Raw genomic sequence first — 72,089 nt, 5'->3', positions numbered from 1 at the left:
TAATTAAAGTTAAATTCTAAACTTCTAAAAGAAAATCCTACTACAAATCTAATCTAAATAAAAAAATAGAATAGAGGAAATCTTTGTTTCTTTGTCAAAGAATCGGATTCGGGTAGTGAAATAAAAATTTTCAACCACGTTGCTCCTCGTCAAATCCTTCAGCTAAAAATAGAAGGCAAAACAAAGTTAGAAATTCAAAAACTTATGTGTTTATTAGGTTCCAGAAGTCTGAAATTTTTTTGTAAAAATTTGAAGTATGAATCTCGAGGTTTGACCACGATGCCCTTGTAAACGAAGGCGCCGTGGTACAATTTGCTTAAATTTTAGGGTTTTGGTCGTATTAACTTCATAAATTTAACAAAAAAAATTTGGATTTTTTCTGAAATAAAAAATGTTTGATCGAAAAAAAATCAAATCGTATTTTCAGATAAAATTTATTAGATTACACTGTTATCCCCGACAATGACACTAATTTGTTCGATTGTAGATTATCGATTAAAATTAAAGAACAAAACTACTTTAACAAGTAAGGATCGATTCATAGAGACAACATTAATCCGATATTCTTTTTTTTACTTTATATCCAACTTAAGTTTACGTAACCAATTTAAAATGAATTGTGAGAATAAACTATCTGAAGAAAACACGAAATTCAAAGATTTAAAATAATATGAAGAAGTTTAGATTAGTCTGATCCACAATCACAAGTTTTATTAATGATTTTACGGATTTCTATTTATCTCCATCCACTAAACAAAACTAATATTTGTAGATCGAAAAATCAATCAACTTTATTAGAAGGAAAATTCAAAGTATGTGATTAACGTATTAAGTCAAGATTATATGATAAGTATTAAGTGTTATCTGTGAAGCATGGCTTATCTTGAACTTATCAAAGAATAAATCATCAAGATTGAGAAACAATTAATATTAAATTCGATAATATTTACTTAAGATTATCATAATAAAACAATTAGGCTTTATTATGAGAACAGTAAAAAGATTAATAAAAACTTGCTCAGGCTTCCTTGATTTATCTAATAGAGAGTTTAGTTGATAATAATCGCAAGAACAGTAAAGCAAAAATAAAATAAAAATGACATGAATGAGAGAGAGAGAGAGAGAGAGAGAGTAGAGATGAAAGAAAGATAAATTTTCTTTATTGCTACTTGAATTTTGAAATCGACAAAGGTTCTTCATTTACAACTCCTTCTAATCAAAAGTTTTAAAAAATAGGAATTAAAACTATGAATATTCTAAGATCTAAATAACTATAACTCTGGTTAGGTCTCTTATTTATAGAGACCATATTAGGGTTTAGGAGAATTAGGATTTTAGGGTTTCAAAAACTTTCCATAGTTACAAAAATTCACAAACCATAATTCAGTACAAATAAACTTCAGCTGTTAAGTTTTTGTAAAACTTTGAGGCTTCATTCACTAATTTGACCACGCCACCCTAGTCAATGTGGGCCCACTGGACTTGGATCTTGGTTAGTTGACTTTTCCCGAGTCCTTGATCATAATGACTTCTTAGAAATTTTTTGGATCGTTCCCGAAATTTTTTTACCTTTTCCTGTTACATAAAAATAACAATAATTAATTTTAATATATATTATTTAATAGAAATCAATAATAAATATGGACTAACCATGCATTATGTCTAATAAGGGGATTTAGTGTGCAATTTATCCATAAAGTTCATGCAATAAGGGCTCTAGAAATCACTTTCTAGACCTTGATCAATTCATATGTTTCGAACCAATTCTTATTTAGGCACATATGGTACGAACATCCTGAATTCAATATCCAAGAATCGCATAAAATGTTGATACCTAAGGAAGTGGAAACTGAGAGTGCATCCCCATCGCTACTATTTGAGGCTTCTACTACTACACTTGTTGAATCACAAGATTTTTCATTTTTCTTGTTTTCAATATCTTTCTATTGTTTTCGACAATCTCTTTTGAAGTGCCATTTCTGATGGTAGTAATAACACATTATATTTTTTGCCCTTGATTTCAATCTAGACTTTTTCTTATCTAATCGAGATTTGTTCTTTGACATTCCTCGTCTGTGAATCTCCTTTGCCACGAGTTATTTTGGGATTTCTCACTGTTCGATTTTCTCCTTATTTGATTTGATAAAAGTGTCGCACTAACCTCCTTTTTATTCAAAGTCCCTTGCCAATAAAGTAGTATTATGACAAGATGATCATATAAAAGGGTAAGAGATGCTAATAATATCAACGCCTTGTCTTCTTCCTCGATTTTAACCTCAAGTCTCAATAGTTCACTCATGATCATCTTGAATGTATTAAGATGTTCCAACATATCTGAACTTTTTGCCATCGATAAATTGTACAATTGTTTATTAAGAAACAATTTGTTTGCTAGAGATTTTGCCATATATAAACTCTCCAATGTTTTCCACAAATCTAGAGTTGATTCTTCATCCATCACGTTATACAATACATCATCTACAAGACACAAATGAATAGTACTGATAGCTTTCTAATTGATCTCTTCCCAATCATCCTTGTTCATCGTCGTAGGTTTCTTACCAGACAGTGCCTTGTACAATCCTTGTTGCACCAACAGATTTTTCACTCGTCTCTATCATAAATAGAAGTTGTTCCTCCCATATCGAACTTATCAACTTCAAACTTTGAACACGTCATCTTCATCGCAAACCTCAATAACTCAAGGCTCTGATACCAATTTGTGAAAAAAAATCGTAATAGCAAAGGTAACGCTATTGTACAAAACACAAGGATTTATGTAGTTTGACAATGTGCCTACATTTTGGATTATCGATGTTTATTTCTAGTATTGAATGTTATAAAAAGTTTTTTAAGTGTTAATTGTTAAATCCCTTTTATCAAAATCATATATATTTTTTTTCATATTAAATCATTTATAATTTTTGACCTTCAATATTTGGATCTACATCTTGACTCACGGGTTATGGGTCGGACCGTGGATCCAAATTTTTGGGCGTCAAAAGGGTACTCTTAAATCACTATAGAGTGGACAAAGTATATCCTCTTATAGAGGGCAAGATCATCTTAGGCACTGATAATGATCAAGAAATACAATTAGTGTAACTTGATGCAAATTTCTCCTATCAAGCTCATGGGCCCTATAGTTAAAATCTATTTGATTTTAATTAATTTGAATTTGGATAACCAGTGAATAAAATTCCCTAATCAGAGCAAGGAATTGGCAATGGCCTCCAATTCTTATCTTTTTTGTGCCGTCCCTTGATAGGGTTACTCTTTAGTAATTAAGGGATCCAAGTATGTGCACAAAGCAGTTAACAAAAAAAAAGAAGCAAGGAGTAATGCACTAGCACGAGATACGTGAGTGCAAAAAGTAATACCTCTTATTTTAGATAGAAAAATGAGTTGAGTTGACTTAGATCACCAATTCCGAATTTAGTATGCGAACCTAAGGAGTCGTGATGGTATCGTCCAGTCGTTGTATTTCCCTAGCCTATTACAATCTAAGCCTTCTTGGATATTTAAAATAAAAAATACTAACAAAGGGTCCTAATACGAAGTGGTCTATTACTGAAATTAAACCTAACTAGAAATGAAAAATAAAAAGAAATTTCTTTTCTTGATTGTTCTTGAATTTTTTCTTTAAGATTGCAAAACCTACAAAAGAAAATAAAATATCAGAACTGTACTAAAACACAAAGAATACAAAAAAAAATAAAAATAAATAGAGAATGGTAGAGCCATTGTTTGTATCATAAAAGAATCCAGAAAAAAATCACAAGTAGAGAGCTCACTATTTCATTGTATTCTTCTATTCTTACTATGACTGAAATAAACATAAAATATTTTTGTTTTGTGAAATTTTTTTGGACTGCTAGAAAATGGAAACAAAAAATGAAATGGATTGATACAAAACCCTTCAAACTGAAACTACCATACTTTTCCCCAGCAACAATGCCAAAATTCTGATTGTAGTCATTGTATTTTGTCAGAAATGATAATTATAATTTAAATTTACCTTAACATGGAAGGAAAGCAAAGGGTTGAATCACAAAGGATAAAGGGTAAATTGTACTTGAATGGAGATGAATAAAAACCAAAATTAAAACAATTTGAGATTAGATGTAGTCACAAAACAGAAAAGAAAGTTGCTAAAAACTAAAAATATGAAATAGAAGACCATTAGAGAGAAGGATCCACCTAAATCCATCTACCTTGGCCTAACTTGATTTCTATATTCTCTTAATCTCAATTTAAAGAGCTTGGTGTTGCATCTTGGATCGAAAAGTACGCATTAAAAATTGTGAATGGGGTACTAAAGCTAGGGCTCCTTCATTCACTAATGTGTGAAGCCCTTTCTACCCAATGTCTAAAATAACTTGAACTTATCTAAGAGTTATTCATCAAATTCTGGAATAAAAGGGTAAAATGATTCATCTTTAGCTTTGATTCATTGGAGTTGGACAAACCAAGAAGAGAATTCATTAAACATTAAAGTAAGAAATAAAGAAATTGAAACTAAATTATAGCAAAGTAAAACTCTCTTTAGGCTTCTCAACTCTTTTATGGAAAGAGATTTAGCCTAAGGTCATAGCAAGAACAAGAAGATAGAAGAGACAACACTTGTATTCATGTAGAAATAATGTTACACTCTCTTCTCTAACTCTCACTATTTACAAAAATTATAGAAAAAATAAACCTATTCTAAATTAGGGAAGAAGACAAAAGAGCTCCAAGGCTCAAGGCATAGATGAGAATCTCCCTTTTTTTCACAATAGGAAAGGGTTTTATTTATAAAAGAAATGAAGTTTCTAAAAAGATCAGTTTCGAGATGACTCCAACAAGTTAATTACTGCATGCATACGTAAATACTCCGCATAATTTTAGGGTGAGCCTTTTTACTATTACTGCACCGCAGGAAGAGCTCTCTATGGTGTGGTGGATCATGTCTTGAAATGGATGGGGTTTTTATTTTCTCTTCATATTTACAATGCAAAGTCATTTTACTGATTCGGTGTTCAATATTGTCTTTCTGATCCTTGAGCTGCACATTTGAATATATGTGTAATTACATGTCTAACAATTGTATAATTTCATTAAATTATACCTAACTAATATGATAAATAATGCAATGATATAATATGAGTAATAAACATGATTATTTGCTAATAAAGGTAAAACTAAGGCTTAAATTGTGATAAGTGACTAGGAAAGTGCATATAAATCAGTGATTTGAGACATTGATCAGTTACTATTATAAGAAATATGGCCAAATCAAGAGAGATTTGTGTAAAAAAAGAAACAAAAGAGAATGGGGAAAATTTAGGCAGTGCAATTGTCGTAGTGGAGAATGAGGATGGACATGAAGATTATTATGGAGATGTTCTAACAATCTCCAAAAATATGAACACTTTCTCTAGTAATGAGTAGATTTAGATTCAAGATGTTCTTTCCATATATATTCTAGAAAATAATTTTTGATATGCTCCAAAGGAGAAAGACATGTTTTGTCTTTTTCGATAATGGATCTATTTATGATGTAAGAAGAGTTGACATAGGAAAGATCAAAGTATTAAAAGGGGGGTGATACATACTTTAGGAGGTGTGACTTTTGTGTTAAATTTGTGTAAAAAATTAATATTACTTGTTAGGTTGGGCTCCATAAGTTGTAGGTATTTATCTAGTGGTAGAGTAATGAAAATCCCACATGGTGGCATGGTCTTAATAAGGGGAGAGAAGTGCGGTGACATATAATTTAAAAAGGAATACATGGATAAATGATATTCTCAGGACCTTGATGGGTAGATTAAAACATAGTTTATAGAGTAGCAAAAGTTTATGAGATTAGAAAGTCTTTTCATTTATGGGTAGGCATGATTTTATGTTTTCAATTTATAAATACTCGTGAAAAAGTTCTTACAATTCTGAAAGCGCCCTCGATTCGCGGGGAGTGCGGATCTACTTTTGATTTTTGAGGTTTGGGAGCCGCCACCTAGTTATTACGATCTAGGAACTGAACATTGACTCAAGATGGATAAAAATAACTAATCTAAGAAAAGAAACTAAGTTCGGGGATCACGTTACGGGGTTGGAAGGTGTTAGGCACCAATCCTGCCCGGCAAACGCCGGTCTCTACTAATTCCCAAGAATATTACATTGCTAAAGACCTAAAAGAAATTATACATGGACGATCGCAACGACTTGTTCCCTCTGATATGGTAGAACAGCTTCTCGTATAAATTCTCCTCGCTTTGTTCTATCACCAAATTTCTTTCAAATCTCCAAAACGAAGTATCTCCTCTTAGATCTGAGTTTTTTCTAGTTTTGTGATGGATTTCTAGGTGATTTTTGGAGATTTTTGAGAGTCTTTTTTATAAAAGTTAGGGTTTGGATGATAGGTAATGGGTTAGGGCTTCAAAATAAGGGTTTTGATAAGGCTAGGATGGTTTTTTGACCTTTTTTTTTCTAGGATTTTCTTTAACCTACGAAATTAGGTTGTGGAGGCTCTCTATTTATAGAGTTTTTTTGGGTAGAGTTAGTGTTTTAGGTTTCTTTTAGAGTTTTAATTAGGGTTCTAACTTTAGTCTTATGAGATTGACTTGGTCTTTTTATATTAGGGTTTTAATTAGGATTTTGACTTTAGTCTTATAAGATTGACTTGGTCTTTTTAGATTAGGGTTTTAATTAGGGTTTTGACTTAAGTCTTATGAGCTTGACTTGGTTCTTTTAGATTTGGATTTTAATTAGGATTTTGACTTAAGTCTTATGAGATTGACTTGGTTCCTTTAGATTAGGGTTTTAATTAGGATTTTGACTTAAGTCTTATGAGATTGACTTGGTTCCTTTAGATTAGGGTTTTGACTTAAGTCTTATGAGATTGACTTGATTTATTTAGATTAGGGTTTTGACTTAAGTCTTATGAGATTGACTTGGTTTAGGTTTTTAAATTGATTTTATTAAGGTTTTACTTTACGTTAATTAGTATTTTATTTATTAATTTTGAAATTAAAAATTTTAAAAATTAAAAAATTATCATTTTGCCCCCAAAGAGAACTTTTACATTTCAATTCGGTTTTCGATGTTCCGAGATGTTTTGGAATTGATTTTTCGTAAGGAATTCAATAGGATTATTGGTTTGTATTATTTATAAAATTTTAAAAATTATCATTTTACCCCCGAAGAGAACTTTTGCATTTCAAGTCGGTTTTCGATGTTCCGAGATGTTTTGAAATCGATTTTTCGTAAGGAATTCAATGGATTATTGGTTTGTGTTATTTATAAAAAAATTTGGCATAAAATGATCGTGAATCCTATGAGAGGTATTTTCATAATTTTGTCGAATCTGATGAAAATTTGTGAAATAGTTTATTTGGTTTCAATTTACTATTTTATGTGTTCGAAAGGGTTTTCCTAAGCATAAGGAGGCCCTAAGGTTGTTTGGATGTTAGGGTCATTTTGATAATTTTATCATTTTTTAGTGACTTTTACCGTTGAGCTTCTTTTTATCTCTAAGATGATTTATATGTTTTTGGGGATATTTTTTCCTAGCGTAGCGTGGTTTCTACAGTTTTGTTAGTTTGAGATACTTCATCTGAATTTCTGAAACATATCTAGTAACAAATAAAGCACTGGAATAATTATCCATCATTGGGAATCGTCGAGATCGGGTTGACGAGTTGATTAATCAGGCGAATGCAAAAATGGGGTGTCTATAGATGCCCCTCTTTGATAGAGGTTGAAGCAAACTAGATGACAAATCTATTTTGGTAGATAGTACGATAACCGAATGCCAAAACTAGTGACATTTCATTCTACAGCCTGATTTAGCAATTCGTCGGGGCGTTTGGATCCTTAAAGGTAAAACTCTCCTCGAACTAAAAGTTGTCAGGTCCTCGAGCATGAACTCTTACTGACGGTGTCAGATCCTTGAATTTTAGAGAATTTTTCCTGACTAATCGAACAAATGTGCACCTGTGTATTTGAAATTTGAGATAAATCTTATGTGGTCTGAGTAAAAACTGAGCATAATTTGAGTATAAACTGAGAAAAATTTGAAAGAACCCTCGGTGGCATCTGAGCAAAATCTGAGATAACCCTCGGCGGTATATGAGCAAAATCCGAGATAATCCTTGGCGGCATCTGAGCAAAATTTGAGATAACCCTCGGCCGTAACTAAGCAAAATTTGAGATAACCCTCGGCGGTATCTGAGCAAAATCTGAGATAACCCTCGGCAACAACTGAGCAAAATCCGAGATAACCCTCAGCGGCATCTGAGCAAAATTTGAGATAACCCTCAGTGACAACTAAGTAAAATTCAAGAAAACCCTCGACGATATCTAAGAAAAATCCGAGATAATCCTCAACGACAACTGAGCAAAATCCAAAGTAACCCTCGGTAGCATTTGAACAAAATCTGAAAAAATCCTTAGTGGTAACTAAGCAAAATCCGAGAAAACCCTTGGCAGCATCTGAGCAAAATTTGAGATAACCCTCGACTGTATCTAAGCAAAATCTGAGATAACCCTTGGCGGCATCTGAGTAAGAGTGAATAAATCTGGGAAAGAATGGATGAATCTGAGAAAGAATAGATAAATCTGAGAAAGAATGAATAAATCTAGGAAAGGAATTAATGAATCTAAGAAAAAAGAATGCCCTATCTCCTATTCTACACGAAAGGGTAATAAGTTAATCTCTGGGCAAAATCAAATATGAGATCAGAAACGCTTCTGTTTGAACCTCGAAGTTTTTTAAAAATTTTATTATTTTTTAAATTTTTTTGTACCTCAGGGGTTTTCAAAAAAATTGCTATCAAGGGGGTAACTTTAAATCTGGGGTTCTCATTATCCTTTAGGATTAACATTGATCAAGCTTGAGATAAAAAATGCGCCTAGTTTGACAGGAAACATTGTATTGAACACATCTTGTTAAAAAAAAAAATGCCCTTAGTATAGGGGGAAAACTACATATCAAAGAAGAAAGAAAATGCCATTTGTATAAAAATTTGAAATATTTGATTACCACAAGCGCAATAAAGATTCAACTTTTGATTTTGATTGAATATTTTGAGTCAGGCTCAAGAGAGTAAAACATTTCCTTTTGAGATTCATCATGGAATTAACCCTTCTCCCCATTGATTCACTTGGGGAAGTAAAAATTTTCAGATCAATCGTAGACAAGATACTTGTGGCTTCTGAGTTTTTGCCTGGTTTAAGCTAAGTGTTGAACTTGATTATTTAGACTTCAGATGTCTCGGCTCGAATCTCTTGAGATTTTCTTCTATTTTTTTTTTGTTGCTCTAACTTTTGCCTAAATCGTCTTTTCAGGTTTTCGATCTAGCAAGCTTGTTCTAATTTTTTCCTAGATCGCCTTTTCAAGTTTTCAATCTAGCGAGCTTCCTTTTATTTTTTATTTGCTCTGATTATTGCCAAAGTCATCCTTTTAGATTTTCAACCTTGCGAGCTTGCCTTAATTTTTGTCTAAGTCGTCCTTTTCAGGTTTTCAACTTAGCAGGTGTAGACACCCCATTTTTGCACTCGCCTGATTAATCAACTCGTCAACCCGATCGCAATGATTCCCAATGATGGATGTGTATTCCATTGCTTTATTTTGTTACCAGATGTGTTTCAGAAATTCGGATGAGGTATCTCGAATTGATAAAATCTTAGAAATCACGCTATGCTAGGAAAATACGATTCCAGAAACATAGAAATCATCATCTTGCAAATCAAAAAGAAGCTTCACGATAAAAATCACTAAAAATTGACCAAATTACCAAAATACCCCTAACATCAAAACAACCCTAGAGCCTACATTACGCTTAGGAAAACCCATTCAAACACATAAAACAACAAATCGGAACCAAACAAATCATTTCACGAATTTTAACAGAATTCGACAAAATTATGAAAATACCCCTCATAAAGTTCACGATCATTTCATACAAAAAAACTTCATAAATGACAAAAACCAAAATTTTCATTATTGGGGGTCCAAAGAATTAAAGATATAATAGAGAGGGGTTCTCCAAAAATTTAAAGTCAATCAAGCAAGACTAAAGTCAAGATATTAAAGTCAATCAAATAAAACTAAAGTCAAAATTAAAGTCAATTAAGTAAGACTAAAGTCAAGTATTAAAGTCAATCTCATAAGACTAAAGTCAAAATCCTAAATCAAAACCCTAATCTAAACTAATCAAGTCAATCTCCTAAGACTAAAGTCAAAACCCTAAAGACTAAGTCCATCTCATGAGACCAAAGTCTAAACCCTAATGCTTCTAAAAACTTTATAAATAGGAGCCTCCACACTCTATTTTCGTATCAAAGAAAAAACCCTAGAAAAAGTAGGTGAAGAAGCCTCCACAACCTCCCCAAAACCCTAATTTTGGAGCCCCAACTCCTTCCCTAACACCCCTACTCCGATTTTAGCCTAAAAAACACCCAAAAATCTCTCAAAAACATCCCAAAAATCCACAACAAATTCGAAGCACCCAGATCCAAGAAGGAGATACCTTACCTCGGAGATCAGAAATTAGATCCGGAGATAGAACGAAGTGAGGAATACGGTACAAGGAGCCGTTTTCACCAGATCTGAGGGAATATCACTTTTGCAGATCAAAGGTAAGATTTTTCATTATTTTTTAATCTAGGTTTGTCATTAGCGATATAGATTTATTTGGGATAAGTAGAGACCGACAATGGTCGGGCGGGGTTGGTGCCTAACACCTTCCAACCCCGTAACATGATCCCCGGATTCAAATTTTCTATAGTAGATTAGTTCATTATCCGTTTTAGAGTCAGTTTGGTTCCTAGACCATAATAACTAGGTGGCGACTCCCAAACCTCAAGGGTCAAAAGCGGATCCGCGCACCCAGCGGATCGAGGGCGCTTTCAGCAGGCTTCATTTTTTTTCTTCTTTTTCTTCCCTTCTGAACTTCTAGAGTTACTGTTTGATCATGATTTACTACCTTCCTTAACTTTTTCGTACAGTACTTAGGAGGACTTTCACGGGTAAGCTTAGGACTGGGTATAAAAAGAAAGAAATTTTGAGGCTCAAAAATCCGAATGCCCCTTGTGTGGTATTTTTTATCTTTCTTCCTTATTTGACAATATTTTTTTTTGTGTAGGGAAATATATATTTTTTATTTTGATGTGGTCGGGCCTGAAGTAACTTCTCAGGTTGCCTACATACCCAGACTTTTGGGATCAGACCAAAACGTAGTTCGGATTTTTCCTTCCCCTAGGTTGGGTGATCAGGTTGAGAATGAAAAAATATATTTTCTTTTGAAAAAAAGCTTCAAAGGGGTTGAGAAAGGATATATTGAACTGGGTAATAGGATAATTGATTCGTTCAAAGATGACCTCCTTAGATGTAGTACCGTTTGATTTGGTCAAGGTTGGTTGGTTCTAGTAATTCAATTCTATCATGGTGTTGAAGTCTGACAGCTTTTCCCGATAATATTTCTTTGATGATGAACGGACCTCCCCAATTTGGTTTGAATATCCCTTTAGAGTTAAAGATAGGTGCTCGATTCTCGTTGAGTACCAAATCCCCGACTTGTAAGTGTTGGGCCTTGATCTTTTTGTCAAATGCACGGGCGATTCTTCTTTGATACGTCTGCACGTGGTACAAAGCTCTTAGTCATTTTTCTTCGATCAAATTTAATTCTTCATACCGTTGATGAACCTAATCTGCTTCTGACAACTGACTTTCCAACAATACCCAAAGAGATGGGATTTTCATTTCGACTGGCAAGACTGCTTCCATGTCATATACTAAGGAGTAGGGTGTAGCTCCAGTAGAAGATCGAATTGAAGTTTGATATGCACATAGTGCAAATGGCAATTTTTCTGACCAATCTCGATGTGATTGACACGTTTTCCTTATGATTGTCTTCAGATTCTTATTGACCAGTTCAACCGCTCCATTAGTTTGAGGACGGTAAGGATGTGGTGCGAGATTTTGAACTTCAAACACAGTGTAATAACTTCGACTTTAAAGTGAGATCCATCATTAGATATCAATTCCGAAGGTACCCCATATCGACTAATGATGTTTGTTTGGATAAACTTTGTAACTCGAGATACAGTGAGGACAGCATAGGAGGCAGTTTCGACCCACTTAGTAAAATAATCGATAGCAACTAGAATATATTCATGCCCGTTTGATGCCTTAGGTGATATTTTACCAATAATGTCAATTTTCCAAACTGATAATGGCCACGATGAAGTCAGACCAACTAATTGAGAAGGTGGCACATGTATGAGATTTGCATGTATTTGGCATTTATGACAGGTCTTGACCATGTGATAACAATCAGTTTTCATCGTGGGCCAGTAATGCTCTTGTCTTATAATTCTCCTACTAACATTTTTCCACTCATATGAAGACCACAGTCCCCTGAATGTAATTCAACCATTATTTGTTCAGCCTGATTTTCATCAATGCATGACAAATGAATCCCATCATAAGACCTTTTGTATAAACTTCCTGTGCACAGGATGAATTGAGATGCTAATCTTAGTAGGGTATATCATTCCTTCTTCGATGCTTCTTCCAAGAATTCTTATTTTTTCAATATTCATTTTATATCTGTATACCACGATTTTCTATCGGGTAGTCGAGTAGCAATGTTGATCTGATAGCAATATGCAGGTTTGTCTTTGACTTCGACAATTGACCTCAGTTCTATGCTATGGGGCAAATGGATCATTGAAGAGAGAGTGGCTAATGTATCAGCAAATCTATTATATTCCCTTGACAGGTACTGGAACAGGATAGCTTTAAACTTACTCACTAAGTTTAACAGATATTCATGATAAGGCTTCAACTTTTCATCCCTAGTTTTCTATTCTTCCAATGACTGATGTATGACCAAGGCTGAATCCCCGAAAACTTCAATTTATGTAATGTCCAGATTCAAAGCAGCTTCAAGCCCAGCGATGCATGCTTCATATTCCGTTGTATTATTAGTGTTAGAAAATGCTAACTTAATAGCGATAGGAATGTGGTAACCTTCAGGAGAAAATAAAACTATCCCTATTCCATACCCATTCTGATTGGTGGCTCCGTCAAAGTATAGCTACCATGTTTGATTCTACGGCTCTTATTCAACATGCAAGATATTCTCATCTCGAAACTGATCAACAGGCCTTATTCCTTCTACCACTGGATGAACTACTAAGTATTCTGCCACAGCTTTCCCCTTGATGGATTTCTGCGTAACATACGTGATGTCAAATTCAGATAACAACAACAGCCATCGTACGGTTCTCCCTATCAATGCTAGTTTCTAAAAGAGATATTTGAGAGGATCCATTCGAGATAACAAGATAACTGAATGAGATAGCATATAGTCTCGGAGTCTCTGAGTAGCCCATACCAATGCCAAGCAAATTTTTTCGAGGGTCGAATACTTTCGTTCATACTCTAACATCTTTTTGCTGATATAGTAAATGATATTTTCTTTGCGATTACTTTCGTCATACTATGCAAACATGCATCCCATAGCTTCTTCGGTGACTGACAGATAAAGAAGAAGTGGTTCACCCAGTGTGGGTGGAACCAAAATAGGTGGGTTCAAGAGATATTTCTTGACTTGAACTAAATTTTTTTGACATTGTTCATTCCACACTGTTGGTTCATTCTTCTTGAGAAGTTTGAAAATAGGTTCGTAGACATTGGTGAGTTGAGCGATGAATTTGCTGACATACTGGATTCTACCTAAAAAACCTTGAATTTACTTTTCATTCTCAGGCGGTGGCATTTCTTGGATAGCTTTAATCTTCACAGGGTCTACTTCGATCCCTCTTTGACTGACCACAAATCCCAATAATTTTTTAGAAGTTACTCCAAATACACATTTCTGTGGGTTGAGTCGGAGTTAATATTTTTGAATCCTTTTAAGAAACTTTTCTAGTGCAGCAACGTGCCCCAATCATTTTTTAGACTTGACTATCATATCATCTACATAAACTTTGACTTCCTTGTGTATCATGTCGTGCAGTAAAGTCGTAACTGATCTTTGATAACTGGCTCCAGTGTTCTTCAAACTAAAAGGCATAACCTTGTAGCAAAAGGTTTTCCACTGTGTGATAAAGAATGTTTTTTGCATATCCCGAGGATCCATTTTTATCTGATTGTACCCTGAAAAATCATTTATGAAAGACAACAAAGCGTGTCCCACCGTACTATCTACTAGAACATCTATGTGTGGTAAAGGAAAACTATTTTTTGGATTCGTTTTATTTAAGTCTCTAAAGTCCACACACATTCTAATTTTTCCATCCTTTTTAGGCACTAGGACGACATTAGCAATCCACTCAGGGTATTCTACTACTTCCAAAAATCCAGCGTTAATCTGATTTATAACTTCTTCTTTAATCTTTAGAGTCCATTCTGGCTTCATACGTCGAAGTTTCTATTTGATTGGTCGAGCATCAGGATATAATAGAATCCGATGTTGAACAATATCTGTGCTTACTCCTAGCATATCCTCTTAAGACACACGAACATGTCTTTGAACTTTCTAAGCAATTTTATTATCCCTTTGCGTTCATCGGGAGATAAGGTGATCCCAATCCGAATCTCTTGAGGACATTTTTTTGTTTCGAGGTTGATAACCTCTGTTTCCTCCATTAAAGGTTGAGCCCGACGTTCATTTTCTTGTTCAAGTAATTTGATTATTTCAGGGGGAGGTTCTTCATCAGAAGACTCTCCCTCCGAAGTTAGATTATTAGTTAAATTATCATTGTGCTCAGGATAATAAAAAATTTCTTTCATTTCATTAAAAAGAGATGGGGTAACAGGACTCATTGCAGACTTCATGGACTCACTTGACTTAGTAGAAATACTAGACTCGCCTAACTCAGCAGAAACAACTAAATTACCTGACTCAACAGAAATAAAAGAGTCATCAATTATGTCGGATTGAACAGCACGAATAGGAGTGACAAAATCAGTTTCGACATGTAGCACAAGACTCATTACATGATAATTAGCTAGAAACCCGATCGTGGGCTTAATTACAAACTGGGAATTTGAGGTCCCCTTCTCAACTAACAACACTAAAATACCATGATCTTCAATAAACAACTGATCAATGTTGAGGGAGTCCAGGTCTAGTTGCTAGTCTTGAGCTTCCTTTTCTTCTGTTCCTGTGTTTGTTTCCTTTTCCGGCCAATCCATACCGAAAAAGATTTCAAATCCCGGCAGACAAGTACCCGTGATGTGATCAATAAATGGTTCTGAGAAACTACAGTAAGGGAAATCTTCCCCCACTTTCACGAAGTATCCGTTAAGTGTCTTGTGATAGGGCTTCATTTTAATCAGATCCATGGTGCTCCCTTGCCTCTTTGCACTTGCCCTGTCTCTCTTTGTTTTCCAATAATGGGCCCAATCTTCCTTAGTAGGTCCGTACTCTAACCCGAATATGCCGATGACTTCTTTGATCACTGGTGCCTCTTTAATACCTTGTTGCTTGCGACCTAGGCCCATACTAAGAAAAAACCTCATTTTCTTGAACATGTTAGCCATACAGCAGTTGGAAGTATTCTCAATAGGAAAATGTTCTTTCATAGAGTGATCCCATTGAACTGAGCAAATCTTCTTAAATTCATACCCGTTAAGCTCTATCCCCTATTGTTCTGGCTGAATCTCAAGCAACGACTCACTCTTAGCTTCAGTATTGTTTACAATTCCCATAATTTTAGCATCTCTATGAAGAGTAATCACTAGTTCATCTTTGATAAATTTAACCTTCTGATGTAGCATGGAAGGTATGGTTTTGATTTGGTGTAGCCATAGTCTTCCTAACAATAGATTAAAAGAAGACTGGATGTTTAAGACTTGAAATTCTACAAGAAATTCAACTATGCCTGTGGACAATCGAAGGTGCAAAATTCTGAGTATATCCATCTTGGTGTTATCATATGCCCTAATACCCTGATTAGTGGGCTTGAGATCTTCAGCTCTAAACCCGAGGCAAGTGGCAATCTTCAAAGGGCAAACATTCAGTGCACTCACATTATCAATCAAAACCAGAGGTATCCTTATCCCATTGTAGTCGACTGTAATATGTAACAGTTTAGTGTGGCTTGCTCATTCTTTTAGGAGATCTGAGTCTGAGAAAGATAGTGTATTCTCCACATAAGTTACCCCTACTATATTGGCCAGCTGATCCTAAGAAGTATCGAGTGAAACTTGAGCTGTACTTAGCGCTTTGCGAACAACCTCCCTATAGGCAGTGGAAGCTATGAGCAAACCCCAAACTGAGATATTGGCCCATGATCTCTTCAATTGCTTGATCACGAAGTCATCTTCTTCGATATTCTCTTTAATAGGATCTATTTCTTTTCTTGCCAAGACTGCAGGATTGTCAATACGTAGTTCTGGTGGCTTAAAGAATCTTTCCCCTCGAGTCATTTATCTAACTTCATCGTAGGAGAGGGAGAAAGACTCATCTTTTTCAATCAACAAGTAAGGATCTTCATCTGTAAAAAAAATAAGGTTTTTTAGATTTATTTGAGCCAACAGGTAACTAGTGAATGCGAGGCTACTGTAACGAGGGGAAGATAGATCGAAGGGCTCGTAGCTTGTGGTGAAGACTTCATTAGTAAAAACTATTACGATGATGGGTTAACTAGGTGGTTTGACTTGGATAGGATGGATGAGAGATAAAGGGTCAAATGGTAATTGAGTGTTGGAAACCATGTTCAGAGTTAGTGGAGGTTGATCGACAGGTAATGGATTAGTGATGACATTTGTTGATTTTGGGCTAGGGATTGTGATCTTTTTGTTGTCAATAAGATTTTGAATGGCATAGTGCTAGGTGATACATCGATCAGTGTGATGGTCAGGATTTTGATGAAATTCGTAAAATAAGTTTAGGTTGTGTCCGGCTGGCAAAGGATTTGACAAAGGTCGGGGTTGGATTGGGGTAAAAAACCCTTTTTTCCAATAATTTTTGAAAGGCTATAGTAAAAGTCATCCCTAGATTGGGAAATTGACGTAGATTTCGTGGTTGACTTGAGTGAGTTTGATTATTGATTCGGGCTGGAGGCTGAACTGGGGTAGCTGATTTGTTGGCTATGTAAACATGGTTGGTACTAGGTTTGACTTATTGTCCGAGGAGTTAGAAAGAATCCCAAAGGAAAAAACATCCTCGAGTTGGCTTCTGACTTATAATAAGGACTCAAAAGTAGGGAGATATTGGGTGACTAGGTGCTGAGCATATCTTTGTGTAAGATTTTTCAAGATAATTGCCACTTGTTCCTTCTCTGAAGGTCGATCCCACATTTGGGCAGCCTTGACTCTCCAACGACCAATGAAATCAGTAAATGTCTCCCCATTCTTTTATTTAGTTGACTCCAAATCCCTTCTTAAAGACTCAATCTCGGTACTGTATTTATACTGATACCTGAAAGCTTTTGACATATTCTCCCATATACCTACTATAGTTGGATCTTGAGACATCAACCATCGTAGAGCTGATCCTGATAGAGTTCGCTGAAATAACAATGTCATTTATTCATTACTGAGCCCCATAGTGCACATGTTAATAACATAAACCTTAAGATGCGCTTTTGCACAACCTACCCCACTGAATTTTTCCATTTCAGGCATTACAAATTTTTTTGGCAAATGAATTCTAAGGATACGGTTCAAAGCTTCAATGCCTGCTGCAATTTCATCGATATCTTTTATACTCTTTATAATTGACTCTAACTGAGACATCTTGTTGGCTAATACTAGATTTTCATCAAAATGTTATTCATCTCCTTCAAGTTCAAAGACCTCATGTACACGTCTTGTTGCATTTTCTTCTACCCTTTTTCCTTTTGGATCGTCAAGGGGATTGTCCATTGATTCTGAAATCTGTTCTAAAACTTCTACTTTGCCTTTTATACTGTCGATATCATTGGCCAAGGCTGCCAAAATCTTATGGATCTCTATAAGCTCAGACTCTGAAGCCATTTCTACTTGTTGACTTGGTGTTGCCGTTCGTTCTAACTGACTAGACTTATGACTCCAACTAGGAGGTGGACGCTTGAGTTTGGGCGCAATGATAATCCTATACACCCCATCAAAGTAAATTTAAACAATTTCAGTGTTACCCCCTTGATAACATTTTAATGAGTCATTTTATTGAAGTTAGTGCACCAATCCATTAAATAATCCATTCACGCATTGATCATTAAACAAAATAAATGTTTATTAAAAAAAAAAATTTATTGAAAATGATTGACAAAGAAACTTTCTTATTAAAACATCTTTCAACAAATCTGACTTAAACTATATTTTACATGGATGCTTGGCTTTGTCTTGATGGTCATCAGGATTGCTATCAAGCTTGATCCTCTTGGCTCTAATAATGGGCTCTTTGAATTCTCCTGGTCTGTCTAGATACCTCAAGGGGCACTTATTCCAAGCCTTTTCAATGAGATGCACTAACTTTTCAGTCAATGGTTGGGAAAGGAAGAAAGTTTTGTGTTGAGGTAAAGATAACTCAATAGGTACGTCATACTGCTCTGGGATCAATGTATGTTTGTAGAAAGTTGTTTCTTCTAGTCTGATCAAACGGCCATAATAGGATCCTTTGGTTCCTAAAACAGGGGGATCGGTCATCCACCAAGGGCATTTTAAATTGATATGACAAGCAATGCGAGAATCCAACCATTTGCTTCAAGCCTTGACTAAGTTGTGACTCACTAACATGTTTATTTTGGAAAAGTGTTCTGGCCCATACTCGAGGTTTGAAGGGACATCTACAATTTTGAAATGGTCACAAAGTCACATATAGAGTAGGTGGGGACTTCCTTTGAAGTTTTCTCTCTCATCATTCTTTATGGCAATTAGACTAGAGAAAGTTTCAGCTAGGATGAGAGGTACAGGATTGGCTTTCCTTGAGAGTTGGGAGACTATGTCTATGAAGGACTCAGGGACAGTTTGATCATCACTTTTGAATATCACTATGTATTGGGCTAGGATTCCTAGGCACAATCGATAGTCTTTAGTGGCTCGCCAGGCTTCTGGTTTTACATTGACAGGATGACTGCGGGAGCGATACGGGCCCAGTAAAGGTACTAAGTCCAATCTCCTGTTATAGACTAGGACCTTGGCTTTTTCTTTTGAAATGTTCAGTCTTATGGAAAGGTCACCAGAATATCCTGTCTTCAATGAGGGTCTGACTAGAGGTCCTAAAGTGGATATTCCCATAATGCCACAATAATCCTCATGAGTGGGGCACAAGTGCATACGCCCAATATGGAATATGTGAAGGTAGAGGTTCCAGCGCTTAGCCATAACATGTAAGAGATTCCATTCTATCTCAAATTCGTGGAAGTATAGAGCACATCTCAACATGAATTTGCCAAAGTTGATTTTCTTTACAGGGTGCATCCCTATGATGATTTTTTTGACTAATTGGTCAATCGGGTTATTGTTTGCGATTAGCATCCTGGTTTGACACAAAATGGTATCTTAGTACACCTCCAAAGTCCATGTAAAATATCTTTGTAATTCATTATTCAAACGAATCATTTTGTCAATTATTTCCTTTATTTCATTTTATTTTTGAAAAAAAATTTCCTTTGGAAAACATTTTCTTTTGGAAAAGGAAAATATTTTTTCTAAAGAACACTTTTTCTGGAAAACACTTTTTTAGAGAACACATTTTTCTGGAAAATACTTTCCTTTTGAAAAACATTTTCTTATTTTAAAATGGGTTGAAACTCGAATTAGAAAAGAATTTGCTTTCCATTTTGATTTAAATGACCTGGCCCATCATGTTTGTTGGATCAAGATAGACTGGGTCATTATGAATCATTGCTAAAAATGGATTCTTTATTAGGTCGGTGCACCCATTTTAATTTCAAGTCAGGTTAAATAAAAATTTTGATTCTTGAGGACAACCATACATTCTGATATACATTATGATTTCATCATTCACACAGTTTCATTCAATAAACAATCCGGGAACACCCATGATAAGTTCGAGTCGTGACCTACAGGGGAGGTTTCTTGACTCTAGGCTTACTATATGCAATGCATTTTTATCTGACCACTCTTACCTAAGTACACCCATATACCTTTCGAGCATACTCAATCAGACGGTACGTGGTGACTTGGTTTGATATACCGTATAGGTGATAATCTAAAACTTCAACTCATTTCTCTAAAGCCAAAAATAGCCAGTTTAATCCCCAGATAGGAGGTAGCGCGCGATGCTTGAGCAAAGGCACTCTTAAATTACCTTTTTTCTAAAATAGACGTAATATATCCCCCTAGTACCGTAATACATCGGGGCAGGATCTCGCTTAGGCACTGATTTTGATCAAGAAGTGCAATCAATGTATTTAGATTATCTTTGATATACCTATGGGTACGAATCTAGGGTTGTAGCTTTCATAATGGTTTAACATCACACGAGGGGACCGACCACGTACTAGTACTATGTTGGTGATGAGACTATCGTTGTTCTTCTCATCGGAGTTAATAATAATCTTACGTTTACCTTACTTGTGGGGCAAGTAGGGGATCGAACCCAAGAGAAAGGAGGGATAGAGTTAAGCTAAGAAGATAAAATTCAAATTAACTAAAAGGAATTAAAACTGTTTTTCTTTGTATTTTTGAACTTATAAGAAAATGTAAAATTACTAGAAAAGAAATTAAAGTAAATGAAATTAAAAGCAAGTAAACTTATGAAATTAAAACACCATTAGAGGTGGATCTACCTAGAACATGTTGATGAGCAATTCTTAGTTTCAAGTCTTTTTATAACTCAATCGTAAGGGCTTGGTATTAGCTCCTTAGATCGGAAAGTTTTGCAAATCAAATGAAATAAGGGAACATAAACAAAGTAGAATTCTTTGAAAACTTCCTACTACCAATTATCTAGTTTAAGCATACTTTATCTTGATCTAATCTAAGCATAAAGTATCTATATTAAGAATAATAGGTGCAAGAAACTTAAAGAGAATTCATAAGCATTTTAAATAAAAGAAAGGCATGAAATTAAAAATAACACAAGAACTTGCTCTAGGCTTTTCCACTCTCCAATGGAGGGGAACTTAGCCTAATGTCATTGCAAGAGAGGGAAGATAAGAGATGAAAGAACTTTTCTTCATTTCATGGAGAAAATTACAACTTCTTCTTCTTCTACTTCTTACAAGACTAATTAACCAAAAGGAAATAACTAGAAAATGAAAATACAAAAAATAAGAGAATATGCAAAGAGCCTTAGATTAAAGGAGTCTTGGATAAGAGAACCAAGATGGGACCCTTTCTCTAGAAATGAAGGCTCTATTTATAGAGAAAAATGTGTGTAGAAAAGTCTAAAAGTAGCCTCCACTTTTCTTTGCACAAAAAGACAAAAGAGGAGAATATGAGTTAAGGATTAGGGCATTCCAAAGGATTAGGGCATTCCAAAGTGTTAGGACATTCCAAAGTGGGCCCAAATGCTTTTGCCTTGAGATTTTGATTCCAAATTGTTGATTTTCTGCACAAGAAACACACATAATTAGATTTATCTAGTAAATAAATTTATTTATATATAATTAAGCCTAATTAACATGCAACGTGGTGGTTTGAGGCTTATCATGATTATTATCTTAATATAGAGAAATAGGTACAAAAATCAAGATAAATATCCAGAAAATGTGCGTATAATTGAGTGTTTGGAGACACTCATCAGTTGGCAATTAGGACATGTGACTGTGCGTCTTACAATAGGTCAAAGGCTCAGGTTGTTCCAGCCTGGGTACATCGATATACCTTTCAGAGTCACCTGATCAGATGGTACTGATGCCCTAGTTTAATATATCCTAAGGTATATGACTAGAGTTGTGATTTTCATGAATGACGTCGCATCTCCGAAGAGACCAGGCCATGCACTAGTACCACGTTGGCTATAAGGGACATGCAAGCATGCAATGCAACAAAACAAACGTGTTAGTGGTTGTAGACACCCCATTTTTGCATCCGCCTGATTAATCAACTCGTCAACCCGATCGCAATGATTCCCAATGATGGATGTGTATTCCATTACTTTACTTTGTTACCAGATATGTTTCAGAAATCCGGATGAGGTATCTCGAACTGACAAAACGTTAGAAACCACACTACGCTAGGAAAATACGACCCCAGAAACATAGAAATCATCATCTTGAAGACAAAAAAGAAACTTCACGATAAAAATCACTAAAAAATTGACCAAATTACTAAAATACCCCTAACATCAAAATAACCCTAGAGCCTACATTACGCTTAGGAAAACTTTCTCAAACACATAAAATAACAAATCGGAACCAAATAAATCATTTCGCCAATTTTAACAGAATCTGACAAAATTACGAAAATGCCCCTCATAAAGTTCACAATCATTTCACATAAAAATTTTCATAAATGACACAAACCAACATTCTCATTGAATTCCTTATGAAAAACCGATTCTAAAACATCCTAGAACATTAAAAACCGACTTAAAACATGAAAAGTCCTCTCCGGGGGCAAAACGGTAATTTCACAATTTTCATAATTAAAAAATTCGAAATTAATAAATAAAATATTAAATAATTAAAGTGAAACATTAATGAAATTAATTTAAAATTTTGAACCTAAAAAATCGATTAATCGGACTCTCAGGCAAAATTGTTGAGGGTTCGTGGGATATTTCTTTAAGGACCCCTCCATTTGGGGGTCCAAAGAATTAAAGAAATAATGGAGGGGCCTTCTCCAAAAATTTAAAGTAAATCAAGCAAGACTGAAGTCAAGGTATTAAAGTCAATCAAGTGAAACTGAAGTCAAAATTAAAGTCAATTAAGCAAGACTAAAGTCAAGATATTGAAAGTCGATCAATTAAGACTAAAGTCAAAACATTAAAAGTCAATCAAATAAGACTAAAAGTCATAATAGAGATCTAATTAAATAATAACTCTATCTAATAGAGTTCTAACTTAAAAACAATTCTACCTAAAACAATTTGAATTAAAACACAATTCTACCTAAAACAATTCTAATTAAAACACAATTCTACCTAAAACAAGTCAAACTAAAACACAACTCTAATTAAAAGATCTCTAATTAAACACTAATTCTATCCAAATCAACCCCTAAAAACATCTATAAATAGAGGTGCTCACACCCTATTTTCGGATCAAATCAAAGAAAAAACTCTAGAAAAAGTAGGTGAAGAAGCCTCAATAGCCTTCCCAAAACCCTAATTTTGGAGCCCCAACTCCTTCCCTAACACCCCTACTCCGATTTTAGCCTAGAAAACACCCAAAAATCTCTCAAAAACATCACAAAAATCCACAACAAATTCGAAGCACCCAGATCCAAGAAGGAGATACCTTACCTCGGAGATCAGGAATTCGATCTGGAGATAGAACGAAGTAAGGAATACGGTACAAGGAGCCGTTTTCACCAGATCTGAGGGAATAACACTTTTGCAGATCGAAGGTAAGTTTTTTTATTATTTTTTAATCTAGGTTTGTCATTAGCGATGTAGATTTATTTGGGATAAGTAGAGACCGGCAATGGCCGGGCGGGGTTGGTGCCTAACACCTTCCAACCCCGTAACATGATCCCCGGATTTAGATTTTCTGTAGTAGATTAGTTTTTATCCATTTTAGAGTCAGTTTGGTTCCTAGACCATAATAACTAGGTGGCGACTCCCAAACCTCAAGGGTCAAAAGCAGATCCACGCACCCCGCGGATCGAGGCGCTTTCAGTGGTGTGTGCCAAATAGGGTAGGGTGTACCCGGGGCATTTTTCGGATAAATTGGCTTATGGGCTAGATCACATCATCAAAACATGGATAAAAATATATATATATATTATCACAAAGCATAATAATATCCATAACATCAATGGATCCATAGATCGAGCCATGATATTAACCAGAACGAATACTAATCTCATCACATCAAAATTAAGATCGAAATAAGCACATCAAACATATGTATCAATCCAGATCATGGCAAATTAGATAGGCGATCAATGGGTACAACACACAGACTAATAATCAGAGTCAAGCACATCATTTGATCCAAAAAGATTTTTTTTTCTTTTATGGTCTAATCAGGGATTATTTTGGGTGACCATAAATAAATTAAGATTTTTCGAGGATGTTAAATTGAAGATAGAATGATGTTTAAGGATGAGGAGTTTTTTTTTTTTTTTTTTTTTAATTTCGAGAAAAATAGTTTTTATTATTACCACATCAATTTCCATGTTAGAGATAACAAACACCAATGGTGTGTTATAAAGACCAATTGTTGCAATCATAAAGAAGAGTCTCCTTAGCGAAAGAGGGCTATGTTCCTTATAACAATCGAGATTAACACTCAATCATTAACACCCCAACATTTACTTACAATATACCAATAAGTAATATGGATCAGTATATTGCAAGTAGAAATTGGCGGGTTAAGATTAGCCCAAGATGAGATCAACCAAACACCCACAATTTCACCAATTAAATTAAACACCAAACCAAAAACAAAAAACAAAATAAACAACAAAAAAAAAAACTCATTAAACCCATGTTTCTTGTTGGATCCACTGGTTTTAATCTCCAAAAGTTTCAAAAGGAATGTTCGTTGATGACAATACTTCATCGTTATGTTTCCAATCATCAGATCAGACGAATTGATTTTGATGATAACGAATCAAAAGCAAGAAAGATTTCTGCCCTTCCTCTCTATCGTTATCAACCTTAACAGCAGATTGAGATTCTCTTATTTATTTCTTTTTTTTTATCGATGAAATGGTTTGGAAACCATAACAGCAGAAATTTTTCTATAGCAACAAACATTGGCTACGCTACGATTTTAAAAGGAGTCATAACAGCCACTTCGAACAAGAAGATCAACGACGAAGACTCGTCCGATTCAAGATATCTCCTTCTTTCTTTTTCTTTTTTTCTTTTTTTCTTTTTAAAGAACTCCAAAACATCAAAAAAAAAAAACTTGAAACCAATTTCTGCCATTGTGTATTGCACCTTCTTTTACTCAAAGTGATTCTTAAAAACAGAGGATTCTTAATCCTCTCCTGAGATCTTCGACAAAAAGAAAGGAATGAGAACATCCTTTGAGTCGACAACATCCAAGTAGGTGAGTTTAACCTGTTGGTTCAAGTTGAAAAACCAAATCTGATCCCTTTTTTCAAAAAAGAAACTTAGAGATTTCGACTTTTATTTTCGATTTTCTTTTCAAAACAGATTTTTTCGATTGAGAACTAAACCTTCCATTTTGAATCAACGATTTCCACCAATCGGAGACCAATAAAACTCTGTGATTTTTTCGGCAAATAATAAAATATCGATCGATCGAATTTCAGCATCAATGTTTTGCGTCTTTAGATTATAAGAAAATGAAAATCTTCTTGAACCATTAATGGTTTTAAGCCGATTAGAGTGGATGATTTAAACCAATCGGTTTTCTGTTTGAAAACGATGGAGTTGGGAAGAAGATGAGTTGAAAATAGAAACAGATAGAGGTTTTTTTTTTTTTTAATTAATATTTTTGCTAAAACCACTCCATCCATCACCTTAAACACATCAAGGGTTTGACAACTGAAAACGGATTTCTACTAGGGGCAAACCCCTTAAAACCGATTTTAAACAATGAAGAATCGATGTATGCTAACAGTACCCTAAAAAAAAATTATTCATCATTGTTTTCTACTGTCAACGGACAGCACAACTTTTCTACTAAAATTGAACCCATAAAAATAATTAAAAAAATTAAAAAAACAAAAAAAAATATATACCGTCGAAAGATAGGTTGCACTCACCTAATGAAAAAACACACACGTAAAAACAAACTTCATGGAATCATTATCCCATCCCTAACTTCTATGTCAATTTGAATATTTCATTATTTAAGGCCGTTCTAAATGAGCCCCGATTGAACCATAAAATATATATATATATAGAGAGAGAGAGAGAAACGCACAAACCCTAATTTCAGAGAGGTGCCAAATCAAAGTATCCAAAAACCGAATCAAAGGATACCAATAAAGAATAATAAAAACCCCAAAAATAATTCAAATATAAATGGGTCAACACCCATTTTTCCACGTCATCATTCACTCAATATCCTGCATTATTTAGGGTTATCCCAAACAACCCTAAATTGAATCATAGCAAATAATATTCCATAATAATATGCTAAAAATGATGCCGATTGAATACAATACAATCCCAAAAATAAATGAATTAAATAAATCAAAAAATAAACAAACAAATAAAAAAAAACTAGGTCTAAATGACAATGTTCCCATACTTGGGGCTTTTCAAATTTAATCCTTAATAATCCGTAGTGAAGTCGCCACTGAAAGCGCCCTCGATCCGCGGGGAGTGCGGATCCACTTTTGATTTTCTAGGTTTGGGAGTTGCCACCTAGTTATTACGGTCTAGGAACCAAACATTGACTCAAGATGGATAAAAATAACTAATCTAAAAAAAGAAACTAAGTTCAGGGATCACATTACAGGATTGGAAGGTGTTAGGTACCAACCCCGCCCAGCAAACGCCGGTCTCTACTAATTTCCAAGATTATTACATTGCTAAAAATCTAAAATAAATAAAAAATGACAAAGAAATTATACCTATGACGATTACAACGACTTGTTCCCTCAAATATGGTAGAACAGCTTCTCATATAAATTTTTCTCGCTCTATTTTATCACCGGATCTGCTTCGGATCTCCAAAACAAAGTATCTCATCCAGAATCTGAGTGATTTTTGAAGAGTTTTGAGTCTTTTTTATAAAAGTTAGGATTTTGATAATAGGTAAGCGGTTAGGACTTCAAAATCAGGGTTTTAGGAAGGCTAAGGTGACTTTTTTACTTACTTTTTCTAAGGTTTTCTTTGACCTACGAAATTAGGTTGTGGAGGCTCTCTATTTATAGAGTTTTTTGGGTAGAGTTAGTGTTTGATTAGGTTTCTTTTAGGATTTTGACTTTAATCTTATGATATTAACTTCGTTTTTTTAGATTAGGGTTTTGACTTTAATCTTATGAGATTGACTTGGTATTTTTAGATTAGGATTTTAATTAAGATTTTGATTTAAGTCTTATGAGCTTGACTTGGTTCCTTTAAATTAGGGTTTTGACTTAAGTCTTATGAGATTGACTTGGTTCCTTTATATTAGGGTTTTGACTTAAGTCTTATGAGATTGACTTGGTTTAGGTTTTTAAATTAATTTTATTAAGATTTTACTTTACGTTAATTAATATTTTATTTATTAATTTCAAAATTAAAAATTTTAAAAATTGGAAAATTACCATTTTGCCCTCGAATAAAATTTTTGCATTTCAAGTCAGTTTTCGTTGTTCTGAGATGTTTTGCAATCAATATTTCGTAAGGAATTCAATTGGATTATTGGTTTGTGTTATTTATAAAAATTTGAAAATTATCGTTTTGCCCCCGAAGAGAACTTTTGCATTTCAAGTCAATTTTCGATGTTCCAAGATGTTTTGGAATTGATTTTTCATAAGAAATTCAATGGGATTATTGATTTGTATTATTTATGAAATTTTTTGGTGTGAAATGATCGTGAACCCTATGAAAGGTATTTTCATAATTTTATCAAATATGATGAAAATTGGTGAAATAGTTTATCTGATTTCACTTTGTTATTTTATGTGTTCAAAAAGATTTTCCCAAGCATAAGGAAGGTTCTAAGGTTGTTTTAATGTTAGGGGTATTTTGCTAATTTCATCTTTTTTTAGTGATTTTTACTATAGAGCTTCTTTTTGTTTGTAAGATGATGATTTCTATGTTTTTGAGATTATATTTTTCTAGCGTAGCGTGGTTTCTACAATTTTGTTAGTTTGAGATACTTCATCTGAATTTCTGAAACATATCTAGTAACAAATAAAGTATTACAATAGTCATCCATCATTGGGAATCGTCGCGATCGAGTTGACGAGTTGATTAATCAGGCGAATGCAAAAATAGGGTGTCTACAAATTCATAAGGACAAGTCAAAGTCCCTCTTTAGAATTGACTAGAGAGTTGGCTTGAGACAGCTACAAATATGTATTGGCTATGTAATCGAGTCAATATTTTTTTCAATGCCAGTAGATAGGTAATTGAGTTGGGTTGATTCAAGTTTGAGGTAGAGGTGTTGTAATGACCTGAAATTTTTAATGCGTATTTCGATAGAGGATATATAATTTTGATGTTAATTTTAAAAGTTTTGATTTTGATTTACTAATAATTGAGGACATCCATCACCTCTAATAGATTCATAAGGATCAAAAAATATATTTTAGCCTGTAAGTACATTTTAATCAAAAGTCAAACAAAAAAATTGTCGAATCTTTGAGTTACATGTGAACTTTTACCCAATAGGTAAAAAGTTAATTTAAAGGCATAATTTAAAGAATCCGATCCCATCATTAGTTTCGTATCAAAAAATCACCCGAAATAGAGTATAAGAATATTCGAATCGACATTTGAAAAAAAAAATTCTTGAAATGATGCTTACGTCCCTACTTAAGTATAAATACGAAGTCCCTAAAGAAAATTTTGATTTTTCTTATTCTTCTTCTTCAAACAAAACTCGACTCCATTTTTCTTGACTTTACAACTTAGATCTATGCCAAACGAGAACAATCTGAGCTTTTCCGTAAGTAGGAAAGATGTTCACCTCGTCAAGGGCTAAGCGTGGACGTAAGGAATTTCAATTTTCGTCAAAGAAAAATTTTTTGTGATTGACCGGAGGCGATCTTTAACTCTGATCGATCGTCGTAAATTGTCTGAGGTAGGATGCCTTCCCTTTTACCTTCTAGTTATACAAAAATTTCATAAAAAATACATTTGATCTTTGAGATTTTGGTTGTTCTTCCAATTATTGACTATTTCATTAAATTTATGCATTTTTTAAGGAATTGAATCATGTTCGCATAATTATTTTCAATAGATTTTATTTCTTTAGATATGATTTAAGGTTTTTATGAATTGTGTAATGTTTTAGAAACAAATCAGTAGTATTTGTATCAATTTTGGATTATTTTTTGTGAAAAAAGATTGAAAACTAAGAAAAGTTTTTCGAGCCTTCCGCTTACTGTCACTGTTGAGGATTGACAACGCTATCGTTAGCCACTGTGAGAAATGACAATACCACTATTAGAACCTGAAAGCGCCCTCGATCCGCGGGGTACGCGGATCCGTTTTTGACCCTTGAGGTTTGGGAGTCGCCACCTAGTTATTATGGTCTAGGAACCAAACTGACTCTAAAACGGATAATAAACTAATCTTCTACAGAAAATCTGAATCCGGGGATCATGTTACGGGGTTGGAAGGTGTTATGCACCAACCCCGCCCGGCCATTGCCGGTCTCTACTTATTCCAAATAAATCTACATCGCTAATGACAAACCTAGATTAAAAAATAATGAAAAATCTTACCTTCGATCTGCAAAAGTGTTATTCCCTCAGATCTGGTGAAAACGGCTCCTTGTACCGTATTCCTTACTTCGTTCTATCTCTGGATCTGATTCCTGATCTCCGAAGTAAGGTATCTCCTTCTTGGATCTGGGTGCTTCGAATTTGTTGTGGATTTTTGGGATATTTTTGAGAGGTTTTTGGGTGTTTTTTAGGCTAAAATCGGAGTAGGGGTGTTAGGGAAGGAGTTGCGGCTCCAAAATTAGGGTTTTGGGGAGGTTATGGAGGCTTCTTCACCTACTTTTTCTAGGGTTTTTTCTTTGATACGAAAATAAGGTATGAGCACCCCTATTTATAGATTTTTTTAGGGGTTGATTTGGATAGAGTTAATATTTAATTAGAGTTCTTTTAGTTAGAGTTGTGTTTTAGTTAGAATTGTTTTAGGTAGAATTGTGTTTTAATTAGAATTGTTTTAGGTAGAATTGTTTTTTAATTAAAACTCTATTAGATAGAGTTATTATTTAATTAGAACTCTATTAGGGTTTTTGACTTTTGGTCTTATTTGATTGACTTTTAATATTTTGACTTTAGTCTTAATTGATTGACTTTAATTTTGACTTTAGTCTTATTTGATTGATTTTAATATCTTGACTTTAGTCTTGCTTGATTGACTTTAAATTTTTGGAGAACCCCCATCTATTATATCTTTAATTCTTTGGACCCCCAAATGGAGGGGTCCTTAAAGAAATATCTTGCGAACCCTCAACAATTTTTCTTGAAAGCCTGATTGATCAATTTTTTGGTTTAAATTTTATTAATGTTTCACTTTACATTATTTAATGATTTATTTATTAATTTCAAAATTTTTAATTATTAAAATTGTGAAATTACCATTTTGCCCTCGGAGAGGATTTTTTACGTTTTAAATCGTTTTTCATGTTCCAGGATGTTTTGGAATCCGTTTTTCACAAGGAATTCAATGGGAATGTTGGTTTTTGTCATTTATGAAGTTTTTTATATGAAATGGTCATGAACTTTATGAGGGGTATTTTCGTAATTTTGTCAAATTTTGTGAAAATTGGCGAAGTGGTTTACTTGGATTCGATTTGTTGTTTTATGTGTTTGAGTGAGTTTTCCTAAGCGTAATGCAGGCTCTAGGGTTGTTTTGATGTTAGGGGTATTTTGGTAATTTAGTCATTTTTAGTGATTTTTATCTTGAAGCTTCTTTTTGGTTTGCAAGATGATGATTTATATGTTCCTGGGGTCGTATTTTCCTAGTGTAACGTGGTTTCTAAGTTTTGTCAGTTCGAGATACCTCATCCGGATTTCTGAAACATATCTGGTAACAAAATAAAGCATTGGAATAGACATCTATCATTGAGAACCTTTGCAATCGGGTTGACGACTTGATTAATCAGGCGGGTGCAAAAATGGGGTGTCTACAGAACCAAATTTTTTTTAGACTTGAAAAAATTATTTCTGTTTTGTTTCTCCCACAACATATATGTAATTTTTCAATCTTTATTTTATTAAAAACATTTAAGTAAATGGAGAACATTTACTTTAAGTTCTTTAATGAAATTAAGATTAGCCCCCATTTGGAAACTTTGAGAATGATTTTAAAATTCAAATCTCATCGTATCAAATTTTGATTTTTAGTTTCAAGAACAAAATGTAAATTTTGACGTTTTTGCCCGATTTTCAAAATTCGATATCGTTATCATTATTTTTAATGAAGTTATAAAATTACATGGCATTTACTATGTTATCGAGGGCTTCCATTTACAAAAACTCGTTTTCAATTTAAACAACTTTGGAAAAACACTTAACCAAATTTTCACCGTTTTCCCAACTTTTACATCTTATGACTTTATCGTATTTTTTCAAGTCTTTCTACTCAATCAAAACCATCGAATAGAATTAGTTGATACTCTATGAATCTCAACAAACGATGGATTGATGGATTGATTGATTGATAGATGGATAAAGAGTACGTACTTTCTCGATTGATTGATGGAATATTGCCTTCAGTCTTATGCAGTGGCCATGCCTCGTAAGACATGATATATAGATAGATGGATGTATATCTCATGTTCCCATGATCATATGAGATACGATAAATGGATAGATGGAATAATAGATAGATGTCATTGGAGGACATTACCAAACCTTGCTTGTATTTTCGATAAAAAGAAACTAGTATATATTATAAAATAAAAACTATTTTATTTATCAAAATAGAGTCGTAGAAAACTTATAAGGAGTAACGCGTTGCTATGTATCTAAAAGCGGTAGGTCAATCTAGGATAACACTAGATGTCGGATACTCTTTGGTAATATGGGATACCTTAGAGCATATTACAACTTATAAGATCTGGGAATTTCTCCTATTTTCTTGAAGAACTTTGTGTGTAAAGACGATCTATGTATAGTTTAGAGGTAGTTGAGATTCACATGCATTACCTCTTGATAGACTTCAACGCGAGGGGTCTCTTAGGTTAGTTAGTGATAATTATTAGTTTGTAGTCGTCAAACGGTAGACCTCACCATTAGATGAATTCAATATTGGGTTTTTGATCAACGGCTAATCTGAATCGAATAAACAGTCTTAAAATTGTGGTACGCTAGACCGACCACAAAATCAGATTATAATGATAAGATTCGACATCGAATTTGAAGTCTAAAATGTCGAAGTGCCATAACTGAAGCGGTTATATCAGCGTGTTCATCTACTCTCTTATCGACTACACCGCTATCTTTGTATTATGTAATTTTTTTTTTATTTTGTAATGTTGATAGATGTTTTCCATTTAAAAGTTGTATATGATACTTTAAATAATAGAAATGATAGATTAAAGTTCATTACAACTATTTACTGATTATACTTAGACATTTATCATATGTTACATTATGAAAACCTGCATTATTTAACTGTTCAGATGATTATTCGTGCTTGTATAACTTGTTATTAGAAGGACGTTCATTTTGCTGAGTAACATTCCCTTGTTACTCACCCTATCCTTCATCCTTATATATTTTTCAGCTTTAGATGAGCCTTTCTTTAAAGAGTCATTCAAAAAGGTCTCTGAGGAAAATCATGTTGATGTCTTGCCATCTTTGTCGATTCGAGGATTATTAAAAAATCTTAGCGATTATTTGATTATAGACAAGAAACATGTTTGTTTGAGAATTTGTAATCTAATGTGTTAAGAGATTGAGACTTTGGATTATGACTATGTTTGATGACAACTTCAGCATACTCTAGATATTTATAGATTTTAGTTATTTTGTCATTCCGCTACGTTATGTATGTTTATATCAAAAAATATTATGTTTGTTATGTAGAGAATGAGTGGTATTATTCATCTCATACCTCAAGATTCTTATTGACAAATCATTGGGATTCATGTTGGGATTTCGGGGCATGATAAGTACATCCTTGGCATAGGTAATGCAAAGCTCATTGTTTGAGATATGTGATTTCTCTAAGGTGATTCTGGAATTTATGCCAATAAGTGATCGACATGCACAATAAGTTAATCCCAGGTAATCTTTAGTATAATTGTGATAAAAGCTAATGGAAGATTATTATTTATATTTGTCTTTTATCCCAGTTGTTGGATTAAGGCTTAATGTAATAGATGAAATTAATTTCTCATTTGTAACCATATGAATAACAATGTAGGGATATTTCACAGTGATTGGGGTTTTTTTCTTTTAGGTTTTGAGAGAGATAGGAAAATGGGTGTATAAGGACTTTAGGGCTTGGGTTTGGGATTAGAACCTCGATATTTTTTGTATTGTTCTCTTTTTGTTTTCTTAATGAATAAAATTGGATTTGCCCATCCGTAAAATCAACCAGTTTAGTTCGACTATACCTGTTCAAGTTGTAGATGATGATAAAATAATGAATAAAAGATAACCTTGACAAGCAAAGGTCGAACCACAGAGACAACGTTAATCCAAAGTAATTTTTTTTACTTCCAATCCAATTCAATTTTAACAAGTGATTTAAAAATAATTTGCAAGAAATGATTTATCTAAAATAAACTACTAAAATAGAATAAACTTAAAAATATGAGAGAGAAGTGTAGATCAATTGGATCCACCTTCATAAACTTTATCAGTAAATTATGGTTTTCTATTAATCTCAATCCATTAAACAAAATTAATGTTTGTGGATCGGAAAATCAAGCAGTTATAATATAAACAAAATCAAAAGTATGAAATAGTTTAGGCCGAGATTGTTAGGTAAACATTAACTATTCTCTGTAGAGCATGATTTTTCTTGAGCTTATCAAAGAAAGAAACACCAGAACTTTGAGAAACATTCAATGATTAGCCTAATAATACAAACCTAACATTATCACAATAAAACTATGTAACAATTTGAGAATAATCAAAACATTGACAAATCTTACTCCGACTTCATTAATCGATCTAAGGAAGATTTAGCCAATAGTCATCGCAAGAACAATAAAGCAAAAATAAAATATAAAAAAAAAAAAGAAAAGAGAAGAGAGATGAGAGAAATATATTATCTTTATTGCTTGACTTGAAATCGGCAGAGTCTCCTTACAACTTTTGTAAGACTAAGAAAAATAAAAATAAAATAAAAACCTAAACTAAAAGAATAGAAGTTGATCTCTAGGGAGATGAGGTATCCCTCCAAAGATCTCTCCCCAAAAGATGAGAAGCCCTTTGGTTTGGTCTTCTATTTATAAAGAGACCAAATTAGGATTTTTTGGATAATTAGGATTTCGGAGACACTTCGTGATTACAAAAATACCAAAGTCCTACTTCAATACAAATGTCTTTCAGTCGTCAAGCTTCAATACAAATCTCGAGGTTTAACCTTCTTAATTGACCGTGCCGCCGCTGTTGTAAACTTTTGGTCAACTGACTTGACTTTTGGTCCACGATTTCCTTTTGGATCCTCGATCATAGTGGTAACTTCGGTTTTTCCTGATTCGTCTTGAAACTTTGCGAATAATTCCTATTACACGTAAATAATCGTAATTAGTTCTGAATTACATAATTAAATGGAAAACACGAATTATTATGGACTAAGAACGAGTTATATGCAATTAAGGTTTAGTGTATAATTTACTGATAAAGTCTATATAATTAGAGTTCTAGAAATGACTTCCCAGACCTTGATCACACCCCCAAACCTAGATTTTGCTAGTCCCGAGTAAAAATAAATTAAAAACTAAGTTACAAACCACTTTCGTAAGTTACACAACTGCATTTAGCGAATGCAGCAAGCCCTTAAACCCCTAGGTTACCCCTAGGAGATGAGTTTGACTCGTGAGGGTTTGTAGTGAATATACCCACAAAATTATAACACTTTATAAAAATATTAACGTCAAACTCAATAGATGTAAGGCAAACATAACGATATTTCACAAATCAATCAAAAGTCCAACGTTTAAGCAAAGTTCTAGTTTTCACTACTCAGTTTAGAAAATTTCAAAGATAACTTGAGTGCTCGTGCAATTTTTCTGATTTTTCTTTAAAAAGCAACATATTTTTAGGAACAAGATTTTACTTCCTAACTGCTAAGACTGGTCGGTTCTTCCTCAGTTCTAAATCGAAACCAAGCATCTTGTCTGGGATTATGAGAGGTGTGGATGTTCACTTTAATACCTCTAAGGGACTTTATCTGTGATATTCCAGTTTACTCACGTTTTTACCATTGACGGCTTTCACCCTACTGAAACTATTTTATTTGGCCACATTTGACTCTTTTCTTTTTATACTTTTTCAGCTCAAGCATTTTTGCCTTGATTTGGTCTTTTTCACATATTTATGCTTTTCTTTTCTCAACTTCACCACTTTACTAATTTATTTTTCAACTTTTGCACACATCCTCATTTTTGATGTTATTTTTACAAAAAGCACATAGCCTTTTTCAAGGTACCCAGTCTAATCCTATGGTTGCTGTCCAAGTCATATTATCTCAGTTCTGTTTTTCTTCTAACCAGCCAATCAAAGGACAAGGAAGTCATAGTTCACTAGACTCGGTGTCCCCTAACACTCTAGACAAAAAAGAAGGTCAATACTTGTTCCATAAAACCTTATTTTTACTCAATCAGAAGTGTCGTGAATTTTTTCAAAATATTCTTTTAATTTTCTTTATGAGAAATACCAACAAAAACTTATGATAAAAAATTAGGATATAAACCTGAAATTTGAAATTCATATGTAAACAGTACATAGAAAAAATTTGAAAAAAATATTTCAAAAGTGCTAAATATTTTTTTTCAATTTTTTTTCTGAAAACATGAAACTAAACTAGCAATAAATTAAATATAAAACTAAATTATTAATCAAATGCAATGCAATTGTGAGCTAACCCAATACCCTTAAACCTAAATGACATATTGTCCTCAATATGCAAGAAGTAAGGAAAGAAATAGAAGGGTTAGATCACACCTGAATCAATTTTGGCATTAATGTGCAAATTTTTGTTATAACTGATCTGAAAAGAGTGAAAGTTATAACAATAATAATTTTCGAAACAATTTTTGCATAAAAGAAATCCTACCTAATATTTGAAAAATAGCCTAATTAAAAACATTTTAATCTAAATAAGGAAATCCTAACTATACTACTAAAAACAAATAAATAAAAACACATGGGTTGCCTCCCAAGAAACGTTAAGTTTAATGTCTTCAGTTGGACCTATCAAAAGGTCTGATTTTTGATAATTTTTCTATCATCTAATTTGATGGATACAACGATCGATTTTTCACCCCATATAATAGGCACAATTGACTTACCACCCAAAATTATAGGCAAACAAATTTTGATCATCATTAGGACACGAAACTGATTTTGTAAAATGATCAACAGCCCTCATTTGTCCTCAATTCTAAGTGTCATCACCTTTTCCAAATAATTTTCATCCAACATATTTTCAAAGAGAATGGAAATAGTAAGACAGGGAAGGTCTTTACAATCTTGCGAAATGATAAGCTAGATGGGATACGAAGTTGGATTGGTGGTGGTTGGAACATTTTCCTTTGATAGTGGATCAATTTCCTTAGTCAAATTTGTACAATCAACTTGTTCATTGGGAATTTGGAACATAACTTGACTCTCAAGGACTATCTCATTTGAAAACTGATTATTCTGTCTTTCTTCTAAAGGCAAAGTGAGCTGACCTAGTTGGATTTCCATCATTATTTTAGTTGGAATTATAACCTCATTGGTTTGAGTTTGAACTTCAATTGAGACGGGGTTATCAATTATTGATGGACAATTATCGAAATCCTCAAAAAATTGGAACTAGTCACTAAGGTTATTTTGAAAAAATTGTGAATTTTCAGAGATTAAGATATCCTCAGTTTCAAATTAATCAATTTGCCATTCTTCTAAAGATAGTTCAAGGTGACTCTTGAGCTGAACTAGTTGGACCTCAAGATTTTTAATTGATTGTTCATGCCTTTGACTCCTTTGATCCTAGTCCTACATGAATTTTTGTTGTTGCTTGAACATTTCTGTCACCATTGTTTTTAATACAGAGTTTATTTGTGCAACTGGAGGAGGATAGTTGGTCATAGAGTCGACAACAATCACCCATTGATCAGACATGTGGGGTGAATAGTAAGATGCTTGTGGAACCAAAGAAAGATTTGCATTGGATTGAAATTGCCTATTATAGCCTTTTTGAAAACCTGGAGCACCACCCTGTTGGATAGGTTCGTTCTAACAATAGATGAAGTTGGGGTGAAACCTATTGTCAGGGTGGTAAATTGGATTATACGAGTTTGGAGTAGATTTCCTAAAAGTGCTATATGACCCAATGACATTGGCTTGTCCTGTATTGGCCATAAGACAGTTTTCCGTGAGGTGGTCAAAAGTTTAGCATATGTTACATGCGAAAGGCATCTCTGAATTTACTTGGAGTGAAGAATGTACCTCTTGTTGGCTAGTTTTGATGCTGAAAGCATCAAATTTCTTGTTTAAGTTTTGCATAGTACTAACCAGAGTAGTCATTACATTTTTGAGATCAGGATCACTTTTGATCTCGTACATTCTTGGTTTATTGGTTCCAAAGTCACTCCTATCAGAGTCTCCTAAGTTGGTACTCTAGTTTCGAGCATTTTCAACGAGTTCTACGAGGAAATCGTAAGCTTGATTTGGAATCTGATTCATGAATTTTCCTTTGTGCATAGACTCCAAAAGGATACGTTGTGCTGTTATAAGACCACGATGGAAGAAATTGACCAGTTGGGCGTTATCAATCCCATGATGTGGGCATTTTACAAGCAGGTCATTAAATCTTTCCCAAGTTTGGGAAAATTCTTCATCGGGTTTACCCTTGAAGTTCCTAATGGCATTTTTGATTTGTTCTATTTTTGCCATTAGAAATAATTTAGCCATGAATTTACGAGATAACTCATCCCAAGTAGTGATCGAGTTAGAGGGCATCGAGTTCAACCATGCTGCTGCATGACCTTCTAGAGATAGAGGGAACAATCTCAACTTGACGTTTTCATCATCAAGGTGACCATTTCGAAAGATTTGACATATAGTCAAAAATTTATTCAAATGGTTATAGGGTTGTTCATTCTCGAACCCATGAAACTTAGGGAGCATATTGATAGTGACTGCCCTAATTTCGAATTGTGCCACATTGGTTACTGGTAAGGAAATACATGAAGGGAGAGTGGTTGTAGTAGGTGCGAATAACTCGTTAAGAGTTCGTTGATCTTCTTCGATCATTTGAGGTGGGGCAATCGGTTGAGCCATCTCGGGTGGCTGAAAGATAGGTGAGGAATCGAATTCTCTTCTAATCCTTTGAAGTGGATGAGATCTTATGATCTCGGGATCGAATGGTTCAAGTGGATTATTTTGAGATCTCCTACCTAACATGCACTAATGATGAACACAGATAATAGGGAGGAATTTCACACGTGCTTAATGGGTTTCTATTAGACTAGACAGCTCCTAACTGTTTCAAAGGGATAGCTTGAGCCTCCAACCCAGTTCTCTGAAACTGAAATCAGCTAGTTTAATCCCCAGATGAGAGGTGGCGCACGATGCTGAGAAAGGGCACTCTTAAATCACCTCTTCGTCTAGAATAGACGTAGTCTATCCCCCTCGTACAATAGGGTACAGCGAGGCAGGATTTCGCTTAGATACTGACTTCAATCAAGAAGTGCAATTAGTGCAACTCAGGCTAGCTTTGCCTATTGAGCTCGATGGTACCTATAGTCAATTCTAGTCAGATTTTAATTAAATTTGGGCTTGTGTGAATTAATTTCCTAATAGGGTAAGAATGTGGTAATGAAATCTGATTCTTATGTTGTTAGTGCCATCCTCGTAAGGGTGCCATTTTTTACTATTGTGCAATCGGAAGTGTGCAGTTAACTCACTCAAATTCAATACAGAAACCCACTTGCAAGGGATACGTGGGGGTTTAAAGTTTTACCTCCCGTTCTAGATGGACAATGATCGAGTTGAGTCGACTCGAGCCACCGACACCAAACTCAGTGTACGAACCCGAGGAGCCGAGACAGTTACGTCCCACTGTCGTCTTCCCTTAATTCTATTACAATCCGAGCCTTCTCGGAATAATTAAAATTAAATAAAAATAAATAAATTTAAAACTTCTAAAAATAAAATCATACTGTAGTTCTACTTTAAACAAAAATAAATAAATAAATAAATTTATGTTTCTTCGTCAAAGAATCAGATCCAGGTGGTGAGATAAGATTTTCGAACCACGTTGCTCCTCGTCGAATCCTTCTGCTGAAAACAGAAGACAAATCAAAGTTAGAATTCTAGAAAAATTTTATGTTCATTAAAATCCAGAAGTCTGAAGAAAAATTCTGCAAAAATTTAAAGTGCGAATCTCGAGATTTGACCGCGACGCCACAGTTGACCTAGGTGGCGCAAAATTTTTTTGATGAAATTGACTAAAATTTTAAGGTTTTGTTTGCACTGCCTTCAGGAATCCAACAGTATTTTTTTGGATTTTTCTGAAATAAAAATTTTGATCAACAGAAAATCGAATCAGATTTTCGGATAAAATAAAAAAAATATTGGATTACACCGTTGTCCCCGGCAACGGCACCAATTTGTTCGAGCTGTAGATGATGATAAAATAATGAACAAAAGAAAACCTTGGCAAGCAAGGGTCAAACCACAGAGACAACGTTAATCCAAAGTATTTTTTTTTTACTTCCAATCCAATTCAATCTTAACAAGTGATTTAAAAACAGTTTGCAAGAGATGATTTATCTAAAATAACCTACTAAAATAGAATAAACTTAAGAATATGAGAGAGAAGTGTAGATCAATTGGATCCACCTTCACAAGCTTTATCAGTGAATTCTGATTCTCTATTTATCTCGATCCACTAAACAAAACTAATGTTTGTGGATCGAAAAATCAAGCAGTTATAATATAAACAAAATTAAAAATATGAAATAGTTTAGGCCGAGATTATTAGGTAAACATTAACTATTCTCTGTAGATCATGGTTCTTCTTAAGCTTATCAAATAAAGAAACATCAGAACTTTTAGAAACATTCAATGGTTAGCGTAATAATACAAATCTAACATTATCACAATAAAACTATGTAGCAATTTGAGAACAATCAAAACACTGACAAATCTTGCTTCGACTTCCTCAATCAATCTAATGGAGATTTAGCCAATAGTCATCGCAAGAACAATAAAGAAAAAATAAAATATAGAAAACAATGAAAGAGAAGAGAGATAAGAGAAAGAAATTATCTTTATTGCTTGACTTGAAATCTACAGAATCTCCTTACAACTTTCGTAAGGCTAAGAAAAATAAAAACCTAAACTAAAATAATAGAAGTTGATCTCCAAGGAGATGAGGTATCCCTCCAAAGATCTCTCCCCAAAAGATGAGAAGCCATTTGGTCTAATCTTCTATTTATAAAGAGACCAAATTAGGATTTCTTGGATAATTAGGGTTTCAGAGACACTCCATGATTACAAAAATACCAAAGTCCTACTTCAATACGAATGTCTTTCAGTCGCCAAGCTTCAGTACAAATCTCGAGGTTTAACCTCTTAATTGACTGCGCCGCCGTCGTTGACCCTAGCGCCGTCGTAAATTTTTGGTCAATTGACTTGATTTTTGGTCCACGGTCTCCTTTTAGACCCTAAATCATAGTGGTAACTTCGATTTTTCCTGATTCGTCTTGAAACTTTGCGAATAATTCCTGTTACACGTAAATAATCCTATTTAGTTCAGAATTACATAATTAAATGGAAAATACAAATTATTATGGACTAACAATAAACTATATGCAATTAGATGGTTTAGTGTATAATTTACTGATAAAGTCTATGTAATTAGAGTTCTAGAAACGACTTTCTAGACCCTGATCAATACCCACCTTAATTACCTTAGTTAGGAAAGATGGAACCAGGTTATGGAGTTGTTCAAATTTGTCGATCAATCTCTCATTTGTTTCACCTCACCTTTGGACACCTTAGAATAGATTTGATCAGAAGAAAGGTAAGGAAATAACACAATCATTTTATCGCCAATCAACCTGAATTAGTAGAAAATAGGACAATCGAATCATGGGCATCGACATAGTTGCCAAATCACAAAAATCTTGGTGTTCTTTATTTTTTTTTCTATTTTCTTATTAATCGTGTTGAACATGTATCTTCAAATTCACAACAATTTCCGTTAGAGGTTTTGCCTGGAAAAATCTCTCTAAAGGTGGCTCTAGTTTAATCTATAGAGAGATAGAGAAGTTTCTAGAGTCCAGGGTAAGGATCTATTAAGGATATCCTAAATCTATTATGCAATCTATAGCAGCAAATTGAGATAAAACTTTGGTAGTTACATTATAGGGAAAATTCCATACTTACCAATATTAGGATCAAAGGGAGCATGAATGTTATTTCTCTTATTTTCTTAGGAATTTTTTTATAGGTTTTCTAGATTAGAACTTGTAAAAGATCGATAAATTGGTTATGAAGATTTTCTATTTATCAAATTGATTTATTTTTCCAAGATTGATGCATATAATCAATGTTACACATCAAAGAATTCACGGCTGTAGAAGAAAATACAAATGTCTCAAGACTTCAAGTCACATGAGTTGGAATCAAGTTGATTAATTAATCATACCGTTAGTGTGATGGAAAATGCCTTTTTATATTAATTTGTAATTAAATAACCTAATGGTAAGTCTTCTATAATTAAAAGTCTATTGTTTATTACCAAAACCCATGAAATAATACAAACACTTTATAACGCCCTCAAATTCTAAAAAAAATCTCCATGATTCCATTCTAGAATCCAAGGCACTAATATAATACTCCCAAAGATGATAATAGCATAAAAAATAAAATAGAGATAGATTATAATATAACAACGAAAAAATAAAGAATCTGAATTATAAATGTGACAGCAACTCACAAAATTTATGGGTGCATGAGTACTCAAACAAAAGATCCTAACTTTTAAACCAATAACTAAACTAGTATAAGTAGCTCCATTTCTCTCCTGGAAGTAGACTCTGATCGTCCGCATGTCCTACAAATTGGAACTCCTCTAGAGACTCCTCTAAGTACTCCTCACTGAGGGAGGATCTACAAATGAAATGTCAAGATGAGTAATGAGGGAGTTACCTAGTAGAAAACAACTATCTCAAACTAATAATCTCCTAAACATGATGTTAAAAATTATTCTAAAGCATGTGAAACATATGCAAGTTTTTCAGTGTAAACAGAAGCAGTAGTGTACAATTATGTTGAAAATATAACAGTAACACCATTTAAACATAAAAGTAACATCATTTAAATAATTTGCAAGTAATCTTAATTGAATAAAAGAAACATACATAATAGATCTAAATACAAATAGTAGTAATGTAGTTGATAAGCGCATTAAGAATCATGACTAGATACCTCCTAGTTAGGATTCGAATGTTCTAGACATCACCAAGGTGCAACCCCATTATTAGTTTCTAATTTTGTGATGGATCATTGCACTTACCACAATTGGGTGACAATTTATCTGGCTCAAGTTGACTGTTGACTATGACTATAAGATGTATGTCCTTTCACGAAGTGTCAATAGATTCAACTACTAAAGATTGTTAATAATCATTAACTAATCATATTCATCTAAGCCTATTAGGTGAATATATGTCTCTCTTGATAATTCACATTAAGTCGTCTTTAGGTTAATTCTTTTCGATATTCAAAGCTTGATTTTTTGTGTTTATAGAAAAATTCGAGTTTCCTTTTGTATTTAATTGTGTTTATGGTGATTTAATCGATTTGATAATAGCCATGGTAATATTTATGATCGATTGGATAATATTTAGGCTTATATTTGACTGACTTGGCAATAATTCATACTCGCGATGATAATTGACTAATTTGGTAATTTATTTGTACCCACAATAAAATTTGATCATTTTGGTGATTGTGTATGCTTATGCTAAAATGATAACTAATTCAGTAAATATTTATGCTTATGGCTCGAGATGATGATCAATTTAGAAATTATGTGTGTTTAAAAGAATAACCTATTTTAAAATTATTTATGCATGTGAGGATGTTTACCGATTTAGTAATTTTTATGCATGTGGACATGTTTACCAATTGAAAAATTATTTACACATGTGGAGTTTTTATCCATTTAAAAATTATTTATGGAAGTTTCGATCAAATTTCATTTTTTTTTATAAAAACTTGCCACGTGATCCTTAGGGCATTTGATTTGATTTGGACTTTTTCAAATTGTTCATTTTCTCTTTGCATGCGGAGTTCGAGGAATAGTGCAATGTTTGAGGAAATCGTAATCATAGGATTTATTTTGACGACTTGATATAAAATGATATGATAAATTTTTTATCAGTTGATCCGACATAAAATAATGATGATAATTGAATGATAGTCTACATTCTCATCCATAGGGTATCGCACCTATAATGTGATCCCTCATACTCTTTAATAATTCAAAACTTTATTTTTTAAAATTTTGATCCAAATCCTCTATATACTTTGAACGAGTTAAAATTGAAGTTTTAAATAAGTTTAGATGCCAAGAATCATCTTTTAGAACTATTTTTAAAGAAAATGATAAAAAATAGTCAAAACATAGAAATATCTTTTATGACTGAAAAAGGCTTCTGTCGGTGGTTGTCAATTGTTGTCGATGGCACCAATGGATTTGTCAGTGGGACTATTGGTGGCACTGAGAGAATCTTGTCCATTGTGAATAATTTTCAAAAGAAGTTGCGATTTTTTATTTCAAAACCTACTTTTCTCTGACTTATTCAAAACAATACAATTTTTAAAGTATAATTTCATCTCTAAATATCAAACATCGAAGTCAAGCATGATTTTTGTAAAAATATCACACTTCTCCTAATTTTTTACAGAAGTAATATATTTTGGATTGAAAATCTACAATGCAACAAAACCTACGTCTATTATTGAACAAGATCCAAAAGTTCACTACCTTGGATATGAGTCTTAGAAGTCTCGGAATCCACTATGGGTCAAAATAAGTCGAAGGTTGTCTCTCGAGAATCATTAAAAACTCTGCTTCTTCGATTCCCCTCGAAGCTTGCGACAAGTTGATCACTTCTCTCTTCCAAGTCGAATACTAACAGAACCTCTAAGTAGGTGGAAATCACTTTAGTATTGTTGAATTAATTCTATTGTCCCTGCTTTAATTTTTTTTTTGTGAAGACTCTTAAGGTGAGATCATCTAATTTGTACCGATTATTCTAACTTTGATGATTCATGCTTAGATGAGTTCAAGCTTAATCATGCTTTGTAATGAATTTGAGATACAAATTGGATAATCTTCTCTAAGTTCAGATTCACATTTATATTTTCTGATCACCTATTAGAATTAATCAATTTATCTTCCAATCCACGAACAATGATTTGTTACGTGGATTGAGTTAGCATTAAAATTATCCAGTAATTTTCTTTAAGATGACTTTCAAAGGTAGAATTTAATCTTTCTAAGTTCTTTTATATTGTTTTCAATTCACTTCTTGCTTCAATTGTTTTATACTTCTTAGCTGCAAATCTTATAATCTGTTTTGGTTTCAATTTGAAAGAAAAGTTGAATCACTATTGTTCCTATGGAACGAATCTTACTCATCAAAGTTTCCTTTATTATTTGTTCAATTCTCATATCTGCAATCCACAACTACAAGTCCAAACAAATACCTCCAAGGAAAGGAATGAGTTTATCAGTTTTAATGGGGCTTAACGACACGTATTCTCATATTCATAGCCAAATTATGTCCATGGATACTCTTCCAATAGTAAGCAAAGCTTTTACAACAATCAATCAAGAAGAAAAATAGCGCTTGCTTCATCTACCTTCTCCAACCACTACAGACTCTATTGCCTTTGTTAGCAACACCTATAAGAGCATTGTTTCTTCCCGCATTTCTAGACAAGGTCAAGAACAACCCATTGTGATAATTGTGGATTATTGGGTCACATAAAAGCAAAGTGTTACAAACTAGTTTGATACCCATCCAACTATGGTAGAGCAAGAACAAACCAGCCCAACAAAAGAAATGCCTTGCCAAGCAACTCCATGACTCACAATGTTTCAATCCAAGACACTTCAGATGATAGTTCTCAACATGTGCATGCTCTATATGACTATCAGATTATCAATATCAATAACTCCTATCTTTACTCAATCCTAATGTGAAAATGTCTCTGCAAACCTTGTCGGTAACTTGCCTTCTTTTTGCAATTTTGCTACCTCTCCTTTACCCACTACATGGATCATTGATAGTGGTGCATCAGATCATATGACACCCACCTTACCTTCTATCACTAGTTTTCATTTCATGCCTAATGTTAGAACTGTTAAACATCGCATTGGCGATGTTACTCCCATCACGTACATTGTTTCCATTAACTTGTCTAGCAATTGCCTATGAATGATGTTATTTGTGTTCAAAACTTTCAGTTTAACCTCTAGTCCGTTAGCAAACTAACTCAAAGTTTAAATTATGATGTCATTTTTTTTCCAACGTTTTGTGTTTTTCAGGACTTAGCCTCGAAGAAGCTGATTGGAACGGGTGAGGTTCAAGATGGACTATACCACTTATATTAATCACTAGCTACATAACCATCAGCTAGCCAGTTACGCATCCAAGTTTCAACCTCTGGCACATGTACCTTGGCCACACCGCTCCTATGCTTGTTTATCTCAATTTTCTTCTACTTTTAATAATATTTTTTCCTTTTAATTCTCATTGCGCTGTTTGTCATCTTGCGAAAAAGACTAGTAATGCTTTCCATCTCAGTATTAATAGAAAAAATGATCCTTTTGATTTGATTTATTGCGACATTTGGGGAGGATACCCTACCGCATCTCATATGGGTGCAAAATTATTTGCTCCCAATTGTTTATGATCACTTTTGTTGCACTTGGGTTTACCTTATGCGTCATAAATCTGAAGCCTATTTTTTCTCAAAACCTTTTCTGCTATGGTCAAAACCCAATTTCAGCGTTCAGATCCTAAAATTAGGACCTATAATGGATCTAAATTTTTATCCGTTGATTGCATGCAAGCCTTTCCTCATGAAAATGGGATTATTAATTCAACAAAATATGGTAGCTGAACGGATACATCACCATCTTTTTAAATTGCTTGTGCATTGGGCTTTCAAGAACACTAACCCCTTTCGTTTTGGGGAGAATGTCTTCTAACCGCCACTTACCTCATAAATAGAATTCCTACTCCCAACTTGGAAGGCCATACCCCTTATGAAAAACTTTTTCATCATCAACCATCTTCTGATCACCTTTGTGTTTTCGATTGTCTTTGCTATTGCTATGCTCGCACCCTAAGTGTCAATCCTTCTAAATTTGTACCACGAGCTTCAAAATGTGTCTTTGTTGGTTATCATCATGATCAACGTGGTTATTGAGTCTACAATCTGACCACCAAACGTATTTTCACCTCTCGGAATGTCCCTATTGTTGAAACGAATTTTCCTTTTCAACATGTTCCCCATCTCGTGAACTCATCCAACGCCGTTATTCCCCTTCCCATTTTGGACTCGTCGCAAGCTATGACCAACCCTTTACCCAATCCAACTCCCCAGTCTGATCTACCCACGCCATCTATATTACGAAGGTCCCAGCGCGCCGTTACACAACCCACTCATCTTCATGATTATGTTTGTCCCACTTTACCCAACCAATCCTCTCCAACTTCATCTGCTTCACACGCTTCTACAAGTATTCCCTATCCCTTGTCTAATTCTCTTTCATATAGTTGTTTTTCGACTAACCATGTTGCTTTTCTTACCGTCATTTCCTCACATGATGAGCCATCCTCTTTTTCCCAAGCGGTAAAACATCCTTATTGGTGTGATGCCATGACTGCTGAGATCCAGGCTTTAAAAAAAATCAGACTTGGACAATTCAAGAGTTACCTGCAGGAAGAAACCCACTGGCTCCAAATGGGTCTACAAAATCAAATATCGGGCAGATGGTGCAATTGAACGCTTTAAAGCACGTTTGGTAGCTAAAGGCTACACTCAGACTGAAGGGATGGATTATCATGAGACCTTTGCTCCAGTTGCCAAAGTTATCACAGTACGTTGCCTTTTAGCTGTGGCTGCCATTTGACAATGGCCTATCCATCAGTTGGATGTTCACGATGTTTTTATCCATGGTGACTTACATGAAGAAGTCTTCATGACCATTCATTCCACCTGGCTTCTCTCGATAGGGGGAGCATCGTGTCTGTCGACTCCACAAGTCTCTATCGTCTCAAACAAGCTTCTAGGAACTAGTTTGAGAAATTTTCTACTGGACTTAAAGAAGCTGGTTATTTACAATCTACTGCAGATTATTCTCTCTTCACTTTCTCCAAAGGTTCCACTTTTACCATCGTTCTTGTATACATTAATAACATCATTGTGACAGGGAATGATTTTTCCTCCATTGTTGCCTTGAAAATATTTCTCCACCACAGGTTTCACATTAAAAATCTGGGTCCCTTGAAGTATTTTTTAGGGATTGTTGTGGCACGTTCTCCAAAGGGAATATTTTTAAATCAAAGGAAATATGCTCTTAATATTCTCAAAGACAGTGGGCATCTTGGTGCGCTACCAGTTGCATTTCCCTTTGAACAACACAAACGACTTCATGATGATCAAGGGACACTTCTTAATGATCCCACTATTTATCATGGGTTGGATGGACGTCTCATCACCAGGTCAGACATGGTATATCCAGTTAATATTCTCAGTCATTTCATGCACAAGACGTGCCAACCTCTCTACGATGCCGCCATCTGCATCTTACGTTATCTCAAGTCTGCACCTGGTCAAGGAATCCTATTTGCTACCAATAGTTCGTTGTAGTTCTCTGCTTATGCTGACTTAGATTGGGCTAGTTTTCCAATGTCACAGTGTTCCACTATGGTTACTTTACAATGTTTGGCCATAGTCTCATTTCTTGGGAAACGAAGAAGCAATCGATCGTCTCGCATTCTTCTGCTGAAGTAGAATATTGTGCCATGGCCGTGACTACATGTGAACTCATTTGATTAAAATCCTTTCTTCATGGCCTTGATATTCATCATTCCACACCCATGAAACTTTTTTGTGATAACCATGCAGCCCTCCATATTGCTGCTAATCTCATTTTCCATGAATGTACTAAACACACTGAAATAGATCGTCATCTCATTCAGGAAAAAATAGCCTCTGACATTTTCGTCACATCCTATGTGTCCACTCAACATCAGCTTGCAGATATTTCTACTAAAGCATTGGGATGTGATCAGTTTCTACATCTTAGCAAGTTGGATGTTTCGAATCTCCAAATCCTTCCCCTGCTACTTTCCTATTTTTTGTAGCTTTTTGTTATTTTAGTATTTTCTGTTTTGGGGTTGTCCTGCCACCAAATCACTTCCTTTTGTATTTTAGTAGTTTACCTTTTCTACTGTATTACCTTTTCTCATTTGCTTCTGTAAGCTATATGTACAGATTCATTCATGGAATAAAGAATGATGAAATCCATTGATTTCTAATCGTACTTTCTCCTTTTTATCAAAAGTGTTCGCATGCTTCGTTTAGTTTTCAATTCATCTTAATCATGTAGTGTAAGCATTCTAATGACAAAATAAGGTTGAGTAGTATACCTTCTTTATGGAGTGATCACTCATATTTGTAAGTCCATAATAAGTCACTTTGAGGACATCAAACATGCATGTATTCATATAGTTAAACAAAAAATGGCAATGGTTTTCAAGACTCTTTCAAACCAATTGAAAGTTTCTTAGAAACTTGCCAACAAAAATAAAAGCTCATCTTTGAGTATACTTGCATAGCAAACATCATCATTAAAAATGCTAGAGTTAAAAGGGTTTAATCTTATAGATTAATATTCTCAACTCAAAGCAAACAAAAATACTCCAACTAGTATGAACACCTCATTACGCTCACTCGTACTTGCACCCATTTTCTCGTGCATACATTCATACATACCTCATCTTACTAACTCAAAAAATCTTCAAAAAACTGTCTTAGTCTTCACATTTGGTCAATACCATGGTAACCACCAACTTGTGGGTAAGATGGGGTGCCTAACACCTTTTTCGTCTTGCAACCGAACCTCCTTAATCTCATGATTGAATTAATTTTGAGTCACTAAATTCACCCCAAAACAAATTTTAAAATCTATTTTTATTGTGTTCATTCACACCTTAAACTCTTTAAATGGTGATGACTCCCAAACCCAAGAAGAATTGAGGTTTAGAACACTAACCTCTCATACTAGATAATGGTGGCAGTAATTAGTCAATTATCGGCTTCATAATGGATTATGAAAGGAGATAATGGAGTTTGGTAAAAAAATTCTTAATAATTTAGTTGAGAATGAAAACTAAAAAAATCAAAATAAATTACTTAAGAACAAAAGAAAAAGATAGTTGTTTAAAGAGTTAAAAAAAAAAAAAAAAAAAAAACAGCTCTCTTTTTCCTTTTTTGGAGAGTAAACAAAAAGAATTCTTCAGTCAGGTTTCATACAAATCATCTGAAATTGCCATCTTTACAAAAACTTAAAAAGATTTTGGGCAGTTTGCTATTTTCGAGTGCTCAGTTGTAACATTTTTAAGTGCGTCTAGCAAGATGACAATACATTTTTTTAATAATGAGAATGAAGACTATGCGTGACGAGAAACAGATTGATGATATAATACATCTTTGCACTAGTAAAAATAAAAATAATGACAAAAGCATATGAATGTCCTTAGAAATGAAATTCCAGATGCATTACAAAGGTTGCATGATCGATTGAACCTAATGTATGTTGTGCTAGAACATGACTTATGAAATTGATTCTCAATCTTTATGGAGAAAGATAGAGTATGAAGTGACGTTATAAAATTGATAGTTTAAGGATTCTATCTTATTTTGAAGAAAACTAGAATTTACTAGATTATCAAATTTTCTGACTTTTCTCTCTTGTTAACTAAAAAAGTAATTGAAGTTGTGCTATCTTGTAGAAGAAAAAAAGGGCACAACAAAAATAATTTTATAGAAATATTGCCAAACATGTCTTCCCAGCCATATGATTTTTTTTAATAAGAATTGATTTTAACCTTTTGGTAAAATTTATTTCAGAATAATTTCTTTAAAAAAATTTGTTGCAGACAATTCTAATAAATTTTCAGTGACTTCCCCCAACTTTGCTAAACCATGAAAATAAATTTCAGAAAAATGTTTAATTTGTTGAAATTCCCTGTAAAAATCTTTAGCAGATACATCAACCTATCTCTTATAATTAATTTCATCTCGCTTTTCAAGTATATGGTGAAAACATGAAATATTAGTGAGATGAATATGAACTTTAGACATCCATATAACTTAACTAACTTGGAAATATAAAACATAATTTTTTTCTACATATCAACAAATGTAATTTAGGGTCCATCATCACCATCTTTGATTAGATTGCAAATATCAGAACACTCCACTAAGCTGCACAAAACATAAAAAAAAGATAATAAAAAAATAATAATTAAATTTATTTAGTTATTAAGAATTCACATTGAAATATATTAGTAATTTATTTGTAGTATGAAATAATATTTACAAAAAAGTTCAATTTATGTGTTCTATGTACACATTTTCACCCTTAATAGAGACTTCACCATTCTATACAAGCTTTGTCGTATCGCATCAACTAAAACTATTGCCTCTCAAATGTCCTAAAACAACTATTAATGAGGCATGTGTTGAAGATTGGGGGTCCATCTAATTCTTTTGTCGTGGGCAGCTTGATTGCATTAGACTAATCAGATTCATCTGCAATTTATAATGCTAGAGGCAGAACTAAACATATTAAAAAATCTTAGAAACAACCAACTTAGGTCCACACAAAATTTTGCTAAAAATCCCAACTTTCATGTGAATGCCTAAAATACTCTCGATCCAATCATAGTCTTTGAAAACCATGATATTCCTAAGAAAACATATGTCTTCCCAAAATGTAGAAACTTATGATTTAGGGTCAATTTAGACATTTCCTTAAAAATGCTTTTAGTACACTCTATTTTCATACTAAAATTTATCTAGACACATGAAAAGAAAAAAAAAAAAAAGATCGTTTATTATTTTTATTTTGTTAACAAAAACTGTGCGGAAAATTGAATATAGAAGATTCAAAAACCCTATAAAGATACTATAAACTAGATATTTCAGTTTATGGAGGCAAAACAGTCATTTTCCAAAGCAAGAACTCTTAAAAAAAAATAAAAAAATCTATATCTAATATGCCAGCGGATTGGATCAAACAAATCCTGACCAATCCAACTCCAAAAAAATAATTCTAACCTACTATAATCCTAATAAATCAATTCTTATTCAACAAGAAATCTCAAAACATTATAAAACACAAAAATGTATATACAACATGAACCCTAAAATTTAGCCCTTAAAAAATCTCTAAGAGAGCGAAAAATCTTGAAAACTGAAGCCCAGAGAACCCAACACTCATAATGCCCAGTGAAGCTCAAAAAACTCCAATAAGATCGAAAGTTCATTTTTCCTAATCCAAAATTGAAGAAAAGTACAGAGGAATCATGATCTATCGATATATACCTTTCTTATTGAGAGTCAGCTACAATTATTTTGTTTTGTTCATCATGGTAAGTTTCACAATCTCCAACTCAATTAGGTCATTTTTCAATGCAAATATTCTTAACTCTAGTAGAGAGTAGCTTTTGTCGGGTAAGATTAGTGGCTAACAGCTTCCAATGCCATAGTTTGAACTGCGTTGAAACGATTTCTGATTCTGAGACAATTAAACTAGGTGCAACTCTGAAGTATTTTGAGGCAGATCTGCATCTTGCTGATCTTGGCATAAGGGTCCAACTGGCAATCTCTTCAAGAACTAAATCATTTTTTGAAGTCTTATAGGTAGATATAATTTTATATATTAGTATGATTTTGGGTTTACAATACCTTAAAAATTACAAGAAAATATTATAGTTAAATAAGACAAAAAGGGACATACCGGGCCCAAACATGAAAACTAATGTGTTTTTGAAATAGAAATCGGCGTACTCTAGTATTAAAGTGTCAATTTGGCTCAATGGGATGTTGCTTTAGCTGTATAATGAACTCATGACTTTTGTTTTGTTTTTTATTAGACCAGTATTTTTTTTTCCATGGCTTCATCACCTTGCCTGACTGTTTAGGTGCACCAGGAGCTCACCACAAGTTCTATGATTCTTGGGTTCACCTTGCCCACTTTTTCGGATTACGCTTGAGGATCAGTAAGTCCTACTTTAATTTATATAGAATATGGGAGTACTCTAACTAGTAATTACTTCATTGTGAGACCACAACAATGTAGTTCAATATAAACTATCCTTCCCAAGTTTGTGATGGTGTGATCTACATTCAACTAAACATATATCATGGACACTCAATTTCTTGAATAATATTTTGATTAATATATATATATGAAGCACCAATTAAAGATATAGAGGATGAAGCAATATTTAGTAGGCAGAAACAATTACCAGTATTGACGACTCCGAAAAGCTTCCTTGAAAACCACAAGAGGCCTGAAAACAAAGGGGAGGGAGATGTTCAAATTGACTAGATGTGCACTCTTACTGTGAGTTTGATTACAATACAGTCCATATGGTGTGTTCTTTTCAGGATATTATAAATTATAATCCTTCAATTAAGGTTCCACATACGAAATTTTAAGAACAAGTGGTTCCTTATCTTTACAGAATATGTGAACTTTCCTTGTAAATGTTTTGAAACATTAAACCAAAAACAAGGACAAATTATCTACTTTAGGGCCTTTTCAGAGCCAAACCAAGATCTAGTCCCATTTAGGTTAGTTTTTACAGGTTTATTTTTGGTTTTTGTTGTTTAATAAAATGAGGTTCCTTTCCTGATTTTTGAATTGGCTCTATTTTTCAGTGTTGCTGAAAATGCAGTTTCAACGGGAAAAAAAAAATCATTTGGATGAGGTAAAAATGTTGCCACCATTGAAATGCCAAACAAGTTCTAAAATGTTAGAAACAGAACAGATCTTGACTTGCCCTGATTTTTGAATTCCCATGGCTAGATCACTTCTTAGATGGACTATATCCCAAAATTGGTAATTGTTGCTTTAATCGAATATAAACAAGCAATGCATTCACATTAGAAGAACTCTTTCTTGTCTATGTTAGAAAAGTCCATTGACCGGTGGCATCAAGAAACATGACAAGGATGTGGAGCTCAACATTTTAAGAACTTAGAAAAAAATGAAGCTAATATTTAAGTATTAGATTTGAATTTTAAATTTGAGAGTTCAATGGCCGTTCATTTTCAAAGTATTTTATTATACTAGCAAAAAAGAAAATTGGTTAATATTTCTTTTCAAATCTTATCTGTTCCATGAACTCCATAGGGCTGACGCGTTATTTGGCCAACATGCCAGTCTATGTGGTGGGACCTACAAACCTTAGTAAGGTTGGGAGCATGACTTGGTTACGTTAGTGTCACTGTTCATGATATGTGGCATATGGATTTGCTGTGAAGGAAATTAAGGTGCTAAGCTAATGAATATTTTTTTGGCCCACGGTGCTCACAAAATCAGGGATCCACCAATCAAATGAGCCCATGTGTATTGAGTGCATCTCCAATTTACAAAATTACTCTTGTTAGGCTTGACGTGGCATGCGCTAAAGTGTGTGTGTAGAAAATCACTCCTAAACTGATGAACCAATGGCATGATGCCATATGTATTGAAAAAACTCATAGCTATTGGTTAGATCGAAAATGTGGGTTAAGTAGCTAGAGTTTGAATTTTGCTCTATACATTTGACATCACACTATACTATTGATTCATTAGCTTAGCACAGTTTCTTGTTTACAGCAAATTTGGGTAGAAAACAAAGGTCTCGTCCTTAGATTATAGGAATGTTAAAAATGCATAGACAGTGGGATAAGAGCTTCTATTAACACAACAAATTTTACTTATACCACACCAATCTATAATAAACAACCATTTAGTTTCTAAAGGATTAGAGCGTTGAAATTAAAATTTGGTGTACCCAAAAAAACAAAAAAATATTGTTCTCATAGGTTATATAGCTAGTGAAACAGTGGTCAGTAAAAGGAAGATGAACAGTATTAAAGAAGGGAGAAGCAATTTTAGTCCGTTAATTACCTCCTAGCATTAAGTGGGCCTTCTCCAGGTGAACCAGCACCCCCTCTGATGCAAGTTGTGACACACTTGATGGTGCAAGATTCTGCTTTCCTCGACTTTGGGTGTTGGATCCTTGCTTTGTTGCAGTCCTTGGCTGACAAACACTCACCCGAAAGCACTTGCGGAATATTTGACAGAGTCTCTGGTGCCTCAATTGAAATTGAAGTGGCTGACATTATCATTGTTGCTGCTGTTGCTACAAGGCCTATCGCTTGATTTCCATAACTTGCTTTTGTTACAAAATCGGTTTGCTTCTTCTTGTAATTGTTTTTGTTGATGACATCTGCAACAAAATTGATTGACGTTTTACTACAACTTGGAATTGGAACTACACCTAAACGTAACATTATCTTTTGGAAAAAGCCTTCTTTTAATATCATCCCCTTCTTCTATTCATTCTACTTCAGGTTTACTTCCTCTTTTTTAAAATTTTTATTTGAGAGGACTAAACGAAACACCACCTTGGCTTTCAATGCCTTTTCTCTTATCTCTTCTTTACTGACAAAATTTGGTGGTATGTGTTACTTCGTGTGGTCCCATCAACTCCAGCTTTGTTTATTTAGATTTTATGTTGGATAATCTAATGATCAATTAAACTTGTGGCATTCAGTTAATTTAACACGAGAACCTTGTGAATTTAGTATTCATTCAATTTCTTGTATACAAACAATTATGTATTAGAATTTTTAGAAAGCGTACCTTTTAGTCACAGCGAAAATTCAAATCTTGAGTTATGTCACGTTGAGTTGATCGTCGGCGATTGAAAGTTTAAATATCATCACATCGACGTTTCTAGAACAGTCGTTGTTTCTACGTCTTAAACCTTAGAGTCTTTTGATAGAAATCTAGAAAACTGCTACTTAAAGAGAAGAAATCCTTCTTAAGAGAATTTGATTTTCTGTAGTCTTTTTATTTTCTTTTTCACTTCCCCACATCTTGTCTATTTATAGAAATAAATAATAGAAAAGGGATTGTAGTCTCCTATTATAATAAGGACTCAACCTTATTAGGACTCTGACTTCAAGAAGAATCCTAATACATGATAAATATAGACTAGGTCCACATGGATACCCAAAACAACCAATATCTCCCACTCGTCCATGGTAGGACTCAACAATCATCTCCTCATCTCAAGTTATGCATGTATTTTCTTCATACAAGGGAATAAGGTGTGCGACCAATGGGAGTTTGACTTCCAGAGAGAGTATTATGCCAAGTTTCTATCTAACTGACAAAACACATCGCATCTCCAATAACTCACATATGCCTTAGACTTATTTGATCATATCGGATTGAGCATTTTCCAAACCCTCATGAGCCTAAGCTCAGAACAATGTTCAACCATGTACACAATGCACAAGCTTTCTTTCCAAAAATAATTTGTAAATCTATACACTTTGTTAAATATTTAATAGTTTAAAAAAAAAATTGAAAGTAAAAATATTAGTGTCGGCACAAGCTCTAGTTATTATGTATAATCTATCAATAAAATGTGATGCCAAATAAAATTCCTTAAGCCTTCATGTTGCTTAGTATTGGTTAAGTTTCTTTCCCAATCATGTTTCATTAGACCTTATCAATCCTAATCATAGGTAACATACTAAAGTTAGTGTAGACACGTGATTTCGTCATTACGACGACCACATCTACAATGGTTTGGAGTCGCCACCATTCATATTATAAGTGGGTGTAAATGGTCACCCGATGTGCATTTTTTGAAAAAGTGACATTTTTGACGTTTTAGCGACTCTCGATGGATAGGAACTAATCGAACATTTAGATTCGGGGTAAGCGGCTCGGTTGGAGAAAAGGGAAGGTGTTAGGCACCCTTTTCTCCCCACTAAAGAGTGGTAACCTCAACTAACTCGGTCATTTTTTATTTAAAAAAAAGTGTGAAAGATAATGTGCCACGTGGGTGCATTTGTACCCTAGATAGGGGTTTATTTTCAGCTTGATCATAGGATCATTCCATTGATGAAAATGACCCTTATAGACCTTTAGCCTTGGGGTCCATTCATCCTAAAAAATAAAATGAAGGGGAGAGGGGTGATAGAAGAGGGAGGAGGAGAGGGTGTAGAAGAGAAAAGGGGGGGTTGCTTTGAACCCACCTTGTATCTTCTTTCTTCTTCTTCTTTGAGCCTTCTTGAGTCCTTAGTATTTTAAGCAAATACAACTTTTGTATGGTTGAAGGAATAGAGAAGAGATGATGAGAGAGATGAGTGTAGTAGGTGGTTTTTTTTTTGTGAGACTTGAGGATGATTAGTGAGAGAGAAGTGGTAATCTTGGTGAGAATTGGTGATGGTTGTTAGTAGAGAGAGTGTTGGGGAGAAGTTTTTGTAATGAGAAGTTGGAGGGCCTTTTTTGGGAAGAGGATGAGGGTATTTATAGATGTTGATGAGTTATTTTAGGGGTATAATGGGGTGAAGTGAAGAAAAAGGGTAGAATGGTTATGAGTTTAAGAGAGAAGTGGGTGTAATTTAGAGGAGATTGGAGGGTATTTAAGGAAGGGGGGTTAAATGGGTGAGTTTTGACCCAAATGGTTTGGATCCTACCCAACCCATTTGGGTGGAGTGTTTGGTGAGGTGAGTTTAAGATGGTGGTTGAGATTAAATGGTATTTGGTTTAAGAGAATGGAGGATTTAAAAAGGTGGTTGATGATATTTTGGGAGGGTAAAGGAGATGATGCCATGTGTTAAAGTGGGTGGAAATGAAGGGTTGGGATAGGTTGATGGGAGAGGTTGAGTGTTTGACTTGAGAGGATGGTGTAGGTTTAGGTTGTAGATGTAGGTTTTGTAGGGAATGATGAGGGTAGATTAGGGGAGGTATAGGTTAGGGGGGTGTTGGTAGATTGTTTGATTTGAGAGAAAAGGTGATGGGTTGATGTGTGGGTAGATGGGATTTAAAGCAAATTAATGGGGTAGGTAGTTGAGTGAGGGAGGTGAGATGGGGTGATGACATGTGTCATCTTTTGATGATAAAAGAGTGATTGGTTGATGTGGGTTGTGGTTTATGGGTTAGGGTTGTGGGTTGGATAATGAATTGGATATGATTAATGATTTGTGGGCTTTGTAATGTTGGGCTTGGGTTTTAGAAATGGTTTTGGGTTTTAGGGATTGGTTGGGGCGGAGCGGTGGTAGTAGAGGAGGGGTAGGCATCCCAAGTCTCACATTTTTAATTTTTTAATTTTTTTAGATTTTTGCAATCATTAGTTTGATCAAAAATGCCACGTGTTGGCGAATCGGGCTTTTTAGGCCCGTTGGTAAAATTTATCGAAAATTTGGCGTTTTTGATTTTTGAAGCGGAGCGGTGAATATTGGGAAAGCGTAAGGTAGGCCGAATCCTTTTGGTGGCCTCCTAAACCATTGAGAGGTCTTAGGGGCCTCGGTTTGGTCAAAATGTCACTTTTCAATTACTTGGGCCTTTAAGGCCCGTTGGCCCATTTATTTGAAAAATCGATATTTTTGGGCCCTTTCGAGAAGTGGCCCGTTCAAATTGAGGTGTCTACAGTTAGTAAACATTGACTTCTACTTTACAACATAGTCATAAGTCACTGAGGGCACAACAATTACCTAATTATTTAAAGTACTCACACAGTAAGGAAATAGGGAATCATTCACTTACTCATATAATTAATAATAAATGTCAAAAATAAATAGTGCATGTACTATGACTTACATGCTATGGTGGAGCTCCTCAAGAGTTCATCAACCTCAACACCATACAGATCTAAATCTAGTCGCACTATGAGCGTCTAACCTGAACTTCCCAATCCAATTGCTTACCAAAGCACCTGATAAGAGTTTACATCCGGCTTTTCCAGGCTTTATGATTCTACAAGTCTATAAATCTCATCTCGACAATAATACAATTATCAAACTCGTAATCACTACGCCTTATAAATTGGTTCAATCCTTATGGTTTAATTATTTATATAATACCTTCCTATTCGCATTCCATCCGCCAGGACGATCATTGTGTGAGTGAATGACCTTAGCCTGATGATGAAAATCAAGTCCATATTAAAAAACATAGCAAAAATTGTGTGGGCGTAAGATAATCCAAAAAGAATGCAATATAATGATGGTTTAATCAAATGGAATGAATAAATATCTGTATAATATATATATATATATATATATATATATATATAGATATATATATATATATATATATATATATATATATATATATGTTATAATGACAAAACAAAAAATCTATTACAATCACATATTAACACCTACGAAATCCCAAACTCCTAACATGAGTATGATAAATGTCTCGGGGAATAAGTTTAGTCAGAAGATCCGCTACCATCTGACCTGAAGAAATATATGAAAAGACTACCTCTTTCGACGCAACTATGTCTCGAATGTAGTGGTAGCGAATGTTAATGTGCTTCGATTTTCCATGGTATTTAAGATCATTTGCATATGCTAGTATTGTCATGCTATCACAATACAATGATATAGGATGTGAAGAACTGTTACTATACTGAGTCGATTAAGGAACATTCTCAACCACACAGCTTCTTGAACCGCAGCACTACATGCAATGTATTTTGATTCGATCGTGGATAAGGCTACACAATACTATTTCTTGCTAGACCAATAAACAACACCACCTCCAAGAAAGAATGCAAAACCTGATGTGGATCTACGCTCATCTAGATCACTAGCCCAATCAACATTACTATAACCCTGTAATCGCAAATCTGCTCATTGGTAACATAGTGAATAATCTACAATCCCACGCAAGTATCAAAAAAATTTCTTTACTACCTTCCAATAAGCAGTTCTTGGATTACTTTGGTAATGACTGACCAATCCTACTACAAAGCAAATATCCGATCTAGTACACATCATAGCATACATCAAACTTCCAATTGCATTTGCATAGGGCACTTGTGCCATCTTTTCCTCTCTACATCCGTCACAAGGCAAAGACCAAGATGTAAGGAATGTCCCTTCTGGACTGGAGTGTCTATAGGTTTACAATTTTGCATACGAAAAGGCTCGAGCACTCTTTTAATATAAGTCTCTTGAGACAAACAAAGAAGTCTCTTTGAGCGATTACGAGTGATCTTAATTTCAAGTACAAAATTTACTTCACCCATATCCTTTATTTCAAAATTTGAGGATAACCACTTCTGAGTGACAACAATCAACACCATATCATTTTCAGTTAACAAAATGTCATCAACATACAGAGACAATGTTAAAAAATTATTTTCACTCCGTTTAACGTATACACAATGGTCATCTTCCATCATCGTAAATCCATTTGTAGTAATGACTCAATAAAATCGAAAGTACCATTGCCTAGATGATTGATTTAAATCATAGATGGACTTTTGAAGCTTGTTGACTTTACACTCATGTCCTTCTATTTTGAAGCCTATAGGTTGATCCATATAGATTTTCTCATCCAAATCTTCATTAAGAAATGTTATATTAACATCCATTTGGAAGAGTTCTAAGTTTAAATGTGCGACAATGGCTAAAATGAGGCGAAAGGATATAAGTCTCACTACCGGTGAGAAAGTCTCATCATGGTCAATACCCTTTATTTGGGTATATCCTTTCGCAATCAGACGGGTTTTGTACTTATCAATAGTTCCATCGACTTTTCGCTTGATTTTTAGAATTTATTTTTTTTCAACAATCTTGCGTCTAAGCGGAAGATCAACAAGTTTTTTAACTTGATTCTTTATTATAGAACTAATTTCATCTTGCATAGCAGTCATCCATTCTTTAGAAATAGATGATGACAATGCCTCCTAGTAATTCCTAGGTTCATCATCATCAAGTAGAGCAGACATGAATGATTCCCCTTCAATCTTAATTTGACGACGGGGTATTGTTCTACGTTTACTCCTACGTAGTTCAAGATCATCATCAGTAATATCTAGTAGTATACTCCCATTGATTGGTACACTTCCATTATCCTCAACGATCATCGGATCATCAGAAGGTTTAGTTACCCCACCCTAATTGAGAATAGGTGGAAGTTCATCTTCTGATTCTGGAATTGGTTCTATCAACTCCTAGAACTCATGTGATGTCTGAATTTTCTTTCTGCTTGGGAAATCATTTTCAATGAAATCCACATCTCGTGATTCAATCTCTACCATTCCACCATTGTCTCGTTCATAAATAAACACAAAGCCCTTAGAATGTTCAGAATATCTTATAAATATGCATTTCTTAGCTCTCATGTTTAACTTTCCAATCTGATAGAAAGGAATATGAACAAAATTAGATGATCCCTATGGACGTAAATGACCCAAATCAGGTTTTCTACATGTTTATAACTCATAAGGGGTAGATGTAACAGATTTGGAAGGTACCCTATTGAGGATGTAAGCTACAGTCAAAAGAGCATCTCCCTAGAAAGAAATAAGAAGGTTTGTTTGCACCATCATCGATCTCACCATATCTAAAAGGATTATATTCATTCTTTCTACATGTCATTTTGTTGTGGAGTAGAAGGAATTGTTAATTTCCTATGGATACTTTTTTCTTCACAGAGCCTCTTCATATTCTCAAATAAATATTCACATCCTCAGTCAGTTCTAAGAGTCTTAATTTTCTCTTTAACTGATTTTCAACTTCCAACATTAATTTCTTAAAGCAATATGATACTTCAGATTTATATGAAATCAAATAAATATGTCCAAATCGTGAATAATCATTAATAAATGTGTGAAATAGATCGCTCCATGGCATGCCCTCAAATTAAGTGGTTTGTAGATGTCAGAATGTACTAACTCTAAGGAAATTGACGCACGTATCACATTTTCAAATGATTTCCTACTCGACTTTTCGGGTTTAAATTAGATAATATTGGGTAAGATAGGATAAAAAGACAAGTGAATGATGGATTATTAGGTCCATTTTCAAAGGTTGGAAATCGAATAACATATAATTACTAAAATTAACATATAATTTAAATAAACCATTTGAAGTAAAAGTGTATCCATAAACAACTGAATCCAAAGAAATGCTAACTATTTTTAACGAAAAATGAAAATAAAAACCTAAATCTAAGAGTGATGTAACTGAAAGCAAACTACATCGAACTCCTAGCACATAAAGAACATCGTGAAGTAATAATATGCGTCATATATGTATCCGTAGTTGGTATGTTTCCACTCTCACTACGCCTTCATTAGAATTGTTTCCCATGAAAATCTTCATGTTGCCATGCGGGACTCGACAAAACTCTACGAACCCAATTCTATCCCTTGTTATATGTTTGGTTGCTCCGAAATCTACAATCCAATCAGGACCACAAGAATCAGCAACAATCACTTATGTGCAAACAAATACTGAAAATGGGGTTTTAGAGTTGATTTTTACCTTCTTCGGCTTAGTGCATTCATGAGCGAAGTGTCCCAGTTTCTTATAGTTGTGACATGCCATTTTAGATTTATCTTTCTTTCTACCACATTTTCCGCTATGAAGTTTGAAATTCAAGTTCTTCTTAGGTGCAACTTCATTGGTTTGAGTTCTTTTCATTGGCTTACACTTGGATCTGAAGTTCCCGCACTTACCAGATTTAGCAGTGAAAGAGACATTATTAGTCCTTGCAGACTGACGTTCAACTTCTAATTCAAGATGTCACGACAATACTCTCATTGTGCGTTACATTGGATTTCATCTATTCCCATGAATTGGGTAAAAATTTCAAGACAATAAAAATTTACTGCTCATCTGTTAGAACATTTCCAGCAACTTTTAGGTCACGTATCATTTGTAACATTTTCCTAAGATGCTCGACCATGGTGTCATTGGGATCCTTTTTATATGAGTCAAATTTTAGCATCAATGCACATAATCTGGTTGTTGAAGTACCTACAAAAGACAGCTTCAAAGCATCTCACATATCTTTAGTTGTTTTATAACCCTCAAATTCGCCAATAAGATCATTGTGCATGCTACTCAACATAGTAAAACGAGTACACCGATCTTGTTTTCGTCAATTCAGGTATGTATCCATGCTACAACGATGTTATGCAGAAGTCTCTTTTTTTGGTCTGTCTATAACTATAGTCAAAATGTCCAGGACCCTTTGCTTATCTAAGAAATATTGAATCTTACAGTATCAAATGTCATAATTATTATCATCAAGTTTCTCTCCCTTATTTAAATTTGCAACTACATTTTTCGATGTCATTACAATTTACTTTATAAATGCAAAACATCGTGCATAAATTTTAAAAAAAAAAAAAATTTTGTTATATCTATCAATTATTCAACACACAAAAAATTTACTCAATCTCTTAGATTAGCCAATCAAGATCAGTGTGTTGACATTAGATCAAAAAACTAAACATTGACGATTGTCAAAGTTAGTAATCATCTCTTTTGATAATAATTTTTATCTTAATTGTTAAATTCGTGACGCGCAAATTTTAAAGAAGAGCCAAAAAAGATTACCACTCTTAATGATAATTAAAATAAAAAATATTTAAATTTGATCACAAAAATAATTGTTGATATCATGTTATTCCAACAACTATAACCAAACAATTAACCACAGATATATACATATATCAAACAATACACATTTGCATGATATGTGCTACATTATTAGCAAGCAATTTTATTTATTTTAAAATGCATCTATACAATTCCTTAAAGGGTGATGTACAAAAAAAAAATATTAGAATTAAAAATTGCTTCAAGGCTACACCTCATAATAATCAATATAAAATTGGTGAGCTATATTTATAATCGATGTTATTTAACTATACAACCTACTATTGCATATTAAAAATACCCATTTCAATTCATTATTTGAACAAATATAGAGTTCTGTTAAACTCAGTGCAATTTAATTATACAACTTGTTGTATATTAAAAATCCCAATTCAATGCATTATTACAATAATTATAGAGTTATGTTGAACTCAATGTAAATTAATTGTACAATTACCGTTGTATATTAAAAAATCTATTATAACCAATGTCATTTATTTAAACAACTACTGTTGTATATATTCAAAACTAAATTAAAAAACAATATATTTATAAGAAAATAGTTATGTTGAACTCCATCTTCTTTACTTACAGAACTATTAACCCTGCAACAAAAACAAGAAAAATTACTTCAACAGAACCTAAGCCATCGTAGGTGACTCAAGATCAAGTTTTAGATAGAGGTGAAGAAGAAGATGATGGAAGGGGAAGTCAGGAAGTTGGGAAGTTACACGACCAAGGGGTAACCTCTACAGCGCCAAAACTTCAATCTAAATGATAAACAAAGTGAATTGGCAACCACGACATGGATCTTAGGCAACCTTGGCACGACTGAATCTAGATCAGAAGGTTGTGAGCTCGATCCATAGTTATCGCACAAAAAATGACAGATCAGGTGAGTTTGATCTGATCTCTTCTCATGTTCTTCGTCTAATACTTATGATTCTACCTATTTCTTCTCTCTTTTTCTTTTTTTTTCATTTTTTATTATGAAGTTTAACAAGAGTTAACAGAAATTGAAAGAAAATAAGGCATTCTAAATGTCTGATGAGGGTTCGAAGAAAACCCCCCAAATTTCTTGTTCAACATCGATGGAGAAAAAATCCTAAGTTTTTGTCCAAAATCGATTTAAGGAAAAACTAAATTTCTGTCCCAAAAATCGATTAAAAAAATTTTCAAATTTTTGTCAAAAGAAATCTTAGGTTTTGTTCAATTTAGAAAAAAAACAATTAGATTTCCATTAAAACAACAGAGCACCAAAAACATTTGGCTCTGATACCAATGTTAGGATTTTTAGGAAGCGTACCTTTTAGTTGCAGCGGAGATCCAAACCATGAGTCAATCACTGGAGATCGAAAATTTAAATACCCGTCATGTCAACGCTTTTAGAGCAGTCGTTATTTCCACGCCTTAAATCATAGAGTCTTTTGATAGAAACCCATAAAACTGATACTTAGAGAAAAGAAATCCTTTTTGGGAGAATTTGATTTTCTGTAGTCTTTTTGTTCTCTTTTTCATGTCCCCATATCTCATCTATTTATAGAGATAAATAATAGACAAGGGATTGCAGTCTCCTTTATAATAAGGACTCAACCTTATTAAGACTCTAACTCCAAGAGGAGTCCTAATACATGATAAACATAGACTAGGTCCACATGGACGCCCAAAACAACCAACACTATTTTAAACTGATGAATCAATGGTATGATACCACGTATACAAATAAATGAATGAAATCCCTGGGCTTTAAGCCAGCAATATTTTCTTGCTAACGAATTACTCTACCTTTTTTTTTAAATACACTTAGACATCCATGCCATTGATTCATCAATTTGGCATGAGATGAGATTTGACTCAATAGAGCTTACTTAATCCTCAATAGAGCTTCCTAATTTTTAAATGATTATTCTTGCAGGCACATTACATTCATCAGGAACAACAAAAAAAGGAAACAAGTAAAAAAGACAAGGTACATAGAAAATATCCTCTCCTATTGGTACACCAAAAAAAAATATTTCAATTGTCTTTTTAAAAAAGAAAAAAACTCAAACGCAAAAAAAAAATTCATAAAAAAATAGATAATTCAGAAAAATCAAAAAATATTTATAATAAAAAAAAGGGAAAAAAACTCAAACAAATGAGCAAGATTTTTATTTTCACTAGGCAAATTTCCATACCTAGAATCTATTTGTGTATCTTCAATTATCCGATGTTCAATCATCAGATAAATACCTAAGTTAAATCCAGTTTTGAAACTTTATTCAACTTTAAATGCAAAGTCAATTTTTACTAAAGTGAACACAGATTGAAATTTTTACATTCAACTCATTTTCTTTATCAAATAATTTTAAAAACCTTACATTGTGCAAAAAAAAAAATCTTTTTAAAAGCTTTGAGAACCATATATTGAGCCAAGAAGTCTAGAATTTTAGGTATAATCCTTATTAAACTCTCAGTGTGGAAAGATTGACACTTTGTTTTAAAAAATTCAATGTAAATTCACTAAAGTAAGACGTGAACAAACAAGTAGGCTTGAGCTCAGTCAGACAAAAAGAGTTTTGAATCTATATCTCTGTGATTCGTTGCACGCAACTCTAACAAAAATGGGTAGCTATAGACACCCCATCTTGCATAGGCCAAGTTCAGAAGCACCAAAAACATTCCAAGAATGGGTTTTACCCAAAGTGTTTTCTAAGAGACTTTAAAGCCTAGTATTCGAGTATCCACAAGACTCAAGGGCCATTTTTAAATTCAGATTTTAAGCATGGTCGTGTGTGACCCTTTGCAGATGATTTTTTGGCTTGGTTGAACCTTGCATATGGCCAAGTTAAAGTTTTGCACAATATGGGGATGACCCACGGCTAGGTTTAATTTTTATCTAGTATGGAGATCACCTTTGACCAGACATAATTCCGTTCAGGTTATGGCTCACCAAGGCCAATTCTGTTAGGCAGTTACAATCCCATTTGGGCTCAAATTTTCTTCAGGGAAATGACCCCATAATCCCTCTCATTAATGATTTTCCCCCAATAAATCTTCTTGTTTTACCTTTTCATCCTTCCATTAGCCTTTTAATAATTTTTCCACTTTGTTCTTTTATTAATTAACTTATTCTCCTAACAAGAACCCTTGGTCAAGTGTTGGTCCCTACATGAGTATAATTACTATCCTAACATTATCTTATTTAGCCTAAAAGAGTGTGATTTACATTTGTACCCATTGATCTTATCCTTAATTCAAAACAATTAAATGAAATTCAATGAAATTATACTCAATTCAAGAGGTTTTGACTCTTTTATCCAACTTAGAGAATTCTTTAGAACTTGTGAGCGAAGAATGATTATCTCTCGATTGTTAGAGAGCCTTCTTAAGGTAAATGACATTAAAACCCAAAATCAAAATCCTTATTTATATGCCATTTAACCTAATTCCTTCTTATTTGAGCTAAAGTCAAAGTTTTTGGACTCTTTTAGTCTCCTTTGAGAAGTTTTTAGAACTTGTTTCCTTTTGCAATCCTATCATTTGATCATCATGATTACTTAGACTCATAAGATTGTAAAAAAATAATCAATGACTCTTTGATGAGGGTTATTTTGTGTCCTTGTGTGTAGTTTTAATGAGAATATTAGGAACTCTGTGATTTAGGAAAATTTATCCCCAATGGTTTCTAAAAAAAACTTATAAATAAAATACCCATTCAAGGCAAAAAGGGAAGAAGAACTCAAATGATCCAAAATTTTGTCTCTCTCATCAAAGCTCTCTAACATACCAAAATTATGCCCAAATCTCATTTCACCCACCCAAGAAGCCTAAACCAAGAAGAAGTGAAAGAAAAAAAAAAAAAAAGACTAATATGGGAAGAAGGCTTTATTTTCTATTTTTTTTAATGTAAAAACCCCATCTCACTCCCCTACTTCTAACTAATCCCTTTACTTTACTTTTAAGTAGTTTTACTTTTTTTTTTTTTTCCTTACTTTCAAACAATGTAGATTTACTAATGTGAGGCTTGGGGGTAAAGAGTAATCCCTCCTTGTGAGGTAATCTCAATAAGATCCTTGAGAGAATTTTAGTTCTTGATAAATATTTTTTAGTTTGTTATTTTTCCTATGCAATTTAAATTCTTAGTTGTGATCTTTTCTTTTTAGTTTCAATGGCTTAAGAGGTAGAGAGTAATCTCACTTTGAGGTTATCTTCTCTTTGTAAGCCCATTTATGCATATAAATTTGCACACAACACCCTTTTATTTTTGAAAATTTTAAGAGTCAAAGCAGGTGATCTCTTTATATCCCCATTGAACTCTCTAAACCAACACAAAAACAATCTCATAGAAGACAAATCTCATGCATATGGTCCCTAGTCTTTCCATCGTGGTATTCAACTCATGGACACCTCCTACAGGTTAAACCAACAAAAAGATATTCCCAACTGAGCATATAAGCCTCTAAAAGAACTTTAGAATCTAAGATGATGAAATCCATATGAATTTCCACTAAAATCCTAAGCTCACAAAAAATTCCTACAAGCAACATTTTTCATTTTTAGTTTGCTCATTAGTTTAATTTCTCCATTTCTTAAAACTAGATTATAGCAAAATTTTCCTAAATTCTCTCTATATTCCCCTCTACTTTCAAAATCTCAAAAATAAATTTCTTATCTAACCTTTGGTCAATCTATGGTGACTATCTTTGAATGGGAAGAACAATGTGCCTAACACCTTGTTTGTCCCTTAATTGAACCTCCTTACCTTAGTTCTCTAAGAAGATATTTTTCATTTTATCTTTTGGATATGAGAGTCACTACAAATAAAAATGAAAATTGAATTTTAAAACCCATCTATAGTGTCAATTCATAACTTAAAGGAATGGTGACAGTTCCTGATCAAGGTCTAGAAAGTGATTTCTAGAACCCTAATTACATAAACTGTATCAATAAATTATACACTAAACCTTCTAATTGCATATAATTAATTATTAGTCCATAATAATTCTTTTTTAATTTAATTATGTATTTCAAAACTAATTATTGTTATTTACGTGTAACAGGAAATATTCACAAAATTTCAAAGTAAATCAGAAAAATCTAAAATTATCACTGTGATCTAGGATCCAAAACAAAACTGTGAACCAAAATTCAAGACATTTGGGCCAAATTTTATCGTGATGCCATGGTTAACGGTGACACCACAGTCAACGCAGAAAGTCAAGTCTCAAAATTTATACTGAAACTTGACGACTGAAAGGCATTTGTATTGAAATAAGGCTTTGATATTTTTGTAATCACGAAATGTTTTTGAAACCCTAATTACCTTAGAAATCCTAATCTGGTCTCTTTATAAATAAGAGACTAAACTAAAGGGTATCTGATATCTCATCTCCTTGGAGATCAACTTTCATTTTTCTATTATTTTAGTTTAGGTTTCATTTTCTGTTTCTTAGTTTTATGAAAGTTGTAAGAAGGCTCTTCCAGTTTCATAATCAAGAATACATTTATCTCGTTTCTACTCTTTCTTTTCATATTTTCTTTATTTTATTTGTATTTTATTGTTCTTGCGATGACTGTTGGCTAAATCTCTGTTAAATCGGTTAAGGAAGTCGGAACAAGACATCATCACTATTTTTATTATTCTCTAATTACTTCATAGTTTTATTGCGATAGTGTTAGGTATTTATTATTAGGTTAAATATTGAATGTTTCTCAAAATTTTGATGGTTCATTATTTAATTAGTTCAAGAAGAACCATGCTTTATAGAAAACAATTAATGCTTATCTAATAATCTCGATTTAATTTATTTCATACTTTTGATCTCGTTTCTTTTATAACTGTTTGATTTTTCGACCCACAAACATTAGCTTTGTTTAATGAATCAAGATAAATAGATAATCAGAATTCACTGATAAAACTTGTGAAGGTGGATCCAATTGATCTACAATTCTCTATTGTATTTCTAAGTTTTTATTTTAGTAGTTTATTTTAGATAAATCTCTTTCGAAAACTATTTTTAATTGGTTACATAAACTTGAATTGGATTAGAAGTAAAAATACTTTGGATTAACGTTGTCTCTGTGGTTTGACCCTTACTTGCCAATATTTTCTTTTGTTCTTTATTTTATCATCATCTACAGCTCGAACAACTCTTAAACCCCAAGTAGAGGAGCTCAAACCTCCAAAAAGATTTTAAAGCTCACATATCTACAATCTAATCCTATCTAACATGATTTTGTACATCTCGATACCTCTTGATAAATTGCAATATAACTAATACTCTAATACCCTCCATGAATCACCTATTACTTCGTATAAGAAACATGATATTGATTACATACCATCGATTTGTTTGATATAACTAAAATTATCGATTATGCTCGCTAAATGTTTGTTACTTATTTGTTGACAAATATGATTGTCAATTGTGTGTCTTTGATGGAGTTGAAGAATTCCCCTTGACTATTGTTTGACAGATGATAGATGATATACATGCACATGTAGAAGATGTGGAGCAATACGCCCTACTTAAATGGGCCACTTAGGCCATGATCACTTTAGGCAAGATTGAAACCCGATCGATATTAATCCAAAAATTATTTTGATGATCAAATGATTTTCAATTGATCAATAAATGGGTTCAATGTCAATTTTTTAATGGGCCCAATCGTTTGCCATGGAATATACGAGCCTCTATGGGCCAAGGTGGGCTTGATCGCAAAAGATTCAAAGGCTTAAATAGGTAGATTGGTGAAGTTAATCTCAACCAAACATGCTTCAGACATATAGGGCTTTAGAATATAGAGACTGAGTTCATCTAAAGCTAATGGGCTCTAGTCTTTGGGCTTACATGTAATACCCATAAGCAACATAATCAGACCTAGGTGGGACGAGCAAACTCGGATAGAATGAGTATTGGGCCAATTTGGATAAAATGAAAGGACTGGGTCCGTAATTAATGGCTTTTGGAAGAATTGATTTAGTGACTAGAATTTGACTAAAATATCAAAGACTCTGGTTTTTCCAAGTGGGCTAGACCAAAAGAGGGAAAAGACCAACGACACATATAAAGTAGCCTATTTGACGATTTTGAATAACAAAAATGGTATTTTTTCTTCAACAACCATATCAGCCCCAAGGTAATTAGTATTTAGTAGTTTGGGGCTAAAGAGATGGTTCATTGGTGACATTTATGAAGAGGGTGTTGATTGCCCTCGATCCTTCTCAATGCCTTTAATATGATTATGAAAATCATGTTGTTGCAATGATAACTAATTATCATCTTTTTTTTATGACAAGATTCACGTGATGATGTGAGCAACAACAATACAGTACAATCCTTGCATCTTCTAGAGATCTTTAAGAGATTCGAACTACAAAAATGAAGACAATCTAAGTTTGATCTTTAAGAGATCTAGAACTACGAATCGATAGAGAGATCTAAGATTTGACCTTCAAGAAGTTAAGGATCTTTAAGAGATCCGAAACTACGGAATGAAAAACAACCTTGGTTTGACTTTTAAGAAGTCAAGGATCTGTAAGAGATATAAAACTAAAAATTGAGGAAGGGGCTGTTCGTTTCAACTTTAGAAGCCAGCTCTTATTGCTTTTTTGGCTTAAAAGCCAAATAAGCCATATAAGATGTGTTCGTTTCTATTTTTTCGGCTCAAATAAAAATAAAAATAAAAGCTCAAAACGAGCTCTTTTCAAGAGTCGTCTAAACGAGGCTTCGTTGTTTTGCTTCTGCGCGAAGTCGATCACCGAAAATGGTTTACATTGAATGACCGAAATACCCTAAACCCCTTTCGTTCTCAACCTTCAATGATGCAGCTCGTCTCTATCTAAATCCTTTTTGTTTACTTCAACGAACTGTTGCAGCTCATCTCAGTCTAAACCCTCTTTCGTTCTCAACCTTCAACCTCTATCGTTCTCAACCTTCAACGCTCCCAGCCGAATCCCTTCCTCGTCTCTGTCCTCGCAGCAGATCTGTGATTTTTTTTCCTACCTATTTCTTTTCACCAACGCAGAAATCGATTATTTAAGGAAAAACAAAAAGAGGGGAAAAAAAATAAATCAAAATCAAAACAAAATAACAGCAGATCTAGGGTTTCTAGATCAGTTTTTTTTAAACGATTCTCAGTCGCTATTGTCGCAGAAACCTATTGAAGGTTGGGAAAGGTAATTGCTTTTAAAACCCTAGTTTATTTCTTCATTTTTTTGCTTGTAATTGCTTCATTTTTTTTGTTTCTGTAATTGTTTGGATCTTATTATAAATTTTTTTTTTAAATTTTGTTTACTAGTATCTTTGATTCTTGGATCATGCAAAGTTTTCTTTTGAAATCAAAATTTGATTGCTAGGAAAGGTAAAAATATTTTTTACGTTATTTTTGTTCGAATTTTTTGGCTGAAGTTTCGAGTGAAATACATGAGTGAAATACATGTATAGGTAGGATACTTGTGACATTGGTGTTATGAGATTCTCCAAAATAATTTTTCATAAGAGAAAACAAGAACATACATGAAAAACACTAACACCAACATGGTTTTGGGTAAATGGGTATTATTGACACCCCTATTGAAGCTCAAAAGAAATTGTTTATTGAAATACAATCTTGAATCTGAATTTTTCGATGAAACTAAAGAGGGCTATGGTATTGGATTGCTGCTTAGATAATTCATTTGAGAAAATTGACCCATAGTAAGACAATTTGAGTTGGTTTTTTATTTATTATTTTAACTTGATTTTAATTGAGTTCCCTTGAAATGTTTTCTCCGCCTCCAATAATACCCATGTACCGTACCGCGAGGGCGTTGCCCCCGCACCCCCAACCTATTAATTGTTCCTAGCAATAAAACCTCTCCAAGTATACATTGGTGGGCATTATCATCATATGAGCTAATATTCTAGATTTTTTTTAAATGAAAATATTTTTCTTTTAATAAAAATAAGAAAATATATATATTACAAGTGATAGTAAATTATATATATTGTAGTATGTGTCTTATATTGAATATAACACATATATAGAGAAAGCAGGCGGATGCCGGAGTGGAGAGATGGGAGTTATGCGTTCCAACATACGTATTCTATTCAATATAAGACACATACTACAACATATATAATTTACTATCACTTGTAATATATATTTTTTCTTATTTCTATTTTAAAGAAAAATATTTTCATTTAAAAAAATCTAGAACATTAGCTCATATGATGATAATGCCCATCAATGTATACTTGGAGAGGTTTTATCGCCGCACCAACTTTCTTATGTAACAACTCAATCAACAGAAATGCATAGAGTGTTATGTGCAAATAGAAATTATACATTTCTAATCCCTACATAACCATGTGGTTTGTTGATAAGGATGAGTTCTTATAGTAGTTATATGAGAGATAATTTGGGTTCTTGGGCAATCAAGGCATATTTTCTTGATGATTCTTCTTTGTAATTTTGAATTATTTTGACTTCTTTAAAAAAAATTTGA

At 33.7% G+C, this 72,089-nt stretch overlaps 1 protein-coding gene across 1 annotated transcript; it reads right to left on the bottom strand.

Moving 5' to 3' along the window:
• Nucleotides 1–50,228: 50,228 nt before the first annotated feature.
• LOC147393116 (uncharacterized) lies at nt 50,229–54,605 on the bottom strand. Its single transcript, XM_086457026.1, has 3 exons — nt 54,099–54,605; nt 52,447–52,491; nt 50,229–50,398 (listed from the first exon to the last, which is right to left on the bottom strand). The coding sequence occupies exons 1-3, from the start codon at nt 54,515–54,517 to the stop codon at nt 50,341–50,343; spliced, it is 522 nt and encodes a 173-aa protein (XP_086313152.1). The 5' UTR covers nt 54,518–54,605; the 3' UTR covers nt 50,229–50,340.
• Between the last annotated feature and the right edge of the window lie 17,484 nt (nt 54,606–72,089).

Source organism: Akebia trifoliata, chromosome 10 (genome assembly GCF_017979445.1).
Source record: "Akebia trifoliata isolate Shusen 1 chromosome 10, ASM1797944v1, whole genome shotgun sequence".
Taxonomy (NCBI): domain Eukaryota; kingdom Viridiplantae; phylum Streptophyta; class Magnoliopsida; order Ranunculales; family Lardizabalaceae; genus Akebia; species Akebia trifoliata.
Note: the sequence above shows the minus strand (reverse complement) of the source record. Positions and strands in the feature narration are given on the sequence as shown.

Bases quoted from the DNA above. Each gene is read 5' to 3' on its own strand.
- LOC147393116 (XM_086457026.1), bottom strand. From the start codon at position 54,517: ATGATATTAAAAGAAGGCTTTTTCCAAAAGATAATGTTACGTTTAGGT. The intron at 52,492-54,098 runs GTAATTAACGGA...CTTTGTTTTCAG, and splicing joins GGCCCACTTAATGCTAGGAG to GCCTCTTGTGGTTTTCAAGG. The intron at 50,399-52,446 runs GTAATTGTTTCT...TGTTTTGTGCAG, and splicing joins TTTCGGAGTCGTCAATACTG to CTTAGTGGAGTGTTCTGATA.